Source organism: Scylla paramamosain, chromosome 7, assembly GCF_035594125.1.
Source record: "Scylla paramamosain isolate STU-SP2022 chromosome 7, ASM3559412v1, whole genome shotgun sequence".
Lineage (NCBI taxonomy): Eukaryota > Metazoa > Arthropoda > Malacostraca > Decapoda > Portunidae > Scylla > Scylla paramamosain.
In genome coordinates, this window is record NC_087157.1 from 33,069,537 (window position 1) to 33,139,436 (window position 69,900).

General features: G+C 42.0%; 8 protein-coding genes across 17 annotated transcripts in view; 3 read left to right on the plus strand and 5 right to left on the minus strand.

Moving 5' to 3' along the window:
• The window catches only part of LOC135102387 (RNA-binding protein fusilli-like), a 132,969-nt gene extending 131,538 nt beyond the window's left edge, over positions 1-1,431 (minus strand). The window contains 1 exon segment of the mRNA XM_064007572.1: positions 1,112-1,431. Coding sequence (XP_063863642.1) covers positions 1,112-1,234 — 123 coding nt within the window. The 5' untranslated portion in view covers positions 1,235-1,431.
• Positions 1,432-6,186: 4,755 nt separating this feature from the next.
• Positions 6,187-11,504, minus strand: LOC135102388 (TM2 domain-containing protein CG10795-like). Its single transcript, XM_064007573.1, is given in 4 exon segments — positions 6,187-7,539; positions 7,541-7,718; positions 8,648-9,025; positions 11,262-11,504. Coding segments are annotated over 3 exon segments (600 nt in total). The 5' UTR covers positions 8,938-9,025; positions 11,262-11,504; the 3' UTR covers positions 6,187-7,407.
• Positions 11,505-14,845: 3,341 nt separating this feature from the next.
• On the minus strand, positions 14,846-21,068 carry LOC135102390 (protein RFT1 homolog). Of its 3 annotated transcripts, none has more exons than XM_064007575.1 (12): positions 20,736-21,068; positions 20,432-20,515; positions 19,379-19,581; positions 19,068-19,257; positions 18,275-18,514; positions 17,958-18,098; positions 17,543-17,662; positions 17,067-17,177; positions 16,699-16,835; positions 16,302-16,430; positions 15,843-15,963; positions 14,846-15,095 (listed from the first exon to the last, which is right to left on the minus strand). In XM_064007575.1, exons 2-12 carry the CDS (start codon positions 20,495-20,497, stop codon positions 14,877-14,879), a joined length of 1,677 nt encoding a protein of 558 aa, XP_063863645.1. In that variant the 5' UTR covers positions 20,498-20,515; positions 20,736-21,068; the 3' UTR covers positions 14,846-14,876. The 3 variants fall into 3 exon arrangements, with proteins under 3 accessions (XP_063863645.1, XP_063863644.1, XP_063863646.1); XM_064007574.1 differs by having other exon boundaries at positions 20,852-21,067; XM_064007576.1 differs by having other exon boundaries at positions 20,967-20,989.
• A 1,651-nt stretch (positions 21,069-22,719) lies between these two features.
• Positions 22,720-25,998, minus strand: LOC135102391 (DNA polymerase epsilon subunit 3-like). Of its 4 annotated transcripts, none has more exons than XM_064007580.1 (3): positions 25,877-25,998; positions 24,316-24,603; positions 22,720-23,854 (listed from the first exon to the last, which is right to left on the minus strand). In XM_064007580.1, the coding sequence occupies exons 2-3, from the start codon at positions 24,584-24,586 to the stop codon at positions 23,667-23,669; spliced, it is 459 nt and encodes a 152-aa protein (XP_063863650.1). In that variant the 5' UTR covers positions 24,587-24,603; positions 25,877-25,998; the 3' UTR covers positions 22,720-23,666. The 4 variants fall into 4 exon arrangements, with proteins under 4 accessions (XP_063863650.1, XP_063863649.1, XP_063863648.1 ...); XM_064007579.1 differs by having other exon boundaries at positions 24,316-24,607; positions 25,877-25,993; XM_064007578.1 differs by having other exon boundaries at positions 25,771-25,923.
• Positions 25,999-26,588: 590 nt separating this feature from the next.
• LOC135102392 (major facilitator superfamily domain-containing protein 9-like) lies at positions 26,589-34,183 on the minus strand. Its single transcript, XM_064007581.1, has 8 exons — positions 33,793-34,183; positions 33,036-33,167; positions 31,615-31,744; positions 30,584-30,718; positions 29,974-30,048; positions 27,509-27,777; positions 26,941-27,174; positions 26,589-26,845 (listed from the first exon to the last, which is right to left on the minus strand). Exons 1-8 carry the CDS (start codon positions 33,868-33,870, stop codon positions 26,651-26,653), a joined length of 1,248 nt encoding a protein of 415 aa, XP_063863651.1. The 5' UTR covers positions 33,871-34,183; the 3' UTR covers positions 26,589-26,650.
• A 3,107-nt stretch (positions 34,184-37,290) lies between these two features.
• LOC135102395 (organic anion transporter 3-like) lies at positions 37,291-48,020 on the plus strand. Of its 3 annotated transcripts, XM_064007585.1 has the most exons (13): positions 37,291-37,429; positions 42,390-42,485; positions 42,989-43,127; positions 43,703-43,814; positions 44,029-44,132; positions 44,337-44,491; positions 44,911-45,079; positions 45,511-45,658; positions 45,977-46,086; positions 46,466-46,725; positions 46,825-47,009; positions 47,559-47,707; positions 47,818-48,020. In XM_064007585.1, exons 2-13 carry the CDS (start codon positions 42,398-42,400, stop codon positions 47,876-47,878), a joined length of 1,680 nt encoding a protein of 559 aa, XP_063863655.1. In that variant the 5' UTR covers positions 37,291-37,429; positions 42,390-42,397; the 3' UTR covers positions 47,879-48,020. The 3 variants fall into 3 exon arrangements, with proteins under 3 accessions (XP_063863655.1, XP_063863657.1, XP_063863658.1); XM_064007587.1 differs by lacking the exon at positions 37,291-37,429 and having other exon boundaries at positions 42,373-42,485; XM_064007588.1 differs by lacking the exons at positions 37,291-37,429; positions 42,390-42,485; positions 42,989-43,127 and having other exon boundaries at positions 43,742-43,875.
• Positions 48,021-50,956: 2,936 nt separating this feature from the next.
• LOC135102397 (isocitrate dehydrogenase [NADP] cytoplasmic-like) lies at positions 50,957-63,218 on the plus strand. Its single transcript, XM_064007589.1, has 9 exons — positions 50,957-51,123; positions 56,241-56,474; positions 56,930-57,090; positions 57,488-57,642; positions 60,598-60,726; positions 60,878-61,035; positions 61,361-61,495; positions 61,937-62,099; positions 62,587-63,218. Exons 1-9 carry the CDS (start codon positions 51,108-51,110, stop codon positions 62,669-62,671), a joined length of 1,236 nt encoding a protein of 411 aa, XP_063863659.1. The 5' UTR covers positions 50,957-51,107; the 3' UTR covers positions 62,672-63,218.
• A 3,975-nt stretch (positions 63,219-67,193) lies between these two features.
• The window catches only part of LOC135102394 (uncharacterized), a 15,205-nt gene continuing 12,498 nt past the window's right edge, over positions 67,194-69,900 (plus strand). Inside the window, exons 1-2 of one of the 3 annotated variants that reach the window (XM_064007582.1) lie at positions 67,194-67,345; positions 68,984-69,060. The gene's annotated coding sequence lies outside the window, so the exon portion shown is untranslated. Of the gene's footprint in view, positions 67,346-67,374; positions 67,437-68,623; positions 68,658-68,983; positions 69,061-69,900 lie in introns of those variants that run through there. The other 2 variants (XM_064007584.1, XM_064007583.1) reach the window with 2 other exon arrangements.

Here is a 69,900-nt window from a genome sequence, read left to right on the forward strand (position 1 = left end):
GGAGGTGGCGAGAGGGAGAGAGGGGGGAATGAAGAATGGAGAATTAACATCGGCAGGTGATGCTGGCGGGACGGGGCGGGGAAAGGGGGCGATAGGGAAGGAGGGGAGTGGCAAGTGGGGAGGGAGGGAGGGTGTTGCCGCACAGGTCAACAGACACGCGTGTTACTCTCAGCTCATCCTTCTGTCTCTCACAACACGCACGTAACTTAACCTGCCGCTCTCAGTTCACTCAGTTTACCGCCAAGTCGAGGCTGCATTTCTAGCTCAGCTCCAATGATCCCTAGAAACCCGTGTGTACGTTTGACCGATACGACAACCTGGGCCCGCTCGCCGCCTGCCCACCTCTGCCATGAGCGGACGGGTTCCCCCCCTGCCAGACGCCCACCTGTTGATGTCGCCAATCGCCGCCATGTTGGCAACCCTGGCAAACTTTAGGAACAATTGCAGATTTCAGGCAAACATTCCCTTCACGTGGAGCGCTCTTCGTAATGCTCACTCCGCCACACGCGCCTGACATTCCCACGCTGGCGACGTGTTCACGGCGACAATACATGACACCAGAAAGGTCCCGCAGTTTTATTTGCTTCGGATCGAGGAATTACCGCTCCGGAGCCAAGATTTAATTGACATTCACGGGTGTGGTCGTGGAGGGAGGAGGAGAGAGGGAGTGCAGACGATGAGAAGAGGGAGGTAGAAGGTATAACTAAGACAGGAACATTCACCCACCGCTCTTCATAGAAACACTGCAAAGGAAACTTGGTGAAGAGGAAGCTTGGGAGCCAGGAAACACTTTAATTGCTGGACTGAACACAAGATAGGCGTGATCTGGGCTTAAGCTTCAGGCCAAGTAAATGAGAGAAGGCGGCGGCGGCTTTCTTAAAGGCGCACACAGGTGATAAGGCAGGTGAGATTAGATAAAAGAAGCAAAGGAGGCGGGAGGCGTAGCACGTGCTGGAGAGGAGTGTGAGGGACCGAAGCGATGAGGGAGCAGCTGCTACGTCAGGTTCCCAACACCTGTGCCGCGTTCGCCAGGCCGCGGCACACTGTTCACTGAGTAGAGGCTACATGCAGGTTAGTCATGCACACAAAACATCGTCAGGGGAACCAGTACCTTTCTGCACACGGCGTCCCACACCAAGAACTGCAATAACACGATATCCTCTTCATCTGTGCCCAGCAAAGGCCCGTTGGCCCCCGCCGTGGCTGTGTACATGATAACATAGTGGCTCGCCATATTGAGGCCAGAAAATCCAAAATCACAGGGAACTGCGATCCACAAGCCGGTTTTTAGTACTGCCTGTGTACCGAGTCCGGTCTCGCCCCTGTACTGCCCTCACCCGAAAGCGAACACCGAAGAAAAAATTAATAGATAAAAAGAGAGAGCTGAGTCCAACCCTCCCAACACCGCAATGCCTCGACCACTGAGAGTCCAGGTGAGCACCGAGACCAACACCTGTGTGGAGTTGCCGCGCGTCGCCACTATAGCTCCTCGTTGTTTTTGCACCTGTAGCTGTAACACACCTCTGCCTCAACGTTTGCACGTCAGGACTCGTGCCATTTGATGAGATGACTTCGTTTCCTATGCAGCGTGATCCCTGTGGACTCGAGTGAGAGAGAAAAGTAGTGTATTAGGCATACTTAAAAATTTCTTGTGATGCTACAAGTTGTCGTGGGCGTGGTTAGAGAAAGCCACGATCTTATTGGCCCAAGAAAACAGTCTTGACCGCTGATTGGCCGCGCTGGAGCAGAACCCTCGCACACAGCCGGCCGGCCAGACACAACATATGGTGCTGAGGACGGAAGGAATTTTTGACAGTAGAACGGAACGTTCACCTCCAACACAGCAACGTGACGCCAAAACTCTAAACAGACGACTGGCAACTGGTGATCCGTGAGTCACTGCAACAAACCACTCCTGTGATGGCAGTGAAGGATACAAGCAAGCCCGGTGTCTTTTCCCAGGGCCAGTACGGGCAGCGATAAGCGTGGGAGGAGCGGCGTGTTGGGAAGGCGTGTGCCTCGAGGGGGTGGCGGCGGCCGGCGACGACCTGCTCTTACTCGGCACCCTGGTGTGAAGCGGCTCACTAACCAACACAGCCCATTAACCCCGCTCCCCTTCTCATCTCCCAGTAGCACTTGGGCGAGTGCGCCAAGCAAACAATGGGCTAAATAAACAGTACAGCTCAAGGAATCACAATGAAAAGTCACATGAACGCTCGCCCACCATTCTGTTGCAGCAAGTTATATTCATTACGTATGCTACAACACTGAATTAGTTTTAACTGTGTAACTTAACCTCACTTCATCTTAACACGAATGCGAGGAACAAACATGAAGGCAAAAGAATCCCATGAAGAACAGTCGCCCACCAAGTTGTTGAAGCCGGTTACATCTAATAATGCCAAGAGATTGAATTATATTAAATTGGGTAACTTAACCTAACCTAATCTTACCACGAATGCGAGGAAAAAATAGAAAAGAGGGTACCCGTAATCAGAGCTTCATCATGATTTTGAAGCTGGTCACATTAATTAGTGCTAAGAGGAATAAAAGGATTATATAAATCTAACCTAACCTGACCTTACCACGAGTGCGAGGAACAAGCAAGGAAGCAAACAGTCCAGCTGAAGGAACCACAATGAAATGGATTACATGAACATTCGCCCTGCCATTAATTTATGCTAAAAAAAAAAAAATGGCATTGGATTATACTGTAAAACTTAACCTGATCTGATCTTATTACGAATGTGAGGAACACAGAAGGAGACAAAAGATTCACCTAAAGAACTGTTGCTCCACTACACTGTTGAAGCAGGTCACATGGACTACGAGACTGAATTAAATCAAACTACAACATGTAACTTGACCCGACTGACCTCGCAACGAATGCCAAAAACAAATCTGAAGGAACCAGAATGCCTAAAAGAAAAATCTCCCATCATGCTTAGAGAAAGAGAGAGAGAGATGAACCTGCTTTTCATCTCTCCATTCTAATGACGCTCCTCTCCTTTAACATTCCTCGCAACTTTGTGTCAGCAGAGAGGTTTCAGAGCTGGAGATATTGGGTCGATGCTGTTTTTGTTTCTCTCTCTCTCTCTCTCTCTCTCTCTCTCTCTCTCTCTCTCTCTCTCTCTCTCTCTCTCTCTCTCTCTCTCTTATTAAACGACATTAATTCTCTGAAATTTATTCCTTTAATTAATTTGTTCGTTTACTTATCTATTTAATTTACTTCTTGGACGCTCACAATCATTCTACCACTTTTTTTTCAAATCTTATGTTTAACTTTATATTTCTTTAAGTCACTTATTTATTACCCAATTATTTTACTTCCTGGACACTCACAATCATTGCATCACTCTTTATCTTTATTTATTAGCGTGTTCCTTTATTCACCAGTCCACAACTCGTGCAGAGGAAGATGCTTTTGTCCGCGCGCGTGACATCGTAACCACCAAGATATCAAAGGTAATTTAGGCGAAAGTTAGATGGTCTGGATGCAAAGTTACAAGGAAAAATGTTCTTGAAGCTCATCTTACCGCTAACTGAGGCAAGGTCACTAAGGTCAGGGTCGAGGTGCACCTTGAGTGGCTCGCCAGGCCCTCAACCACACCAAGGCGCCCAACACCTACCATGCTGCTGACATCTCTACGTTCTTGACAGCTCTATGCTACCAACATCTAATCTATACTATAAAATTCTATACTACTGACAAAACTCTATACTTCTGGCAGCTCTATACTATTGACAGCTCTATACTCCTGAGGAAACTCTAACTTGGAGTGAACCTGAGTGATGAACAGGCAAATGTATAAAACCGTTCTGCAATTCACACAAGTGTTAAGCCCCAGCAACCATCTCTCTCTCTCTCTCTCTCTCTCTCTCTCTCTCTCTCTCTCTCTCTCTCTCTCTCTCTCTCTCTCTTATACACGTAGATACAGAATTTTCGCCTTTGTAGAGAGACAGGAAGCAGATAACAGCAATGACCCTTCAAGTGACAGATTTGAACGGGAAGACCACCAAAGACATGCTAACCTAACCTAACCAAAGACTAAATGAATAGTTTAGAGTAAAGACATCCCCAAGTTCACAATCACAAACACGGTCGCAGATAGATGCAAAAGGAAGACCAAACACCAATACGCCTTGAGCTGGGGCCTTACTTGACATTTGTATTTCTTTATTTATTTACTTACATTTTTTTATCTAAGAGGGACTGACCAAGGACAACAAAACTGATGAGGATGAAAAAGAAGAAATAAATAAAAAATAAAAAAGACCCACTGAAGATGCCAATCTCTAAGGAAAATGGTTCAAAAGCACCAGCAATATCTATCATAACACCTCAAAAACAGGAAAAAAAAAAAAAAAAACTGCTGAAGTTGTCAATCTCTAAACTCTAAAGCAAACCGTTCAAAAGCAGCAGCAAAGTCTATGTGATAACGCCAAGAGCACTGCAGCAGGGTCGGCGAGGCAGGACCAGGCCAGTCCACCGCACAACCTGTTTCCACATGAGGCTGGTTATACCTCAGACTCAGGTTCGACACGTACTACAGTGAGCGAACTTGTCAGGTCCGCTTGCGTCTGGGTCAAGCTAACGGGCGAGGGAGAAAAATAAGAGAAAATAAAGAACCCAAAACTTCTGCTGGTGCACTGTACAACGCCATTCCAATCTCTCAAGTATCATCTTACGGCGCCAGGTGACGAGAATTCCCCACAAAGCGAAGGAAATTAACAAATAAAGGTTGAAATATGCAACTCATTATCCTCTCACCAACAAATACCTTATTTTTTTTTTTTTCTTCCTTTTTCACGTCAATAGCTCGGCCAGTGAGTACACCACACTGCCCAGTACACTTCACTTCAACACACACCCACGCCTCCACTTCCCACTGCAATCAAATATCTCTAATAAATCAGTAAGAAGTCCGTGTTTATTGGTCCACATATATGGTTTGGTTCGGATCGCCTTTAAGGACTGCAATGTACTCGACTGGTATACACATGTAGGACCACAATAAAAATTACGTACATGTCATTATTCAAAAGTGTAATACAGCCTATACTTACTGAAAGAGAACATTTAAAAGATAACACTAAACTAGCTAAATAAATGAACGAGTGGATGGATAAATAAATACACAAGGAGACAAATGAACAGATAAATAAATAAACATTATGTAATCAGTTGATACGTACAGCTGCCACGTATCTCATATTTAACTATCAAAAAGTTTGAGACTTGACACTTATAGACTGCCGTGAAATATTCAATACTTACAAAGCTGAAAATAAAACAGCAATATACATCCTGCCATCCTTGATAAAGAAAATACCCACAAGACACTTCTGCTGCTGCCGCCGCGAAGCTTTGGCGCCATGTCAACACTGGCGTATGAAAAGCGCTCGGGCAAATTAAGGGAAAAAGAAAAACTGGTCTCATTTATTTACTTTATCTACCTTATTTTTAGTTATTTGATATTATTCATTCTTTTATTTTTATTATTATTACTATTATTATTAATTTCGCGAAATCTTTTCCGGGAAGAGAAAACAATATTATTACTTCACATACAGAACCATGGACTGTCATTGCAACAATATTTAGTCACAACGTAAGCCTGCTGGAAATGGAGGATTCAGTGTCACAGTCGTCATGAAAAAAAAAAGAGAAGAGAAAGCGTGAAATAAAAAAAAATAAATAAATAATAAGAAAGTAAGGAAGAAAGCCTGTCAAATACGGGAAGAAACTCGACAACAGCAAGGCAGCCCCATCTTGTCCTCAGTCCAATCCTTCAGTTATCACGCTCGTATTTCCCTCGTGTTAAAGCTTTGCTGGAGTCCTAAACACGTCGCAGGCAACTACCATCTCTCTATAATAACACTTACATGCAATAGTAGGAGCTAAAACTCGGTGCAGAGATCAGAAAAACAGGGAGGAGGATTCTGTAAGACACCCGCAACTTGTGTCAGGCGTCCTGTCCGCGGCGTGGCGCAGTGCGCAGGCGCACTAGGCTGACAGTAATAAAAAATAAAATTATTTAATTAAAAAAATTAATAATAATAATAATAATGATAATAATAATAATAATAATAATAATAATAAGAAGAAGAAGAAGAAGAAGAAGACGCTATGATCAATATGCTGAAAACTAAAGGTAAAAAATAAAGAAATAAATGAAATAAAAATTTTATTTTATTTTTTTTATTCAGACTGTCAATAATACACAAATTCTTATTTTTTAATGTTAAAGACTTACAACTCAGGCAACATAAGAAATGAATACCTAGGAGCTAGTTAAACCTGGAACACACAAATATGCATATACAGTACATCAATATTTTTCCAGTTACTGAAACAACATGATGAACTAGTCAGTACAGAAGAGGCTTTCATACAACTTTATGATACAATAATGATCTGTCACTTAAATAGCATGTACCACTGAACCAGCAAATGGAAGCACTTAAATTACATGCATGGTCAGAAATGTTTAATACAAAAAATGTCAGATTACTGAATCAAGATAAAAAGTGTTGTGATTACCAACTCTTCTTGGCATTAGAGTGATCTCACTTGAAGATACCATACTCAACATGATACCCAGCTTGCCTCTTGCTTAGATGTACACATGACCATGATGACTGGAATGACTGTAATGGGAAATGTTAATGTATGCTGATGGCAAAGACCGCTGAGAGCCTGGCACTGTTGAGTGTTGAGGGAGTCGTTTGAATGGTGCACACACACACACACACACACAAAGATATCATTAATGTGAGGAAAGAAAAAGGGAGGGAATATAATGTACCTATGGAGAGATGCCATAATGCAGTGTTGGTCAGAGTATCCAGGAAGTATTTTTGATAAAGCCATCACTTGCTGGAGACCAAGAGGTAAGTAAGAAATCTATGATGATGATGATCATGACAATGATGATGATGATGATGATGATGATGATAGTAATGAAGATAATTGTAAAAAAGTGCAAGATGTTGCTAAAACTTCCACGAATATTCAGTTACAACAGCGGATAACAAATTTGAGTATATTTCAGCATTATGTCAACAGTTTTCACTGAGTTACACTTTCAAACATCAGAAAACTTGCTTTTGGTTTGTCTTTTCATAAGTAAACAACCTAAAATAATCACTAACATAATTCCTTCCTTATAATCTTCAATTCCTATGCAAATTTACAAGCTCTCAAAAACTAATAAAATTAAACTTTCATCAAGAAAACCTCACAAGAAACAGCATCTCAGTCCAGAACCGAGATCATCCTTAAAATCCTGAGTGATTATGAAGGGAACATGAAAAATAAACAAAACAAACATAAAAAGTGTCCCCTAAACTTTAATGCATCATCACACACACTTTCATAATCCTCACATAACCTCACAACAAGTACTAAAGTTCCTTAGGAGGCAGATCAATGACCCAATCGTCCTGGGGCATCCTGTAGGTGGTGTTGTCCATCCGTAGCACGGAGATGCCGGCCCCAAAGTAGCTGATGACATAGTGTGAGCCGTCAGCCGGCCCCAATGGTCTGGGTGGCTATGAGGATGATGTCGATCAGCTGGCCAAGGAAGAGGAATCCCAGGGTACAGAACTTGGCCAGGCCAACAGCATAGTACCCCAGATAGATCCGGTCAATGCCAAACATGCCCAGGAACACGGAGAGGAGCAGAGCCGTCTCGTAAGAGTAGCCGTTGGTGAATCTATATTTGAGATATGAGCATAAGACAATAAGCTGCATGAAGCATGGCAGCAGGAAACATTACATGACACACTAGTAATTGCTGATAGTCTTACAGATGTTTCTTATTCATAATTAGTTTATTTTCTATCTTTAGCTACATGCTTCTATGGTTTTTTAGTCACCTATCTCTTCAGATGTCTATTTATATTTGTGTAAGTGTGTGTAAGTGTGTGTAAGTGTGTGTGTGTGTGTGGAGAGAGAGAGAGAGAGAGAGAGAGAGAGAGAGAGAGAGAGAGAGAGAGAGAGAGAGAGAGAGAGAGAGAGAGAGAGAGAGAGAGAGAGAGAGAGAGAGAGAGAGAGAGAGAGAGAGAGAGAGAGAGAGAGAGAGAGAGAGAGAGAGAGAGAGAGAGAGAGAGAGAGAGAGAGAGAGAGAGGGGGGGGGGGGGTGCATGCATAATCTTCATGCATAACCTCCTCAGTATTACAATGAGCAAGAGATCTAATAAATTAAGTCAATTATGGTTATTACAAAGCAGAAAGATGTACAGAGTGGTGACAGACTGGAATAGACTCAGAAATAAGGTTGTTGGTGTTGAGTCAACGAGGAGCTTTAAAAGAAAAAGAGAATCAGACAAATTTATGGAGAGGGATGATAAGTGTTTTATAGGTAGGCATGCTTTATAAAGGGACTACCATGTGTAAACCTATTGGCTTCCTCAGTTTCCTTCATATTCTTGTGTTCTTGACTAATTTAATAATAATGTAAGAAAATTATTCACAAACATTTCAAGGGATAGTTCTCCAAACACACAACACCCCATGTAGATGCAACACATATGTCCAATGAGCTAACTGCTCTAGCCACCCTTCTGAAAGAGCTCCCTTAAGTATTAACAGATAAGTAGACAGACAGACAATAACAAGCCCTCACTGGACAGGTAAACTTACTTGCAAGGCACTTCACGCTCGAATGTTCCATTGTTAGTTTCTATACAAATGATCCCACTGGCCGAGGTGCAGGGGATGCGAGCACGGCCCTCCTTGGTGCAGCCCTTCAGCTGCTGAGTCTGGGGATCAATGTTCAGCTCGTTGCACTGGTACTGGCCAGGCAGCAAGGAAGAGCAGTTGGTAACATAAGTATATTCTCCACATGTCCCAGCTGCTATTAGCAACACTATAACTGAACAAATAATGTAGGTGTTGTTCAATGCTCCATTGAAGCTCCACCACCCTCTCATTGCAGTGGAGAGATTATCAAAGCCTCATCAAAAGGAGTCACAGCACCAATGGCTCATCACTCCACATCTTCACCAACATGCGTCCGGCCTGGAAGACAAAGGCTGTATTCAAAATAGAAAAGCATACACAACCAATAACAAAATCCTCAAGGCATGAAAGCCATCCTATGGAAACAAAAACATTACATGATCCCACCACATACTTAAATATACCCTGCATCCAGCCCCCCCTGTATGACAGCTGCTTCTCCACTGTCAGCTTCCTTATTAATTCAATATTAGGTTTATCCTCATCCCTGAATTTGATGAGTTTTGCAACTGTCTAAAGAGACATTTAATGTTGGAAGGGTGAATCCAGCAAAATGAGGTTTTGAGTTAATGGCATGTGAAATATTATCTTGGAGTGAATTCCCTTACTGCTGTGAGGGGATATCCAATAAAATGCTATATGTTTATATGTTTATAAAAAAGAAAATTATTACTATTTTAATGTTATGTAACTATACTGAAACATAGAACTTAAACTCAGTAAATCATAACATGCATTGAAGTTTCTGTGATGTGAGGCATGTGGGTGGAGGAAATGATTAATAGTCAAGCATACCATCACTTGGTTCAAAATTATATTTCTTCAGTGACAACAGTTCTCTTTTGTGCCAGTGTCAGCTGTTCTTAAAATGTTTTGTAAACTGCTGCTCATATTTTTTATTCAGGTGGTATGCACTGGTAATTTTCCGTAGATATAATGATCTATGTGCAAATATGAAGGCACCGTCTGGCAGACTAGCAGGACGTGCTGTAATCTGATTGGCTGTGTGAAAAGTGTGGCGTGATGTCACAGTGCACCCTGCCACTGTTTGGAAGCCAGACACATCGGGTTCACCTCTCCTACAATATACTTTCTCTCAGTATCTTCCATGTATGTAACAAAGTTTTGAGCACCAAGCTAGGTGCACCTCTATACTTAGAGGGATTTTCAACCATACTGTAAGGGCAAGATCAGTTTGAAACATGGTGACATGAAGATAATAGCCAGTATAATACTCTGGCAGGTTCAACTCTGAACCATTAAAAATGTAGATTCGCACATTCTACACTAAATACAGTGCCTCATTATCCATAAGTTTGATTAGGCTCAAGCAGGGGCCATGCAACTTTTTTTGTGTGTGTATTAAACGTTAACACTGGATATGGCAAATGCACCTTGCATGTCACTGAAATTAATTTATAGGAATACTCTTTGATTTTTTTTTTTTTTATGTAGGAAGGACACTGGCCAAGGGCAACAAAAATCCAATAAAAAAATATGCCCACTGAAATGCCAGTCCCATAAAAGGGTCAAAGCAGTGCTCAAAAATTGATGAATAAGTGTCTTGAAACCTCCCTCTTGAAGGAATTCAAGTCATAGGAAGGTGGAAATACAGAAGCAGGCAGGAAGTTCCAGAGTTTACCAGAGAAAGGGATGAATGATTGAGAATACTGGTTAACTCTTGCGTTAGAGAGGTGGACAGAATAGGGGTGAGAGAAAGAAGAAAGTCTTGTGCAGCAAGGCCGTGGAAGGAGGGGAGGCATGCAGTTAGCAAGATCAGAAGAGCAGTTAGCATGAAAATAGCAGTAGAAGACAGCTAGATATGCAACATTGCGGCGGTGAGAGAGAGGCTGAAGACAGTCAGTTAGAGGAGAGAAGTTGATGAGACGAAAAGCTCTTGATTCACCCTGTCTAGAAGAGCAGTATGAGTGGAACCCCCCCAGACATGTGAAGCATACTCCATACATGGACGGAAAAGGCCCTTGTACAGAGTTAGCAACTGGGGGGGTGAGAAAAACTGGCGGAGACGTCTCAGAACGCCTAACTTCATAGAAGCTGTTTTAGCTAGAGATGAGATGTGAAGTTTCCAGTTCAGATTATAAGTAAAGGACAGACCAAAGATGTTTAGTGTAGAAGAGGGGGACAGTTGAGTGTATATATATATATATATATATATATATATATATATATATATATATATATATATATATATATATATATATATATATATATATATATATATATATATATATATATATATATATATATGGTTCAATTTATGTGAATTTTTTTATGCGCAGTCAGGTTTGGCTTGAGGAGAACGTGATTTGCGCGGGAGGAAGGGGCGGGGATGTCGAGGGGCCCAAAGGAGCTCGAAACCTTGGGGCTCTGCCATGGGTACCTAAATACCTAAACACCTCGAATAATGCTACTGTTACAATGGAATTTATAACTGAAGTGACAGCAGCTCACGGCAAAGCCGCGGTAATGTCAATAATAATATTAGGTGACCTACCAAGCCAGCAGCACGTTCTTCTTGTTGTTCTGGGATTTGATGGTGCCAGAACCTATAGTGTCCTGAAGGCGCTGAAGGCGGATGGGTTGGCTTGTTAGATTCTGGTTAATTGTTTTGCTCTATAGAGGAAAATGCTGGAGTGGCGGAGTGTCTTGAGGCCCTGACCAGAGTCTTGGGAGTCAGCCAGGAGCCTGCCTCCACTTTGAGTGGCAGCGTTGTGCTGTCACCGTGGTGTTGTGTTGTGATAGTGGCGGCGATCTTGATCCTAAACGTGTTATCACCCTTGATGTTATTACAGTATTGTCCCAATTCTTGACATTGTTTGTTCATTTAATAAATAATTAAACAATAATAGAAGAGATGAATAAACAACAACAACAACTACTACTACTACTACTACTACTACTTTTTTTTTTTTAATGTAGGAAGGACACTGGCCAAGGGCAACAAAAATCCAATAAAAAAAATATGCCCACTGAAATGCCAGTCCCATAAAAGGGTCAAAGCAGTGCTCAAAAATTGATGAATAAGTGTCTTGAAACCTCCCTCTTGAAGGGATTCAAGTCACAGGAAGGTGGAAATACAGAAGCAGGCAGGGAGTTCCAGAGTTTACCAGAGAAAGGGATGAATGATTGAGAATACTGGTTAACTCTTGCGTTAGAGATGTGGACAGAATAGGGGTGAGAGAAAGAAGAAAGTCTTGTGCAGCGAGGCCGCGGAAGGAGGGGAGGCATGCAGTTAGCAAGATCAGAAGAGCAGTTAGCATGAAAATAGTGGTAGAAGACAGCTAGATATGCAACATTGCGGCGGTGAGAGAGAGACTGAAGACAGTCAGTTAGAGGAGAGGAGTTGATGAGACGAAAAGCTTTTGATTCCACCTTGTCTACAAGAGCAGTATGAGTGGAACTCCCCCAGACATGTGAAGCATACTCCATACATGGACGGATAAGGCCCTTGTACAGAGTTAGCAGCTGGGGGGTGAGAGAAACTGGCGGAGACGTCTCAGAACACCTAACTTCATAGAAGCTGTTTTAGCTAGAGATGAGATGTGAAGTTTCCAGTTCAGATTATAAGTAAAGGACAGACCGAGGATGTTCAGTGTAGAAGAGGGGGACAGTTGAGTGTCATTGAAGAAGAGGGGATAGTTGTCTGGAAGGTTGTGTCGAGTTGATAGATGGAGGAATTGAGTTTTTGAGGCATTGAACAATACCAAGTTTGCTCTGCCCCAATCAGAAATTTAAGAAAGATCAGAGTCAAGCGTTCTGTGGCTTCCCTGCGTGATATGTTTACCTCTTGAAGGGTTGGACGTCTATGAAAAGACGTGGAAAAGTGCAGGGTGGTATCATCAGCGTAGGAGTGGATAGGGCAAGAAGTTTGGTTTAGAAGATCATTAATGAATAATAAGAAGAGAGTGGGTGACAGGACAGAACCCTGAGGAACACCACTGTTAATAGATTTAGGAGAAGAACAGTGACCGTCTACCACAGCAGCAATAGAACGGTCAGAATGGAAACTTCAGATGAAGTTACAGAGAGAAGGATAGAAACCGCAGGAGGGTAGTTTGGAAATCAAAGCTTTGTGCCAGACTCTATCAAAAGCTTTTGATATGTCCAAGGCAACAGCAAAAGTTTCACCAAAATCTCTAAAAGAGGATGACCAAGACTCAGTAAGGAAAGCCAGATCACCAGTAGAGCGGCCTTGACGGAACCCATACTGGCGATCAGATAGAAGGTTGTGAAGTGATAGATGTTTAAGAATCTTCCTGTTGAGGATGGATTCAAAAACTTTAGATAGGCAAGAAATTAAAGCAATAGGACGGTAGTTTGAGGGATTAGAACGGTCACCCTTTTTAGGAACAGGTTGAATGTAGGCAAATTTCCAGCAAGAAGGAAAGGTAGATGTTGACAGACAGAGCTGAAAGAGTTTGACTAGGCAAGGTGCATGCACGGAGGCACAGTTTCGGAGAACAATAGGAGGGACCCCATTAGGTCCATAAGCCTTCCGAGTGTTTAGGCCAGCGAGGGCATGGAAAACATCATTGCGAAGAATTTTAATACGTGGCATGAAGTAGTCAGAGGGTGGAGGAGAGGGCGGAACAAGCCCAGAATCGTCCAAGGTAGAATTTTTAGCAAAGGTTTGAGCGAAGAGTTCAGCTTTAGAAATAGCTGTGATAGCAGTGGTGCCATCTGGTTGAAATAGAGGAGGGAAAGAAGAAGAAGCAAAGTTATTGGAGATATTTTTGGCTAGATGCCAGAAATCACGAGGGGAGTTAGATCTTGAAAGGTTTTGACATTTTCTGTTAATGAAGGAGTTTTTGGCTAGTTGGAGAATAGACTTGGCATGGTTCCGGGCAGAAATATAAAGTGCATGAGATTCTGGTGATGGAAGGCATAAGTACCTTTTGTGGGCCACCTCTCTATCATGTATCGCACGAGAACAAGCTGTGTTAAACCAAGGTTTAGAAGGTTTAGGACGAGAAAAAGAGTGCGGAATGTACGCCTCCATGCCAGACACCATCACCTCTGTTATGCGCTCAGCACACAAAGACGGGTCTCTGACACGGAAGCAGTAGTCATTCCAAGGAAAATCAGCAAAATACCTCCTCAGGTCCCCCCAACTAGCAGAGGCAAAACGCCAGAGGCACCTTTGCTTAGGGGGATCCTGAGGAGGGATTGGAGCGATAGGACAAGATAAAGATATGAGATTGTGATCGGAGGAGCCCAACGGAGAAGAAAGGGTGACAGCATAAGCAGAAGGATTAGAGGTCAGGAAAAAGTCAAGAATGTTGGGCGTATCTCCAAGACGGTCAGGAATACGAGTAGGGTGTTGCACCAATTGCTCTAGGTCATGGAGGATAGCAAAGTTGTAGGCTAGTTCACCAGGATGGTCAGTGAATGGAGAGGAAAGCCAAAGCTGGTGGTGAACATTGAAGTCTCCAAGAATGGAGATCTCTGCAAAAGGGAAGAGGGTCAGAATGTGCTCCACTTTGGAAGTTAAGTAGTCAAAGAATTTCTTATAGTCAAAGGAGTTAGGTGAGAGATATACAGTACAGATGAATTTAGTACTACTACTACATAGTAAATATAATAAAGAATATGTACTACATAAGATGTATGGATAGAATAGGAGAGAGAGAGAGAGAGAGAGAGAGAGAGAGAGAGAGACTTGGCATCATGTAGTGACTGGGTGTTGAGAAAGATATACTGGTGTGATAAGTGATATTATATATTTTGTTTGCAGATTGTAAAAGACTGAGTACATTGTTAGTGATAGTACAATGCAGACATGGTGTGAAGGAATGCCCAACATGTGGGTGTTCTGACATGATGCAGAGATGATGCAGGCTGAGGCAGGTAGCACACACTACAAGACTCTCAATCCATCGATCCTCTGGCCAGGTGGAAGTAAGAAGATAGAAAGGAAACTCAAGTGGAATCAGAGGCTGCTGATAATAATAATAATAATAATGGTGATGATGAAGCATGTTTTCATTCTATGGAATTTTCTGTACCTCATCATAAATACAATATCTGTTTCATCTGAAATTTATTTAAACATGGCCATCAGGTGAATAAGTTCAGAGAAATTTTCTATAAATTTATTGCTCTACAAAGGTCATGTGTTATACAGAATTTTGCGTACAGAACCCACCAATGTCACCTGGAGGAAGTGGTGCCACCTTAATGGGAGGAACTTTGTCATGACAGAGGCAGCTGAGTCCAAGATCTTCTCCAGCAGTGGCCTCAACTCCCAGCGCAGGCCAAACACCACACCCAGCAGAGTGAAGGCCCCAATGCTTATGTGACCCACTGTACTTTGGGGATGTACAATACTCTGAAACCAAAAGGCATCATCACAATAATACAGGATTCATATAAAAAAGCTAGTTTTAGGAATATAGGTCTTTCAAGTACAGTAGATAAGATGTATGGTAAAGCAAAGATCATGACGGATAGAAAGGGTATAAAGAGAGTGATTTATGATGATCAGAGTGGCATCACAAGAAGGTGGGAAAGAGAAGACCAGGTGTTTGTTGTAAGACAGGTGTGTGAAAATTACTTGGCAAAAAGTAAGGATGTGTTTCAGGAATTTAATGATTCAGAGAAAACATATAACAAAACAAATTGGGAAGAGCTGTGAACTGGCTTGAAAATGTATGAGCAACATGATATGCAAAGACACAAACACTTGAAAGAAGGAGTGCATTATACTACCTCTGGCTACTTGAGGAGACAAAATGATGGAAGAAGAAGAAATGAAAACTAAGACAGACAATAAAACAAAGGAAAAACAAGCAAACACAATGGCAACATATGACAAATGCCTGAATCTCTCAGAAGACAGAAACTCAGGCTTGTTCCTACACTTGTTTATTTCAAGTAGATAAACTGGCACTATCAAGTCAGCCTTTTCTAAAAGAATAAATTGTTCTTGCTATATCTTGTAATTTCAAAGTTTCTGCTGTTGAAAACTGAACAATTCTCCTTAACCTTTCATTGTCTTCTGTCCTTATGCACAAATCTACCTCAAATACAAAAATTTTTAAATTATACTTATGAACTAAACTATAAAATAACAAACCTCAGAACTTGATGTGATGATCCAGGCAGCTAAAAACACTAGAAGGAGTCTTGGCTGGACAAGCAGTGAGGCTAGAGGGTTGTGGCAACTGTTCTGGTACTGTGTGTGGATGAATCTCAAGCTGAAAAACATAAAATCAAGCTGTATATTTTTAGAGGCATTTCTAACCCTATTATAAGTTGCAGTGTTGATAGTAAACAGCAAATTGGTCACCCTGAACTGCATGAAGAACTGCAGGACTTTACTACAGCCTTGAGTGAGTTGTTAGGAGCAGGCATTAGCTAAGGATGGATAAATGAAAGATAAAGCATACCTTCTGTGGACCTGACATTACTAAGGGAATATGAAGTCAATGAGCTATCAATTACATACTAGTAATTAAAAATCATTGCATGGGTCCAATTACTTTTACTTCCTTCCCTGCAATTACCACATTACCCACACAACAACTTGGCTCACCTGTATGCTATCCTGAGGCTCATGTTGAGGCAATTAGCAAAGATGAAGCCAAGTGCACCAAATACTTGTGTCAGAATCATAGCACTACCCACATACATGATGGAAAAGAACACCAAGAATCGGTTGAACCTGAAACAGACTGTGATTAGCTTTTAGAAATCATTGAGTGTCTTACATGCTCATAAGTAGCAAAAGATTTTACTTTTCTCTCCCTTATGTATACTGTCGTTAGTCTTATCTTATATTGCAGCTTGTGTAGATTAGTATAGTTATGTGTAAATCAAGCAGCCTAGTTATGACTTAAAGGTGTGTTGCTGTTTGAAATGAAATTGTATTTACTAATATTAAAACTTTCTTTAGTCAAGTAAAACCACAGGAATAAAAACTGAAGCAGTACCGATGGAGCTGTGAGTCATCCATGGAGGCAAAAGTGTAGGCCTCTGTGATGCCGTTGATGGCTAGGAAGATCACATAGAAGCTCTGAGCCTGCATGAGGTGCGTCCCACTCTCACTCAACTGAGCACCTCCATACAGCTGTCAAAGAGAGATGAGCCATGTATTACCTAACTCCTGCTACCAACCAATATTATAATGGGTAGTATTTCATTAATGAAAATTTTTCATCATGCTATGTATCATGTTATATTAACTATTTCTAATGTTATTTCTTACAATTAGATGTGCTCCACGACAGGAAAGACATCCAACAAAACATTTCAAAATTAATTTGTCATTCATATCTGCTTATTTCCTGGTGAGACATACTTGCAGGGCCAGACTGGAGTAAGACCAGCCAAAAGTGACGATGATGAGGCTGACCAGGACCAGGCTGTGCAGGAGGGTGCAAAGGAACTTTACAACCTCCGCTGTGCGTTTCTGAGAAGAGACGCAGGTTTATCATAAATATTGTAATGCATCATGGAATGTGGATGACCACAGCCCAGTGAAAGGGAATTCCAAGATTTCTATATGGTACTAAAACTGTAACTCATAAATTGAAAATAGAACAGTGGGCACCTAGAACAGAAAATAGAAGATGACTGATCTGAACAGACAAGTTGATGCATGGTGCACCACCACAGCTCCTGTGTCCACAAACTCGGCACTTGTGAACTTCAACTATACATGAACTGGCTAAAAACAAAAAATCTAGTCCATCAGAACCTAATGCAGCTGTTTTGAGGGAGATCAAGAACAGACTGGACTTGCACTGTAAAATCTTCACACAATGCTTTCCTCACCAGGTCTTGTTCAGCCACAGGCTTGCCACGCTCCACCATCTGAGCAAAATATTTGTACGCTGCTGCTTCAATACTGCGAAACACAAGACGTGCTGCCAGGGATCCCAAGTTGTTCACTACCTGTTGGGCACAGAATAAAAACATAAAGTGGTTCAATAGAATATCATCCTCACTGTCTTCTTACAATTCAAGACTTTCTGTATATTTGGCCCAAGGCCTCGCTACCAGCTAGACATAAGGCAGTCATATTCATCATGTTGTACATCAACAGAGTTTCATGAAATGGTGCACAAGTGCTCATGGATTTTCTTATCTACTTTGTTCAGTTCAGGAAACATATTCAACATAAATAAAGAATGAAAATAATTACAGCCCTCAATACCCCACACAAGCTTCTTACAAAAACTTGCCTCACCTGGTAGACACCTTGCTGTGCCAAAGAAATGAGAGGGAAGAAGTTCATGAGGTAGAATTCTCCTTCAGTGAGTGCTTCTTTCAACCAACCCTGCTGAAAGAAGCTCCAGGCCAACCCTCCAAGCTCCTTATCAACACTTGGCTGTCAAGATAATAACATTTATTGGAACATACAAAGCTGCTGTTCAATGAAAGTATCACATCACAAAGATAGTGCAGAAATAGCAAAACAAAACTTAATACTAACAATAAAACTGCAGATTTGAGAAATATAACAATGCAAACTTGTCATCAAGACCAACCGTTTCTAAGACTCACAACCCACTTTCCTCGTTCCCAGGTTGGGAAGAGCTGCCAAAAACTGTGCACAGGTAATTTCTTTGCTCCACTTTTTCTGTGTAGAACATAGGCAAAGAGGATGTAGTAGGCGGCAGCATAAACAAATGAGCCAAACAAGTGGCTGATCCCATAGAGGAGCACTGACTGACTTGGTCGCAAGAAGACGAAAGCTACCAGCAGTACAGAGCGCAGTGTTTGCATCAGGCCTTCAATTGCTACCTGTGTCAAAAGAAAAGTTCAAATCTTTGGTACCATATTAATACAAAAAATTATGTAAATCAGGATCATGAGACACATGTCACTAATCTCTATGATGACTGTATGCTAGAAGGAAATATTAAATCATTCCACCAAAAGCAGCATATAATATGAATACATATACAGTCAATGGAAAAAGTGATTCAGCTTGAATATCTCATTTTCATTCTGTGCAAGCACATATGCATGAAAAGAGAGATGTAAGCAAGCTCTTGAAAAGCAATGTGATAGCAGCAAGCAATGTGATAGCAGCATTAGGATGCTCATGATATTTTTACAATACCATAGAGGAATCTTGCGCCTCCATCTAATTTTCTTGATTGTAATACTTTTATCTATATATTCTCTTAACTTCTTAAAAAAGAAAAAAAAGCAAACTACAGTAAATGGTCAGTGTGTAATGCTAATACTATTATCTTAAAACAAACAGTGTTTCTTGAAATCATAAAATAAAACAGTCTACATTAATACAGAAACCATTTTACAGAATATTCCAGGGAAGTGATTGTCTTACTCTTGTCTTGGTCCACAGTTGCAGCTCTGCCAGGACAAAGGGCACTTCAGCCGCTACTTCCACCACAATGCTGGCTGCCACACAGACAACTGCAACCTCATAATGTGGTGCTATTGCTAGTGGAGGATGTGCCATCACCCATGTCCACACACCAAACCCAAGGCACCCCACCGGCACTGACACCATCCATCTGCATCCCAGACAGAACATGACGATTATTATAATGTTTTATCCAAATCTAATCCAGCATCTAGACAGCCATTCTATACACCTCAATCTTGCACACTCCAGTCTTTCTCTATCCCACTCACCCAATCCATATCAGATTAATAAGCCTGAACACCTGACCGGAGCCTTTGGAGCTTAGGGCAGCACGCCTGAAAGCCTCCCGAGACAGCAGCAGCCCTGTGGCATACAGCAGGTGAAGCCGAACTGTCATCACAGCAAACACCTCATGGCTTACATGGCGCACAATAAATGCATTCAGCACAAACGACATGATGCGCAAGCCAACCTAAGGAGAGAACCATAAAGTTATGGCTGGTGGTACTGGTGACTGGTGGTACAAAGTTCCTCACCAGTACATATCATTACAGGGGGAAAGGTTAACAGAGTACAGTGACCCCAGTAATACTCCTAGATGGTTATGGATAATGAACTACTGCATTTATTCATGTGTAACTTGGGAAATAAATATGGAGCCACAACTTCTGAGCAAGCATGTAATATCTACATATTATTAAAGGATATGAGAGTTGGACTTCCACAAACTGCTGATTTTACAATTACAGCAGTGTCATTTTGTTTCCAGATTTTCATTGGCAAATTTGTAGCTGTGCCTCTGCAGAAGTATTTCTGATAATACAAACCTATCTCCAAACTCACACTTATTTTTGTATTACAAATAGTCTAATACACTATCAGAATAATGGTAATGATAGGAATGTGGAGGAGTGACCATAAAAGTGCCAGGTGGTGGTACCATACTGAGACTGAACACAGTTTCAGGAGAACCACTGAGATGTATAGCTTTTTACTCAAATCTATTCAGATGAGTTACATGAGTAGGGACTGCCTACACATATTCGTGTGTAAATAAAGTCTTTTTAATCAGAATTTAAAAGAATAATAAATATCCACAAAATTATGGATATTATATGGATCATTAATGTTTATGAAAGATAATTTAGCAGCAGCTAAGAAATTAATTTTGCAATCATGATTATCAATGAGAGAAAGCACAAGTGTTCATTGTGAATCAACAGTTTCTTCTTAATCCATTTAGAAGAATCCCTCTATTCCTGCTGAGCATTGCCTTGTGTATACACTCGTGGACTAAGACAGCAGGAGACAAGAGCACCTACCTGTAGCAAAGTATCATAGGTGGCTGCCACAAGAGCCCCCTTCTTTAGTGTCTGGGGGTCTGCCATTCTGCATGGGTGTTGACTCTGTCAATAAAGAATAAAATAATTGACACATCATGATTGTATTAGCAAGCACTTTCACAAGAAATGACATTTGTTCATCAAAGAACACATGCAAGTGTGCATCAACCTAATATTGTTACGCTATTCACGACTCTGCACCATGTGAACCCCAGTTGGATGAAGTCCTAGGAGGCTGCCACAGGCGTGACTGCTGTGCGCGTTCTAACACACACACACACACCTTCCTGCTGGTTGTGGCGGTGGCGTGGAGATGAACAATAATGCGTGTAGTGCCTGTGTGGTTACTACAGTCTTGACAGTTGCTTGGTGTTCGTCAAACAGCAGTGCGGCACTTACCGGGTGGGCGTCGTGACGGACGGGCGGCAGCGGCAGCCAGCGGGATGGAAAGAGAAAGCACACACCACCTTGATGCTGCTGCTGTTTTGACCTGTGATGGTTCAATGATCCTTACGTGCACTGGCGGTGTCTTGCCAACTACTGTTGAACGTCACAGTGACATTTCCCTCAACAAAAATAATCTTGATCTCAATCTCTAAAATCGTCGTGCTCGTGATTCCTCACGCACAAACTATTCGTAACAGTATGTATAATAGAGATATACCTGAGGTCCGCATCCTCATGCTTGGAACATTCGCATAGGTTTTAACATCCGCATCTGCAATCCTAATAAATGAAACACCAGCATCCGCATTTGTGATAAAATAAATATCTGCATCCGCACCACACAGAGGATTTGTTATCATGATGAGGGTCTTGGTCCCTCATCGGTCACTGCAGCATCTTCCAAATACTTCGAAAACAGCAGGAGTACTTCAGGGTGGTTGCATGGCTAATTACAGATGAAGCACACAACAGCTCAAACAGAACGACTAACAAAACTCATAATGAAAGAAACTCATAAAGTGAATATTTAAAAGATTGAACAGATTGATCCGACACAACTGCTTCAGGGAGAGTTCCAAGTGCTGATGACACGTAGAGAAGCGACCTCTGACATCAGTGAAGTGACGAGGAACAAAGATCTGGCAGTGACCTTTCGTTCTACCCAGATTAGCATTTAGAAACAAGTCACTTAGATGAGGGCTCGAACCACTCATAATCTTCCACACTTGAATCAAATCACCTCTTAATAATCTACTCATAATAAAGAACAATGTCAGTCTTGAGTTTTTTTTTTTTTCTGAGGATGTGGCGGATATATTTTATACATTACAGACTAGACAGCTTGCAAAATTGAAGAAAATAAATCAATGTATGTTTTACTGAATTATCTTTCAAAATTACGCCTTTTATTAATTTATTTTTCAATTTGCTCAACTTAATGTGTCAAGTGTTTTGCAAAAAGGCAGAAGAGAATTTTACACAGACATGTATGTATCGTGTAAATATGTAAAAGTATGTATGTATGTACTGTGTAATAGTACTGTATGTACTATATACTATTTGCAATATTGCATAAGCAATTAAGTACGAAGGGAAGCAGCCTGGGTGGCAAGGAGAGAGAGAGAGAGAGAGAGAGAGAGAGAGAGAGAGAGAGAGAGAGAGAGAGAGAGAGAGAGAGAGAGAGAATCCTGGTAACATACATGTGGCTGAAACTTGTCATGAAACTTTAAAATGACAAAATGCAGCACTGTGTGACAAAAGCAGCTGCAATCTGGCAATAATTGGTGGTATATGGTGATTTTATACCAAAATCCTGAACACAGGAATATATATACATATGACTTCTACATCCAAGCATCTCTGAATCCTGACATCCAAGATATATCTCTAGTATGTATATAGAAATAAAATATGCACACACACTGCTAATTCTTACTCCATTTCTTTTTAATTTATTGTTACCTTTCACATCCAGCTGGGATATCTGGTAAGTTTTGTATATCGTGATTCACTTAACTACATCTTTACATAACACCATGTGCAGTGTCTTGTTACTTCCAAGTCTTACTCTTCCTCTCACTGTAATAGCAGGTTTTGTTAACTGGAATTAAAATTTATTCCTTATATTCATACAGATATTCATCCCTGTTCTTCAGATAAGCTTGTAAGACAGTCAGGCAACTGGCCAGTCAGTCAGTCTATTATCAATCCAACATTTACCCAGTCAGTCAGTCAGTCAGTCAGTCCAGACCTCAACCAAGGTTCACACAAACCACCAAGTTCTGCCCTGTTATGAGTTGTGTTTGAAGAATACATGCAAACATTCTTTTGTTTTTATTTATATGGATAGGATGGTTAGGCATTTTTGTTTAAGGAGTCTTCCTTGCCCCACACTACCCTAGGTACAGGAGTGGCTCAGTGGCTTCACTGACAATTACTTTCTGACTCCTTTCCTTCCATGTACCAGGCTGACATCCTCATAATAGGAGGTAGCCAAGATAATTAAGGTGCACGCACACACGCACGCACGCACGCACGCACGCACGCACGCACGCACGCACGCACGCACGCACGCACACACACACACACACACACACACACACACACACACTTAAAAATATTTTAGCCCCAGGGTCCCCATGGGGAGAGGTATATTGTGGATACCAGCTTACATACAGTAGCTCGTGAGACTGTCTACCTGATACTACCAATCTCTCTCTTTGATGCCTTGCTCTCTCCAGGGCACCTCCCAGGAGGGGTGGCCAGAGCAGTAAAGCCTCCACCTCCTCCTATCCAACCATTCTTTTCTTGCTTGTTTAAGTTTTTGGCCTCTATTAACTACTCTTTCAAATCTCTTCCATCCTTCAAGTGGCCTTCCTATCAGCAGCTTCAGTTTCACCCACAAACACTTTCTTTACAATCTTCTCAATATTGCCAAATGATCTCAGTGTTCCTCTTCACCCATTCCAATGCTCCACAAATCACACTGCTTGAACAAGCACTCACAGGCCATCAATGAGCACTGAACATTACCAGTAAGCTCATCCTGTCTACTGGAGACTGGAAACTTTAAGAGGATGATGATGACATAACTACTATAAAAAATCCAAACAAAACATTATTCCTCATTCAAGACACTGTACTTATCATTACTTAATTCGACCAAAATATACTATAACAGTTAAAGTTAAAAAATATTTTAAAACACATACATATAAAAAGCTCATTTACAAATGGTCTTACAACTATTGGCAATATATTTCAGATATTATTCTGCTATTTCCATCACATCATCATTTTCTTTCTTCGACAATGAAGTCTCCATCGTGTTGGACATGTCGGCATCCTCACTGTTCTCTTCCACAGTGCTTGAGTTTTTCTCTGCTTCTTCAGCTTTTTTTGCTTTGGCCTTTGCTTCCTTCTGTTCTTTTTTATTTTGCTGAGATTTTTTATAAACTGAAATGAAAAAATACAAAACTATATGGAATTCAAAACAATATAAATGATAATTATAAATTACAATACACTTACAAACTGTATACTGCATAAAATGGTTATTCAATAAACTTTCAAAATAAACCTGCTGGCATGTACCACTGATAATTTAAACTCCAAATAAAGTTAACAACATTATTATAATACAGGAGAATAAATCCTATTATTTACTACTTAAATAAATCAAAATCTCATATTCCAAGACTTATAGGTACAGTGACATTACAGTGAGACACAAAACTGTAGGGTGCAGGGTATGAGGAGAAGGAGAAGGGAAAGAATAAAAAAGTAAGAGGCCTCTAATAAAAGATAAGTTTTAATTTAGTCCAAAGTAATTATGTGGGCAGATTTGAAAGGTTATCATTTCATATCCAATGACTATCTTTCATGCTGTTTCTCACTGTATGGAAAAAACCTGTTACCTTCTAAACTCTCTTGCAATGGCTCAATAAATTTATCAAACTCCATCTCCTTCAAGGCCGAGAACACATCCTGAGCACTGACTGTCTTCTTCTTGTGTTTCTGAGCCAAGTTGTTTGCTGATGAGGTAGCAAACAGCACAAACACTGAGGCAGCACGGGCAATTGCACAACGCGCCTCCTTGGCCACAGCCACACCCTCAGGTAACATGTCCTTGATGATGCGTGTGATGACAGCATTGGGCAGGTTGAGGTCCTCAGGCCGCTCTGCCATCTTGGTGCTTCAGTTGTCTGTCTTGAATAACAAATGCCAAATCAAGGCAAAGAAAAACCAATGAAATAAGCTAATGAGCATAGTACCTATATATGTAATATTTTGGTACAATTGCAGCTTCCCCCAATAAACCGCACGTAAGTATGAAGTGTCTCACGGTCTAGATCACACTGCTAGGAGCATTTCTAGCCCCATATTACCTTGTCACAAACGAATAATAGGTAAGATTAGGTAAGGTTAGGATAGGTTAAGTTAGGTAAGGTTAGGTTAGGTTAGGTTACCTTAGCTTTCTGGTTGAGTTCGAATATACTAATGGTGGGGGTTCAAGGGGGCCACAGCCCCTTGGTTATAATAGGTTTTTGGTTTGCTACATTTAAGAAATTTCCTTGACTTCTAGGGAAATTTCCCTACATTTTCAAAGTCTTTATATCACTCATATGTGCCCCCCCAAAAAAAAAATTCCCCACAGGTCCCCAAGCTTGCTGGAGGGGTTGGGGGGGTGTGTGGGTAGAGATTGGAGATATTGGTTGAAACTGCAAATTTACCAATATTTTAGTTTCAAGTCACTTTAAAATTCCATATCTAAGCATATAATTTTTCTGTTGAAATAGTTTCAGTCAGCAGCCACATGTCAAAAAACACAAAAACACCTAGATTACATTGCATTACATATAGTGATTACAGAATAACATGATACATATTACATATCACCAATCCTAAAGATTATATATATACATATATATATATATATATATATATATATATATATATATATATATATATATATATATATATATATATATATATATATATATATATATATATATATATATATATATATATATATATACCTATAAGGAGGGCATATTTAACACAAGTGAGGCAAGGCCCCACTGGACGGCTGCTAAGCGAGGGCAATTGCAAAGAAACTTGCCGGGAAGGTTATGCCTCGCCACATCACACCGCATTGCTTAGACTATCTTTATTGAAAAAAAAGAAAAATGGTAGTAGGTCACTGGTTGATCTAAGCAGTCCTAGAACCGAATTATGTAGTGTTGGATAATGCATGAAACTACAAGATAAGTTACTCCAAGCAGTTTGCCAGGCAGTCCTCACCTAGCGTGTTCGTTCCCCGACTAGCACCTATTATTACCAGCCCTGCTTCCTGTACCGCACATACTCACCCTTAGTCAGGTCACCTCGCGGGAAATATGACGGCGTGTGTGTGAGGCAGAGTAACCAGAACAGTACAGTATTTAAGATTGAAAAGTGCACCACCATACAACTCACGTTTGCGCGCGAGAAGCTGAAGGTAGGAGCAACACCCGTTGATCTTTGTCTTGATGGGAAGTTTGCTTCTTTTCTACGGTACGTAAATATAAATTAAACATTTTATTGCCTTTTCTTACGTTCTTTTCTTATTTTATGTTATAGGAATTGAATTTAATTACTTTATTTTCCTTTAAATTATTATTTTTTTAGGGAAACGCATCTTTTTTTCAGTTATGTAATCTTGCAAGTGTGTCTCTCTCTCTCTCTCTCTCTCTCTCTCTCTCTCTCTCTCTCTCTCTCTCTCTCTCTCTCTCTCTCTCTCTCTCTCTCTCTCTCTCTCTCTCTTCGTTACAAGGATTTAATACACTTTGAGTCTTGTACCTCTTCTTCTCGCCTTATAGCAGAAAATTTCTCTCTCTCTCTCTCTCTCTCTCTCTCTCTCTCTCTCTCTCTCTCTCTCTCTCTCTCTCTCTCTCTCTCTCTCTCTCTCTCTCTCTCTCAGATAAATAAATAAAAGGCTGTCTATGAATTAAAAGTTTTCGTAGAATTCCTTACACTATTGTTCTAAACAGAAGGAATTAGAAATTTTAAATACTTGGACTTCAGTATGATAGAACAAATAAAATCCTGCAGAGCTTACAAAGAAGATGACAGGTTGGTCGAAATGCGCTGGCAGGCAATAAAAATGTCTATCATGGTTATAGGTTATACAAGGCAAATGAATAACACCTCAATATCTACAGTTTAATCTTTACATTTACCAGATAACCGAGACCCGCCACCTTACGTAACTTATGTCCCTGTCTGCCTGGTGGTGTGCCTGTAGTGAGCTGCCCATCCTGCTGCTGCGGCACCGACGAAGGCAGCCATCGAGGCCAGGACACCGGGCCCGCGCACTCCAGCCTCCTGCGCCAGGCCTGCCAGCACAGGAGTGGTCATGCCGGCAATGGCGGGGATGCCCTGGGCCACGCCAGTCACTGAGCCAATCTATGATAATTATTCAAATGGATTAGAACTGTGATCAGCCACAATACGTAGAGCTATAAGTGAATGAAATACTCGTGTGAGACTTGTAGCAATACCTTGGATGGGGCGCAGCGGTCAATGATGAGGGTGGAGGTGGCGGTGTGGATAAGGGTCGCACTCACGCTCAGGGGCACCAGCAGCATGACAATGAGCAGGATCGAGGGCGCGAAGGTAAGGCCGAGGAGAGAAGCAGCCTGCACTAACGCACTGTTGAACAGCACCATTTGAGAGCTGCCTTGGAACCGCGACAGCCGGCCAGCAAAGAATCCTGCCGCTGCTCCGATAGCGCCCTATTTGGAATACCGCGGGATTAGGGTAATGCCACTGTAGCTTATAAGAAAATACCGTTCATTGACTGTTATAAGTAAAAAAGGGAAAGTTGTGTGAGAGGTTGTGTTTGGTTGATGAGAAGATACTGGAGTGCCCGACCCATTTGGAAATTACAAAGTGAACAGAAGAATAATGTCTAATCTACGTCATTCTTATCTCCAACAGTGGTGCGATATAGAAGCATCAACATTGTCATCGTATATAAAACACTCCTTCAAATCAATTCATCGCTGGCTCTCATATATCTTATTCAATCTCAACTAATCTAATACAAAGGAAAGGGATGATGCTTACCTGAAAAGAGATAATGTAGCCAATCGTGGTGGGACTCACGGCGAACATTTGGTCAATTATCAGAACAAAACTTGCCCTGTAGGCGTAAGCGGCGAATGTCAGAAAGAAGTCCACTACAAAGATGTCACCGAACACCTTCCACTCAACTTCGTACAGCAGCGAGAGCCATTCATTCCGAGGCTTGGCTGCGATATCTTTTTTCGACTGGTCGTCTTCAGTCTGCCGAGCGTGGAGCGGCAACTCGTGCGGCAGGAGGCCAAGGCATACCACTGCAGGACACCATCGGACATGACAGGGATTGCATTATCAAACATTTCGGCGTGGGGATTATGGAAATAACCTTAACTTACTGATTTCGGGGTAAAATACGACACCTTTTAAAATCGTGATCTACACAATAAAGAAATCAGCCCTGAAATTAAAGAGAGGAATTAATCTAAAGCTAACCCAGTCTAATCAAACCTAGCTCGCGGATGAAAACGGTAATGTTATTCCAATATTTTCCTTTCAGTACATTGGCCTGACCACTTTTAACAGCATCCAGTGGAACCCTAACACCTTCCCATCTATCCCGTGTGCCCTAACCTTTCTCAGGAGCCTTTGATGGGGTACCTTGTCAAATGCTTTACTAAAGTCCAGATATAAGGTATCGTAACTATCACCGTTATCTACTGCTTCGTACACTTTACCGTAAAAACTTAACAAGTTTGTCAGGCAAGACTTCCCCTTCGTGAAGCCATGCTGTGACTGATTTATCAAGTTATTAGGGAACATTTAGACAAACATAACTTGATAAATCAGTCACAGCATGGCTTCACGAAGGGGAAGTCTTCCCTGACAAACTTGTTAAGTTTTTACAATAAAGTGTACGAGGCGGTAGATAATGGTGATAGTTTTGATAACTTATGTCTGGACTTTAGTAAAGCATTTGACAAGATACCCCATCAAAGGCTCCTGAGAAAGGTTAGGACACGCGGGATAGATGGGAAGGTGTTAGGCTGGATAAGGTCATGGCTTAGCGACAGGCGACAAAGAGTTGTAATAAACGGCTCTAAATCCGAGTGGGGTCATGTAATTAGTGGGGCGCCACAAGGATCAGTATTAGGGCCATTGTTATTTCTAATATATATCAATGACTTGGATAGTGGAATTAGTAGTGATGTTATTAAATTTGCGGATGACACAAAGATAGGTAGATTAATTACGTCAGAATCGGATGCCATCGCCTTGCAGGCAGATTTAGATAGGATGAATGAATGGACGGACAGATGGCAAATGCAATTTAATATCAACAAATGCAAAGTACTTAGCGTAGGTAGAGGTAACCCACTCAGTAGGTACACATTAAACAACGAAACTCTGGTAGGTACAGGGTACGAGAAAAATTTAGGAGTTATAGTTAGCTCTGAACTCCGTCTAGGAAAACAATGCATAGAGGCCAGAAACAGGGCAAATAGGGTATTAGGATTCATTTTTAGGAGTGTTAAAAGTAGAAGACCGGAAGTAATATTAAAGTTATACTTGGCGCTGGTCAGACCTCATCTAGACTACGCTGTGCAGTTCTGGTCCTCACATTACAGGAAAGATATAAGTCTATTAGAATCAGTACGGAGGAGAATGACTAAAAGGATACAGGGGATGAGGAGTATTCCTTACGAGGCGAGATGGAGGCTGTTAAATTTACATTCTTTAGAGAGACGTAGGTTAAGAGGGGACCTGATAGAAGTCTTTAAATGGTATAAGGGTTATAACAAGAGGGGTGTAAACAAAATTCTTAGGATCAGCAACCAGGGTAGAACAAGAAATAACGGGTTCAAGCTTAAAAAAATTTAGGTTTAGGAAGGAGATAGAAAGAAACTGGTTCTCAAATAGAGTGGTAGATGAGTGGAACGGACTCAGTAATCATGTTGTTAGTGCTAAGACATTAGGGAGCTTTAAGAGAAGATTAGACGGGTTTATGGATGGGGATAATAGATGGAAATAGGTAGGTATATTTCATACAGGGACTGCCACGTGTAAGCTTGGTCGCTTCTTGCAGCTTCCCTTATTTCTTATGTTCTTATGTTCTTAAGTTACTGAGCGTTTTGAAGAGTGTTTCATTAATTCTGTTGTGATTTTAAGACAAGGACTTTCCACCACCAAAAAGAAAAACGCAACCTGGCTCATTACCATTTGCGACTTTTTTTCCTCTCTCCCTTTTATGGGACAGTGTGAAATAAGTAGGTAGTTTTCATTTTTTTTATGTGACATAGAAATAAGAAACCATTTTTTATGCGACACAGTAAAATAAGAAACCAGAGATATGAAGAGCCAGTTTCTTTTCTTTTCTTTTTTTTTTTTTTTTAGCGAGACATTGAAATAAGTAGCCGATGAAATAAGCAGGTGTTGAAACAAGTAGCCAGTGACATAAGTAGCAAGTTTATCTTATGCGAGACAGAGCAGTAAGTACAGCATGTTTAACTCACCGCAGTTGCCGAGGAAGATGACGCCACTCACACTGCACACAATCGCGAACCCGTTGTCCAGGTGAGCCAGATGACCTGAAAGCAACGAGTGTCCTGTCAGCACTGCGCCCCTCCCACACTCCACCATCAGGAGTTGAAAGAAGAAATGAGAAGGATTGTAAACTATGTGAAGATTAAACTACGTGGGATGGCTCAAGGCTGCACGGCTGGTGTGTATGTTTGTATGTACGTATATATTATTCACATTACATACTATATTATAAAGATGATGAGCGCACGCGCGCACACACACACACACACACACACACACACACACACAAAAAAAAACTATCAGTAGGCTAAAAAATAATAAATCTTCAGATATTGTTAATATTACCAATGAATACATTCAATTTACTCAAATTTACAGTGTCCTTTAAACGTTAAGCTATTCATATTTTATAAGATTCTAACTACCTAACTAACTAATTAAACGAAAAAAAAACACAGAAGTGATGAGTTTGGTTGTTACAACGACGTTCTACATGTAGCAATGACGGTTCATGGAAAGTCTGTTATCATGAAGTACTCTTTGAAGCACTGATAAAACTGCAGCGCCGGTGACACTCACCCCCGATGGCCGGGCTAAGGATGATGGCGATGCCCATGGCCCCATTGAACTTGCCCATCACCTTTGGCCTGTCCTCGGGAGGCGTGACGTCCGCTAACACAGACTTGCACAACGTTGTACTGTGCTTGAAGATTCCTGCATCAAAAAAGCAAATTTTACGTCAGAAATCAATTCATCGATACCGAGATCCCATAAACCCAAAGAGGGAGGCCGTGATGGGGCTCAACTGTGATGGCAGCCAACTGCCAAGAAGATAAGAGCTGGGAGACAAAATTACTGACACGGTCATGAAAATTAGACACATTTATGGATGGGAATGATGGATGAAAATAGGTAGGCATGTTCTATATAGGGACTGCGCTACGTGTAGGCCTGATGGCTTCTTGCATTTCCTTATCTTGTAAATGTTAACAGTTGGATATCGTGAATAAATTTGTAGTTTTGTTCTTCATAGAGATGATGCATGCAGCTTGTGATGACTAACCACAGATTACCGTCAGTGATGGCAGTGTTCAGGGCTTTTGATTGATGACTAAAGAATAATTTCAAATCGTTACTTTTCTTCTTTGCTTTAGTGGGATCGGCCGCTCTTGTGTGCTGTCTCCAATACCTTCTGTCTTGAGAATCCTCTTCCTCCAGGCCCAGTTGTTTCATATCTCTCTGAATTCCATCTCTCCATCTCTCCATCTCTCCACCTTCCACTAGTTCTTCTTCCTTCCTCTTGGTTCCTTCATGCCACCTTCACAGGATCATTTCAAATTGTTACTCTCGTGTAAGTTATTTGCAGACCTGAACTCGGCTCTCCTCTACACTGTACGATGTTCTTCTTGCATTCGTTACCTATGATGGGAAACTTGCTGCTGACTTCGGCCATCCAGTACATTGCGCCAAAAGCCACGAGGTTTACTCCCTACCACTCCATACGCACACCTCATTCCCACATCACTTATTGATCAACGCCAGCTTAAAAGAGTGGCGGCAAAGCGCTAACGATGACTAACGAAGTGATGATGAATACTTTGGAAACGTACCAGTGACAATTCTGGATCCAATAACGACCCAGATGGAGGCGGAGGAACCAAGAACCAGGTAGCTGAGGGCGGACACCCCCAGGCACATCACCAGCAGAGGCCGCCTCCCGTACCGGTCACTCCACCGACCCTGCAGCACATACGGACGCGGTGAGGACGAGAAGTTTCACTGTATTCAGGCCTGTTTACTGTTTAGAAATGGCACTTGAACAATCTGCTAATCTAATGTATCCATGCATGTCTTTGGTTCAGAAATGACACTCTAACCATATATTTTTATTGCATTCAGGTTTGTGGTTCAGAAATTACACGAATTATCTACTAAGCTACTGTATTCATGCATGTTTATGGCTCAGAGATACATTTAAGAATTCTTCAGTATTCATTCATGCTTATGGGGTTAGGAAATAGTATATGCTACGAATGAGATGCTGAAATAAAGTGTTAAAATAAAAATAATAAGGATGCCCAAAGATGATCTGCTGACAAACAAAAATGAGTGTGTATAGTAATATATTAATCCACAATCTATTAATGCAGGTTTACGTAGCTCAGAAATTACTTTTGAATGATCCATATGCCTCGAATGAGATGTTTAAATAAGACTGTCCAGAGAAAAAAAAATACTGATAGATAAATATATATCATATCTCTGTCAAAATGCTGGTCCTCTGGTAGCTGCATTTCTTCCTGCAATATGGCGGCCCTACACATTGTTTTATCCTGTGCTGATAAAAAAAAAAAAAAAACTTGCCACGTTGTAAGTAAAATAAACAAATAAGTAAAATCAGTCCACATTTTTAACGTTCTTGTTTCTATTGCTACAAAAGAAAAGTTATAAGAAACTGTGGAGAGAAGGAATGAGATAAAACTGTAGGAAGTTTCAGGAATCAAGTGAGAGTGTAACTATGCACACTGGAGAGAATTAAAATAAAATACTGCCAGATTTCATGAACAAGTGTGAATGGAACAAAGGACAATGGTGTACTAAATGACAGATACGCTGGTCGTGGGATGGTGAGCTTTTAAAGTGCTGGGTGTGCGTTGGGATAGAGGGGCGTGGATGTGGATGTGCGATGGAATGGAGGGGTGTGCGTGTGGGTGTGGGTGTGGGTTAGGATAGAGGGGTGTGGGTGTGCTATGGTTTCAGTATTTTGTTGATTACTTTATGGTTGCGATACTGAACTGATTACATTCTCTTGAGCGGTGGACTCACTGGTGGACACACAACCTTGAAGGCCTGTCTTATGCTCCCAGTCCCCAAACTTTCCTTCACCATGGTACTCACGAAGCACTAAATCCAAAACTAAGAACATATGAGCGTAAGAAAATAAAGGAAACTACACATGCCAGTTCTTGTATAATAAAACTTACCGTTTTGTAAGTCTACTAAACGAAACCAATACGCCCCTACCACGCACCACGAGCGGCGAGAACACCAGCTGCAGCACGCCGTAGAAGGATCGGATAGCGCCATTCATGAGCGGCGACAAGCCCAGGTGCCGCAGGTGTGTCACGAACATCGGGATGACCATCATCACGCCAGCCAGGTCCTGCAACACAAAACACCACTTACAGCAAAGGAGGGATTCAAAGCACAGCCTCGCATGACTAAGCAACGCGTAAACATGAACAGTGATAGTGTTCTTTTAAAAATGCATCTTGTCCCCTCCTCTTGGTTTGGGGACGTGGAGAGGAGGGACGAGGAGTGTGCGGGGAGGAGGATGCTGGAAATGGATCTCTCCCACAAGAGAGAAAGGAAGACCTAAAAGATAATTTATGGATGCAATGAAAGACATGCATGCTTGTAAAGGGTGTGACTGAGGAAGGTGCTGAAGGCGGAGCGCGTTGGGAAAGATTGATCTGTTGTGGTGATCCCCAGCGGGAGCAGCCCAGAAAAGAAATTAACATGTTTCAGAAAGGATCATTATTATAGTCATACAATGCAGCACAGCACGTGAATGTACTTAGGGAAAAAATCAGTCGCTGAAACCACTGTACTATTACGGTCACAGACTGGGCAGCACTGGTTTTAATAGGCAGTGTTAATTTGGTAACATGTATTTAATAGGCAGTGACTGTATGTGTGTGCGTGCCAGACTGCTTAACAGTACCCGCGAGACACCTAAGCCCTACTATATACTAGGTGTTGACACAAGGTTAGGCACACTCACTCACCAGGAAGCCCACCACATACATGATGAGCTGGACACTCCTGGCGGACGCGGCGCGGTCACCAGCCCCGCCGCCCAACATCTCTCCACCTCCTGCTTCACAAAACCGTACTGATGAGTCCGAAGCGTTTCAGAATACGGTTTCAGTCCACTCAACTCGAGGAGGAGCCATAACAGGGAGAGTTAATCTTGCAGCTGAGTCTCCACCACCAGACTAACAGATCTTGCCAAGAGAAGGTTAGAATGCAATGTACTCTTGTAGGGAAAAATTTTCTCTACAACATATATATATATATATATTTTTTTTTTCTGTTCTCTTTTCACACTCGTTTAGAAATCCCTCCGCTGGCACACTCGCGCTCACTCACACATTCACTGACGCAAACACTGACACTGAGGGTTATCTTGAACACTCTCGCTATGTAAACTGACTCTTATCATAATGACAGCAAGATAACGCTCCGGCCTCGCAGACGTTTTTTTTTTTTTTTTTTTACCTTTTTTCATGTGCAGGTTCACTTACATAACAGATAATAGATGCACTGAGATCAAGGATGTATGTGTGTGTGTGTGTACGTGTATATTCATATGCATGTGCGAGTGTGTATAGTCATGGTCACGACACTCAGCGATGCACCACAATATCGATACACTATTGTTGACTTGAAAGTGAAAGCAAAAGGTTTCAAACACTGTTACCTTCTCAAGCAAGTCACGATGTCCCGCCCACCTCAGTCTTCGGCCAGCTCCCCCCCACACCTCACCTCCCATCCCCCCTTTATCCCCCTGCCTTGCGCTTTGGCCACCCGTACGCCCACTCCCTTGCTAAATATACATTGTCCCTACTGATCTCATTATAGAGTAGCTTTCTGCACAGTAGCTGAGTACCAACCTCGTAGTCTTTCACGCCGAGATATTTTCATCAAAAACTCATACACCATTGCTCTCTGAGGTTAGGTGGGACGTAATACAACACCTTTACATTTTATCTTTGGGTGTAAGCTTAAAGTAACGGGTGGGAAAGAGTGAAATTGGATGTGTGAGTATTCTAAGAGCTAAATACTATTTTCATGCACTCATATCATGTGTACACTTCTCTCGTGTCACCTATCCTTTCTTTTCTCTACAACTTCCTCCCTCCCTTCACTCCATATCTGCTCATCTCTTCTTGACGTGTCTCATTGAGGACTCAAAACCAGACCTGATCTTGGGTAAGTTGATAGCGTTGACAGCCTGAGTACCACGGAGTAGATTATAATAGGCGTGGATGTGGCGTGGTGAGATATGCTGGAAGGCGTGACGTATGCTGCCTTGCTTATTTTGTTCACAAATGCTAAGGACGCAGGTAGCATAAAAAATATTAGCGCATCGTCTACAAGAACACAAAGGAAGCTCCAAGAAGCCATCAGTCCTACACGGGGCAGTCCCTGCATAAAACATGCCTACGTATTTTCACCAGTCATCCACATCATAAATTTGTGTAATCTTCTCTTAAAGCACCCTATGGACTCGGCACTAACATCCTGCTGACTACTGAGTCTATTCCATTCATCAACCACTCTATTTGAGATTTTTTTTCTTAAATCTAATATACCTCATTTTAAAATTCAATATATCTTTTTTAATATATCAAGAATGACATGCTATAACGGATGCAATCGTAGAGAAACTAACACACACACACACACACACACACACACACACACACACACACACACGCACACACACAGGACGCACCTGCTTACCTACACCGCGCGGTCGGTGATGAGTGACCATCAGTCTTAACAGGACTGGGCTTGGGTCATCCGCTCCCGAGTGGCACTACCCTGGCCTTGAGGGGACGACCGGCCGGCTGGGAAACGCTCGGTGCCGCCTCGTTGACTGCTATGTATCTTTTGTTGATCCCATTTGTAACTGTCAATGTGAGCCTTTCTATCCTAAGCTTGTACTTTTTATGTAACAGGATTTCTGGCCGCCTCGTTGATTGCACTGTGTTTTTTATTGATTCTATTTATAACCCTTAATGTGTACACGTGCTTACCTACAGTATAGCCTTTTTACGCGTTTTATATATATATATATATATATATATATATATATATATATATATATATATATATATATATATATATATATATATATATATATATATATATATATATATATATATATATATATATATATATATATATATATATATATATATATATGTTTTTTTGTCATGATAGGTATTTTTTTATGTACGAGGAACACTGAATGGTTAAAAAAAAAAAAAAAATGCCCACTGAGGTGCCAGCCCAAAAGAGAGGTGAAAAAGATCATCCAAAATTGAAGGATAAGTGTTTTAATGTTTCAAACTACTTACGGTCAATAAACGATCCGTCTGTCTATCTATTTCCGCCTTATTATCTTACGTTTGTACTTTTATATATAAGAAGTTCCGGCCGCCTCACTGGTTGCAATGTTTTCCTTATTGATACCATTTATAATTGTCAATGTGCATACACGTGATTACCTGCTCCCATGATTAGCGCAGGTGTTTCTCCTTTTACACGACATGCAGGGACTCCGAGGCACCGTATTAACAGAAATCGTGTAAAGAAACACAAAAAAATAATGATAAAAGGTGGACACAGTATTACTATTATCATTATTATTTTTTTTTTTACGCTTGAATTAAGGACTGTACTATTAACATAAGACAACAGGTCACATACATCAACAGTTACACCATTTCTCACGCGCGGGAGTTGACTGGTATGGGTGTTTCTGTCCCGTGACCTATCTGCCTTGCCTGTCTGATGTACTGGTGCAAGGGGAAAGAGAGGGAGTGAGGGGGAAAGAAAGGGAGATAGGAGTGAGGGAAGGTAAAGAGGGCAAGAAGAAGTAATTATGCGAGAAGGGAATGCGGAAATATGAGAGTGAGTGAGATAGAGAGAGAGGTGAGGGGAAGGAAGTGTGTGTCTAGAGGGTCAAATACAGGCACCATACACCCTCACAACCACCACCACCACCACCACCACTGAAACCATCACGTCTCGCACACATGTGACATCACCACCATCAACATCATTGTGCACCACAGCCATGCATGCACCAACACGTTTCCCCACAAAAAAAAACAAAAAACAACATAGATACGGGGACACTTGTTCCTCGACGTGACTCTGGTGGTGGAGGAGAAGGAAGAGGAGGAGGAGGAGGGGGAGGGGGAGGAGGAGGTGGTGCTGGTGGTGGTAGTGGCAGTGGTCATGCATAATGGGCAAGGAGGAGGAGGAGGTGAAGGAGGATGGTGGGGAGGAAGAGGAGAAAGAGGGAGTGGTGGTGGTAGTGGTTTTCTATAGAGAATGGAGGAGGAGGAGGAGGAGGTGGTGGTGGTGGTGGTGGTAGTGGTTACGAATCTCGGGTCTCATTTTACCTCGGCTCGTTTTCTTACGCACTCGTATCTATACCTCAGCCTCTCTCTCTCTCTCTCTCTCTCTCTCTCTCTTGTTGGTGGCAACGATGAGTCAGCGGTGCGGGCTGCCCGCTACCCTCGAAGCCTCAGTCAGTGTCAGGCGACAGACAGTCTGCTCGTGACCGCCGCGGGCAAGGTGTCGCTGCGTGAGTGAGGAGGAGCGGTGCAGCGAGGCGCGGCCAGGGTGAGTAGTGCCTGCAGGCCGGTGTTTCTTTGTGCTGCTGAACAGGAGGAGGCTAAGGGACAGTCGAGGCCAGGTCGAGAGCCTCCTCATTGCCTAGAGACACATGAAAGGCAGTGACAGTGGGACAGTGTCAGTGCCAGGCCGTGGCTGATAATAGGAGACATGAGGGCGACGGTGGTGGTGATGGTGGTGGTGGCGCGGCGGTGGTCTGCAATGCTCCACGCACCACCACCTGGTGGAAGAGGAAATGCTTCATGGCTAATTCCCTTCTACATTACAGCCCGGAGCGCGTTCCTGGGAGTGCACGTTTAGTTCATGTACTCAGCGTGACTTACGCACAGTTAAAGGGCCCCATCACTGCCTTTGAGAGACCATAATGATAGCCGGCCCGGCGACCAGCTGTGGGTGCCAGCTGAGGACCCGCGCCGAGTGTGTAGCACAAAGGCGGGACGAGGCGGGCACGGGAACAGGGCGAGATGAAATGCTGGAGAGAGGAAACTGTGGGTGATGATGAACAGTCACGCAAGACGGGCCGACACTGTTTTGTTGTGAAGGGAAGGCAGCGCGTGGAGGAGGGCTGAGTCACACTGCACCTCCACACACACACAAAAGTGTATTTCTTACCGCCACCTAACTGTAATTTACTTAGTTACTTAGTCGTAACCTTGAGTAGCGTGTGACTGTTCGAAGTGTCTGCCAAAGATTATTTTCCAGAAAGACTAAGGTAACAGTGTTCTGATTCTTTCATTGTGATAAGGTTCCCTTCATTCAGCGAGAGGACACGTCTTGATAATAACAACACAACCTAAGAGATTAAGTACTGGGCTAAAAACATCCCAGAAAATAACAAGTAAGAATATGAAAAAACAAGAAAAGTAGGGAAATAAGCTGCAAGAACCCAGCAGGCCTACACGTGGTTGTCCCTGTATAAAATGAATGCACTACCTACTCCCTCATATCATCTCCATCCAAATACTGACACGAACAGTACTTTTTTTTTTTTTCTGCAAGGGAAGCGGTTTGTGTTTTACTTTGCTCAACACTTGTGTCGAAACATCAGGTGGTGCTAAAGGATGAGGCAAAATTCCGCTCCTTGACCCAACGTGTGCCCATCACAAGGCTGTAGAAAGAACCGTTCTGAAACTTTTCTGGCTGCACCTCCATGACTTTCAATAGGCTCTGGTCAAAGTTATACGGGTTTTTAAGTATGTTTATTACGGTTCTAGTGACGGATCAACAAGATTTCTATACCATTAACAAGAGAAACACTCTTGAGAATCAGGCTAATCATCTCTATGGCCCTAGAAAATAGTCGTGGTGAGAGAGCAAAGCGTTTTAGAATATAAATGTATAGGGAGCCGCTAGGGATTTTTAACCCTTCCACAGCTTTAGTCAATCTTTCCATAATCATCTACAACTTTTAAGACTTATTTCTCGTACTACGGTCTCTTGAATGCGTACTTCTGTGTCTTAGATAAGATTAAATCAATCTCAAATTAATTTTCCCTTCATGTCCATCAACATAATTTATTATAGCGATCTCAGCGTTAAGAAAAGACGGCTGTTAGCAGTAAAAGGGTTATCGGATTCCTGCTGAGACATTCTGAGTCGGTGTGGTGAGAAACATGAAGCGAGTATGTGTTTATATTTATTTGCTCTCCCGCGAGTTGCTCAGCACACGAAGACAGCATGTGCACCACCTCAGAGAAACAGAAATAAGCTCTTCACTTTTCAAATGAATCCTTAAAACAGACTCTAACCTTTTTTCTTTTAATTTCGCATGAACTTTAAAACTGTGAAATAATAATGTATTGATTGGCTTTTGTTTTATAATTTTCAGGGTAAATTATTAGCATTTCATTATTGTTATGCGAATGGTGCGTGCACACACACACACACACACACACACACACACACACACACACACACACACACACACACACACACACACACACACACACACACGTAGTAACAGGTTGCATGATAAAGAAATATATGAAGCATCCTGGAGAGAGAGAGAGAGAGAGAGAGAGAGAGAGAGAGAGAGAGAGAGAGAGAGAGTCATTTCCTTATTAGCAGTCATTTAAGCACACCTTTACCTCTTTGCCGAGCCACCCGCCGTCCCCGACCACCCCCCCCCCTCCACTTCTCTTGGTCACCTGTGTCTCAACCACCGCCTCTCTCTCTCTCTCTCTCTCTCTCTCTCTCTCTCTCTCTCTCTCTCTCTCTCTCTCTCTTCAGTCTCCCGTTCGTTTAGTCCAATCATTCACACCTATGCTTATCTCTATCCTCCGTTCCCTTCTCCTCCTCCTTCCTGCCATCCAAGAGTAGTTTTTTTTTTTCCTATTAAACACTTTTCCCTTCTGGACTTCTCCCTCGTTGCCTTATTCCTGTAGTGAACATCTTCTCATGAACATTTCTCCCACCAGGCATTTTTCCCGTCACTCTTCTTGCACATTTAACTACCGACCTAACTTAAAACAATAACAGCAATGATTTCGAACATAAGAACATGAGAAGAAAAGTATGGTAAGCTGCAAGAAGCCACCAAGTCTACACGTGGCAGTCCCTGTATAAAGCACGCCTGTCTACGTGTATCCAGTATCCATCTATTATCCCCATTCAGAAATTTGTGTAATCTTCATTTAAAACTTTATATTGATTCGGGACTAATAAGCTGATCACTGAGTCCATTTTATTCATATTCCACTGCATCTGAGAACCAGTTTCATCTTAGCTCTTTGGATCGGTCTTTCAGCATCACATAACAACATGGCAGTGACATAGCAAGGCAGGGAGCATCTATCAATGGCCCACCTGGAGAATTACAACAGACAATTGCAAGATGAAGCACTAGACAGGAGAAACTCAGTGTCATTCTTGATAAAGTTAGAAATAGAGTGGTAGATAATTGGAGAAGACTCAGTAATCAGGTTATTAGTGTAGAGTCAATAGGGAGCTTTAAAGAAAAATGGACAAATTTCTGGATGAGGAAGGATGATTTGGTGGAAGTAGGTAGGCATGTTGTGTACAGGGACTGCCACGTGTGGGCCTGACTGCTTCTTGTAGCTTTCCTTATCTCATTATGTTCTTATTCTGATGTCACGTCAAAGAATACGGTAGCAGTACACGGCAGCAGCAGCAGCGGCCCGTATAGGGGACACCTGTAAAGAATGCATTTTCTTAGGGCCGGGAGAGGAGCCACTCACTGCATTTGTGTAACCATAAATCATATCACTGAAGACAACCATAACTACAGACACTGAGGGATATGAAATGCTCGATCAGTCCTCTTGTTGTCAGTGATGCCTCAGAATTACACCCTGAATTTGCAGCAGATAAATTTATTAAGATTAAGGAGAAGCCACAGCAGTCGTAGGGTTAAGCACCATGCAAGAAACGCACACACTTAGGGTAGCGAGGTGCTCCATCAAGTGAACGAGATAGACTGGAGTTGCCGCCACAGTTGGTAGCGCCGTGCAGACCAAAATCTTGCCAGTATTACATCCCTGATAGAGGAAAATGCGAATCTCGAAAACTCTGTGAAAAACCAAAGCAAATATGCATCCACAGGCACTACAGAGATCAAAGTACTCTGCTATTCACGTCTTTAGAAATTATAGTCTAAGCTTCCAGCACAGCACTGTATTCACGCTTGAGGGGAAGCCATAGCAGTGAAAGTCTCAACAAGTTTGCCTTTTTAATGGCCTGAATGTGGTGACTCAGGCGGCGGCGCGTCTGGCTGAATAATACAGGAAGTCTCGGGTTCAAATTATGTCTTACAAGTAGTATTTCTCTCTGGTGACTGGCCGCCCCTTGGTCCAGTGAGCCTTCAATGAACGTCAGTCAGCAATGAAAGGGAAGGTTACAAACTGCAGAGAAAGGAATTGGCCACCCTGCCCCACACGCAACCACCCGGGGGGGGGGAAGTGGGGGAGGCGGCTGGCATTATATACTACCCCAGTTCCTGCATGCACCCGTGTCTATGGCAACATAAAACCCTTAACATATAATGCATATGGAGCCAGGAGGAAAAAAAAAAACATGAGAACTCGTATATTGATTGTTATAGACACTTGCATAGGAGAGTGAAAAATGATCCATCTCCAACGCGCACCCTGTGACTATGGCAACATTTAACCTTGAGTATCTAACGCATCAGGAACCAGGAGGAAAAATACCCATGGGGACCCTATACATCGCCGGAGTCTTTGGAAATAGTGATTGATCTTGGCATATAATGTAATGGCTAAAGTGTTTGTCTCATGGAGAACTTTGCCGTGAAAACTGTAGCGCGCATCAACGAATTCTTGGAGGTGGTTATTCAGAGAGAGAGAGAGAGAGAGAGAGAGAGAGAGAGAGAGAGAGGCGGGGGCGGCAGTCAATTACTGTGACGCCCGACCTTGTGATCACCAGTATTAACACCAGTAACCCACATCCTCCCTCCTACGCTGCTTACCTCTCCCCTCCTCCCTTTATCCGCTTATCCTTCTCTTCCCTGTTATGTAATGCCTCCCTTCCCTCCACCCATCCCGTTACCCCTTCCTTTCATGCCTCCCTCCCTCTGTCCAGCTGTCCCTGCTTGCTCTAACTTCATCTTTACATCGCAGGTTATCTTTTCATGTCTTCCTCTCCCACCACTTCTCGCCTTCCTCCCTTTCTTATATATCCCTTACCCAGAGAGAGAGAGAAAGAGAAAGAGAAAGAGAGGAAACATCACACACAAAATAACATACATATTTAGCTTTTAGGCGCTGCACACACACACACACACATACCTGTTCTCACCTGTCCTTCCTTCATCCAACGGCACTTCAAATCCCTAATTATTCTCTTCCTTACTGTTTTCCTCTTCTCTTTTTGCCTTCTCTTTTCTTCCAAAATCGGCAAATTATGTGTTTCGTTTTTTTCTATCTTCCCCCCCGACGCAAAATCCTCCCCAGTATCTGCTTTCCTCCAGGCGGCAGGATGAGCGGCACCACCAAGTTCGACGGTCTCCTGACGAGGCTCGGCACGGGACGATGGAACATGCTGTGCTTCGCCGCCGTCGGTTACTGTAAGTCAATTAGTCAGGGTATCAACACTCTACAACGTACTCGGTCTTCTGCGCCTTCCTCAGTCACACCCATCACAAGCATGTCTTCTCTCAGTACATCCCTTTATCAATGATACAAAGAAAACGATCAGCTTTTTGTGATAAACTTAACTATAAGAGGTTATGATATCCCGTTTCATTGTATTATTATTGAGAGAGAGAGAGAGAGAGAGAGAGAGAGAGAGAGAGAGAGAGAGAGAGAGAGAGAGAGACCCTTAACACTACCACTGCTATGAGTCGATCTTTTTCATAATCATCTGCAACTTCTAAAAGACATTTTTCGTATTAGTCTCTTAAATTAATAGTTATGTGGCTTACCAAAGATTAAATAAACCTCTTTTTTTTTTCTTTCTGTTTCTTCTTCATGTCCATCCAAACAAAGCAAAGCGTTTCTTAATACGAGTCTCTCTCTCTCTCTCTCTCTCTCTCTCTCTCTCTCTCTCTCTCTCTCTCTCTCTCTCCAGGGAACATGCACCTCGCCTCCAACACTCTCTCGGGGGCGTACGTGGCGCCAGTCATGAAGCACACCTGCCGCCCGCCCTCCTCAGGCTACACCCTCATGACCACCACCGTCACTCCCGAAGGCGCCAACCAAACCACAGAGCAAGTATTTGCCTCCGTCAATAACGTCACCACCACTACTACCATCGTGTCCCTCAGTCACCACTACTGCATTTCCTATCACCACCATTGTCATCCTGTTTGTTATCACGCCTGAATTTTAATGTTATCACTACTGTCACCATTCCGGCCATCTGTCATCACCACTGCACCCTCACTCATCATCCCTGCCGTCTCTGTGACCACTCCTGCCACCTCTGTCATCACCACTGCCTTCTCTGTCACTACCCCTGCCTTCTCTATCATCACCTTTCCTTCTCTGTCACCACCACTACACCCTCAGTCATCACCCGTGCCTTTTTCTGTTATCCCGACTTCCTTCTGTGCCATTACCACTGCCTCATATGTCGTCATCACCACAACCACCACCTCCCACCAGTCACCCATCCAGTCATCACCATCATTGTTACCTACACTAGTTCCCCCATCACCATCACAACCTTCACTTTTCACCATTACCACCAACACAATGACCCTCCCACCATCACCAGCACCGTCACAACCTTTGCCACCCTCGCAGTGAGTCTTACACTCCCACCTCTCCGCCGCCCCACCAGAGACCACTGCCACTACCTGGTGAACAGCACTGAGGGAGGTGGGTTCGACGAGGTACCCTGCGACGCCTGGGATTACGACAACGCGACCTACATCTTCACCCTCACCTCCCAGGCAAGGCCACATGCTGACGGGGGGACGAGGGAAGGGAGGAGTCAGTCAGTCAGCCAGTCAGGTCAGTCAGAGCACCGGGTACAGAGCACATTGCATATACAGGTACACGCTAGAAGTCGTCGTTGCGTTCCTCCTCCAGCAGTAAGAGGCTTAAGGGCAGGGTCGAGTCACCTGAGGGGCGGGAATGAGTCAGTCACGTTCATCTGTCCCGCAGTTCGACCTGGTGTGTTCCTCGGAGTACCTGCGCGCCACCTACCAGAGCCTGTACATGTTTGGCACGCTGTTTGGGGCACCCATCAACGGCCTCATCTCTGACAGGTAGTGTGTGTGTGTGTGTGTGTGTGTGTGTGTGTGTGTGTGTGTGTGTGTGAGTGTGTGTGTGGATGTGAGGTGTGGGCGAGTGATGTTCTCGTGAAGTCATAACATTCTCTCTCTCTCTCTCTCTCTCTCTCTCTCTCTCTCTCTCTCTCTCTCTCTCTCTCTCTCTCTCTCTCTCTCTCTCTCTCTCTCTCTCTCTCTCAGGTTTGGGCGAAAGTCAACCCTCACCCTGGGAGTCCTCACGTACTTCTCCCTGGCGATGGCGAGCTGTTGGCTGCCCACGTTGACCGCTGTGCTTGGGTTCCGCTTCCTGCTGGGATTCCTCCATCCCACCATAATGCAGACCGGCTACATCCTGGGTGAGTCTTGCCCCGCGCCGCCTCTCCTTCTTATGGCCAGGATCTAAAGAATTTTGTTCAGATTTTGATCACGGAGACTCCAGTTGTCCAATCATACTTTGACTGCTTTTGATCATAGAAATTATTGTTATTTTCATGTGAGAGGGGCTGTGGCCAAGGGGAAATTAAAATAACACTGAAGGTCCCAGTTCCTCATGAAAACAGTTCAAAAGCAAGTTCAAAATTACACTGTGAAGTGTCTTGAAAACTCCCACTTGAAAGAGTTTGTCATCGGCAGAAGGAAATACAGAAGCGGGCAGGGAGTTCCAGTTTATCAGTGAAAGGGATGAGACAGAATACTAGTCAGGTCTTGCATAACCGGGGACAATTATTCCTCTGACGACATTTCCATAGTTTGCTTTACGTTTGTGTCCCCACAGCGCTAGAGATGTGCGAGCCTCGGTACCGCTCAATGCTGGGAATCATGCTGTCGCTGCCATGGGCTCTGGGCACCATGGCGTGGGGCGGCGCCGCTTACCTCATCAGGGACTGGCGGTGGCTGCAGCTGGTCGTTAACATCCCCAGCCTATTCTTGTTCCCCGCATTGTGGTGAGCTCATTCACCGTCTTGCCTCTTACACTAGCTCCTCCTCCTTCTCTTCTTCCGTCTTCTCTTCTTGTTCCTTGCTTTGTGGTGAGTTCAATACACCATCTTGATTCTTACATTAGTTTCTTCTCCTCCTCCTCCTCCTCCTCCTCCTCCTCCTCCTCCTCCTCCTCCTTCCTCTCCTCCTCTTCTTCCTTCTCCTCTCTGTGTTCCTTGCTTTATTGTGAGCTCAACACATCATCATGCCTCTAACACTAGTTTCTCCTCTTCATTAAAATATCTCGGGTCCAACACACTCGTCAACCGCTGTAAAGAATGACTTTCTTAACACGCACCGTTCTACCCCCTCTTACTCGCATCTCCACCCCACCTATGATCCATCTCTTTCCTCTCCATCCTTTCTGAAATTGAGGTTGTCCTTCCGACGGCCGCAGGTTTCTGGACGAGTCTCCCCGCTGGCTCATCGTGCACGGGGAGTTCGACAAGGCGAAGGAGGTGCTGGCGCGGGCCAGCAAGTGGAACCGGGTCACGCTGCCGCCGCAAGACGAGCTGGACCACCTAATGTGTGTCATTCAACGGGAGGTGAGAGAGAGAGAGAGAGAGAGAGAGAGAGAGAGAGAGAGAGAGAGAGAGAGAGAGAGAGAGAGAGAGAGAGAGATCAGACGCATACACACGCACATCACACAATCGCTGTGTTACAAGCTACTCCATCTCATGTGTATCATTCAGAGAGAGAGAGAGAGAGAGAGAGAGAGAGAGAGAGAGAGAGAGAGAGAGAGAGAGAGAGAGAGAGAGAGAGAGAGAGAGAGAGAGAGAGAGAGAGAGAGAGAGAGAGAGAGAGAGAGAGAGAGAGAGAGAGAGAGAGAGAGAGAGAGAGAGAAACTCTACTCCCTCCTACAGGCAAGGGTCGGGCAGAAGGCGCAGCGTACCGAGGACCAAGCACAGGACGGTGACGGAGGCTACAAGAAGAAGGCTTGGAAAATTGTACTACGTCTCTTGATATTGTTCAGGTGTGTTATAGTGAGGAGAGGAGGGGAGTGTAGACTGGAACAAGAAGTGTGTAGCGGAGGAGGAACGATTGTGAAAGGATAGGAGGAAGAAGGGGAAGGGATGTGTTTGTTGAGTGAAGGGGACAAGACCAGGAATAAGCAAAGGAATATATTTGAAAGTACATGGAGGAGGAAAAAAAAAAGAGTATGTGTGAGAGATAGCCAAGGAGTGAATGAAAAAAAGAGTAGTGAATATGAAAATAGTACAAGCACATATACGAAAGAAAAACTATTACATCATTATGGGCAAAAATATAAAATAAAAAGACAATAGCTAACACAAATTCAAAAGGTACCACTTGATCTATATTTGTTTTCACCTCTCCTTCCAATGCTTCAGGACGCCTCGCCTTCGCCTCATCACCATGGTACTGAGTGTCAAGTTCTTCCTGGTGTCCCTCATCTTCTATGGGATATCCCTCAATGCCGTCAACTACAGCGCCGACCCATTCCTCTACATGGTGCTGTCCGGGCTGGTGGAAGTGCCTGCCTACACTCTCACAGCGCCCATCGTGGCCAAGCTAGGCAGGAAGCTTCCCAGCATCGTCTACTACTTCGTGAGCGGGGCTGTCATTCTGGCGGTGGCTTTCATTCCTTCAGGTGGGTGCTGAAGAGAGAGAGAGAGAGAGAGAGAGAGAGAGAGAGAGAGAGAGAGTGTGTGTGTGTGTGTTTGATCTGCGTGTACTCCTCGCTGCGCAGATAACCAGTGGGTGGTGATGGTGCTGGCGCTGACGGGTCGTATGTGCATCAGTGCGGCCTACCAGGTGTTGTACCTCTATAGCGTGGAGCTTCTCCCTACCGAGGTGCGTCTCCAGGGCCTGGGATCAGCCACCATCGTGTCCCGCGTGGGCTCCATGATCTCCCCCTTCGTCACGGAGCTGCTGGTGGGTCCTGCTTGGGGGCGGGGCGGCACTGGGGCTTAGTAGGTTGATTTACTCACTCGTTTTGTACGTATTCCACTTATATTTAATGTTACCTAGATTTGTATAGTTCTCCACGACATTGTGGATCTGCAAATGAGCCTAAAGGATGTTTGTTGGAGGGATGAGCAGGAGACGAGCTGAGGACGGGTATTAGGTATAGGAGATGGCAGCTCAGCAAGGCCAGCGGTATTGTTCTACGTAAGTTACGTTCACACTCCAACGAGCCGACTCCCGTCATACGAGTATGTCATCGCAAGCATCAGTACTGGGAATGATTGGATGATTTTCAGGTCATTAAGTGAGCGTATAAAGTTAGACAGGTCGTTTTCACGGAACCATCATTGCTGTATTACATTTCTGATAGTACAGTTATGTTATACCCTCGGAACTCACATATTTGCTGCTACTTAGTGATATATATGATTGTTTCCGTATGATTCTCGATATGTCTACCATTCATTTATACTCAAAGAACTCTTAAACAACCCTTGACTGCTTACATCCCTGCAGGGTCCTGTGTATCCCTCAGCACCGTCCATTCTTTTCGGAGTCGGGGCCTTCATTGCGTGTCTGGCAACTCTGCCCCTCTGGGAAACCCTTGGCCACACGCTGCCCGACACCATCACTGATCTGGAAGAGAGAGGCGGCCGTCGACAAAGGTAGGTTTATAAAGAGAGAGAGAGAGAGAGAGAGAGAGAGAGAGAGAGAGATTTTATAACTCAGGAATGTACTGTTACCATTGGTTTCATGTTTTACTCTTGCCCCGCAGCCCGGCGGTGAAGGATGCACAGGAAGACGAGGAAACGGAGATGGCCAAGCTGCGTGCGTGAGATGTGTGTGTGTGTGTGTGTGTGTGTTTTATTACCTATATCAATTTTGTAAAATGCCATTATCTAGTAGAACACAATACATATGTATATAATAAGGCAGATAGACAAATAAATACATGAACAAATAAATGATTACATCTTATTTGCATCTGTTTACCATGGTTTCCAATGGTTTTCCAATATATTTCGAGGTGTTTCCACATATGTAGTGTGTGTGTGTGTGTGTGTGTGTGTGTGTGTTGCCCTGTCTTTCGTTGTAGAGATGGTGATACAGTGTGTGTGTGTGTGTGTGTGTGTGTGTGTGTGTGTGTGTTCCCCTGTCTTTCCTTGTAGAGATGGTGATACAGTGTGTGTGTGTGTGTGTGTGTGTGTGTGTGTGTGTTACGCTATCATTTACTGTACAGATGATGATGCAGTGTGTGTGTGGATGCCTCATTTCTCCAAGATCATCCTCCCTCCTCTTCCCTCCCCAACCTGCTCTTCTCTCCCCCTCTCCAAGCCTGGGAACCCACTCCTACTTACCTCTCCTTCCTTCCTCTCCCATACGTGTGTGTGTGTGTGTGTGTGTGTGTGTGTGTGTTGAGATATTGCAATATATAACCGTACTCATAATCGAACCCAATCCTGCTGCTACTACAACAACTACTACTACTACTACTACTACTACTACTACTACTACTACTACTACTACTACTACTACTACTACTACTACTGCTGCTGCTGCTGCTGCTGCTGCTACTGCTGCTAATGATGAAGATGATGATGCTACTACTACTACTAATACTAATACTAATACTACTACTACTAATACTGATGCTGCAGCTACTGCTGCTACTACTACTACTGTTACAATTCACACCTTTCGGATGTGCGCCTTACCCCCCCCCCCTCTCTCTCTCTCTCTCTCTCTCTCTCTCTCTCTCTCTCTCTCTCTCTCTCTCTCTCTCTCTCTCTCTCTCTCTCTCAGCATATATATATATATATATATATATATATATATATATATATATATATATATATATATATATATATATATATATATATATATATATATATATATATATACATGAACAAATAAATGATTACATCTTATTTGCATCTGTTTACCATGGTTTCCAATGTTTTTTCCAATATATTTCGAGGTATATATATATATATATATATATATATATATATATATATATATATATATATATATATATATATATATATATATATATATATATACATATACATATATCGTATATATATATATATACAAAAAAAATCCAATAAAAAAAGGCCACTGAGATGCCAGTCCCAGAAAAGGGTCCAAAGCGGTAGGCAAAAATTGAAGGATAAGTGTCCTGAATCCTCCCTCTTGAAGGAATTCAAGTCATAGGAAGGTGGAAATACAGAAGCAGGCAGGGAGTTCTAGGGTTTATCAGAGAAAGGGATGAGTGATTGAGAACATTGGTTAACTCTTGCATTAGAGAGGTGGACAGAATAGGGATGAGAGAAAGAAGAAAGTCTTGCGCAGCGAGGCCGCGGGAGGAGGGGAGGCATGCTGTTAGCAAGATCAGAAGAGCAGTTAGCATGAAAATAGCGGGAGAAGACAGCTAGAGATGCAACATTGCGGCGATGAGAGAGAGGCTGAAGACAGTCAGTTAGAGGAGAGGAGTTGATGAGACGAAAAGCTTTTGATTCCACCCTGTCTACAAAAGCGGTATGAGTGGAACCCTCCCAGATATGTGAAGCATACTCCATACATGGACGGATAAGGCCCTTGTACAGAGTTAGCAGGGGGAGGGGGGAGAAAAACTGCCGGAGATGTCTCAGAACACCTAACTTTATAGAAGCTGTTTTAGCTAGAGATAAGATGTGAAGTTTCCAGTTCAGATTATAAGTGAAGGACAGACCGAGGATGTTCAGTGTAGAAGAGGGGGACAGTTGAGTGCCACTGAAGAAGAGTGGATAGTTGTCTGGAAGGTTGTGTCGAGTTGATAAATGGAGGAATTGAGTTTTTGAGGCATTGAACAATATCAAGTTTACTCTGCCCCAATCAGAAATGTCAGGAAGATCAGAAGTCAGGCGTTCTGTGGCTTCCCTGCGTGAAATGTTTACTTTCTAAAGTGTTGGACGTCTATGAAAAGACGTGGAAAAGTGCAGGATGGTATCATCAGCGTAGGGAGCTGAAAAGGGGCTACTGTCAGTTGCCTCAGACACCTGTGTTTCAGTGAGGAAAAGAAAATGAGGTTTAGAAAAGGAGATGTGGTGTTCTACAGATTGAAAATTAGATCTAAGACTGCGAATGTTACAGAGGTTAATGAAGAAAAAGTTGAAGGGGGGATGGGTGTCAAGAGACTTAGGGTCGTTATCAGAGCAGTCTGACCTGGAGACATTTGTGGTCCCCTCCCCAGATGAGGACTCCGAGGCTGGTGTAGGAGTCGCCATGATAATTTTGATTTTTTGAGTGAAGGCTGTGTTATTAGGTGCTTGTTGTCATTATTAGGTAGAGTTGTCTTTAGAGGGTAGGCTGTGACTGGCCCCTTGTGTTGTGAGACACAAAGGGAAACGTTCAGTGAGATCACAGCTGGGTTTAATGATAAGTTCACAGCATCACCTGATCCAGTGCTTTAGACCTCACTGGGAGTAATTATCGTTTCGACAGGTAATATATATATATATATATATATATATATATATATATATATATATATATATATATATATATATATATATATATATATATATATATATATATATATATATATATATATATATATATATATATATATATATATATATATATATATATATATATATATATATATATATATATATATATATATATATATATATATATATATATATATATATATATATATATATATATATATATATATATATATATATATATATATATATATATATATATATATATGAGTAGACTGCTTCTGCAGCCTCCCACCCAGTGATGTCATCTGCTGCCACTTTCTTTGTCTGCAGCATAGTACCCCCTGTAGAAATCACAGGTGTAGCTAGAAATGTGTTTGAATGAACTGGCCGCTGGCTGGCGTCTGGCCGCTTGACCTCGCTGCCAGACGTAAGGCCAGCATCCCGCAGACGACACTTCCATCGCCGCCGGCGCCCAGCAGGTAGTCGCTGGCAGCTGGCTGTGGTGCGGCCGGTCATTCAGTCCAAGCCAAGCAGCAGCGGGTGTTGGTAGCGCGACGTGAACACTGTCAGGATGTCTAAGATTTCTTGTAAGTAATCTTCTAATCCTACAAATATCAATGAAACATTTTGTTTATTGATGTGAGGTGTCGGGAGGAGGGTGGGTGTGCAGACGTGGCAGTGCAGGAGAGGGAACGAGCACAGGAAGGGCTGAGAGCCAACACAAGGAAAGGAAGCAGAGGGAAGGGGATGGGTGCGTGATACTGAAATGCAAGGAAAGGTGAGTCAGCATGTAATAATGCTGAGTCAATTTGATGAATTCCTTTCCCGTTGAGTAACTAAGCTGTATGAAAGGCCGGGACGTGAGGAAGGAGTATGTGTGTGTCTGTGCGTGACATCCTGCTGGTATTGACGAGGGATGTGGCAAGGAAGAGAAACTTGCAAACGCCGGGAAGTGAAAAACGAAGACAGCTGACGCTTACTACATATTATAAGAGACGTTTTTTTAAATGAAGGAAGAAATTTGAGCAGCCAAGACAACACACCCTGCTGATGGAAAGTGTTATTTATACTTCTGGCAGTTGTTTACGGTGTATAGATTCCACGCCTCAAGATTTATGACACCGCGCCTGTAACACTTAGTTTGGGGAAAATAAACTGCTCTCCCATGAATTAATGATAATTGTTGTGTCGGACCGTCGGTACTACCAGGACCTCCTGTCAGGAATACCCTGTGAAGATTATGGTTCTAAGTTAATGTTTGTATAACGACATTAATAACACTATTCATTTGTCATTTGTGATGAGTTACTGCTATAAAGGGTAGTCTAGGAAGTCGTAGGACACGGGCAACCAGTGAGCACAGCTGGTGGGGGGAGGAGTAACAGGAGAATCAGCTGAGCGCTGCCACTAAATAGTTTAAAGTTCACAAGTGTGTGTGTGTGTGTGTGTGTGTGTGTGTGTGTGTGTGACGCGTAATTTATTGAAGCATTCCATCACCATAATGCGCAAATCAAACCTGTAATTGTTTACAACAAACTCAGCTGAATATTGAAAGGATTGCATTGCATACAGAGTTGCCATGTGTGTGTGTGTGTGTGTGTGTGTGTGTGTGTGTAAGACCTTGAATTAATGAACAAGTTCCATCTCCAAAGTATATAAAATTAAGTCTCATAATGGACGTGATTATGCTGAACATAATAACACCAGTGTTACTGATTCTCTCTCTCTCTCTCTCTCTCTCTCTCTCTCTCTCTCTCTCTCTCTCTCAGCAAGTATGTAAGCTGTCTAGGAGGCAATATAGGAATATACAGATATGGATGTACCATATATGATTACGTAAAATAGAAAGTATGTGCATATATATACATAGGTAGTAAGCATCCCACTTAAGTGCAAGGTTGACTTGGTAATGAGGAATGGTGTCGTGTTGGCAACATTGGACATCATGGGAGGAGAGGGAAAGATCCACTGCCTGCGTGGTGATGGTAATGTGTGTCCTTGAGCACCTTGTCAAGATACTTGTTTACAGGGGATGGAGGGACACTGGGCAGGCTTTCATTGAAAAAGCAAACCAGTTTCCTGGTGCCAGCAGTGTGCAGTGCTTGTTTGAAATCATCACTCCCTATGTGTGTGTGTGTGTGTGTGTGTGTGTGTATATATATATAATATATATATATATATATATATATATATATATATATATATATATATATATATATAATATATATATATATATATATATATATATATATATATGTATGTATGTATGTATATATATATATGTGTGTGTGTGTGTGTGTGTGTGGTGTGTATGTAGGAAGAGAGAGAGAGAGTGAGAGAGAGGGAAGGGGGGGGACTACGTGTATGTGCATTGTGTGTGTTTGTACCCATGAGCAGCAATAAATCATGTGACGTTGACAGGCCAGAAGTTAGACATTGCTGAAAATATGAAAATGATGATAATAATAATAATAATAACAATAATAATAATAATAATAATAATAATAATAATATTAATAATAATAATTAATAAGTATAATAATAGAAAAGTTTACACACCTAATTCTCTCCCCTACAACTCTCTTCACATACTTTCTCCCTTCCTCTGTTCTCCCCTATTTCTCTTCTACTTTCCTTTTACTTTTCCCTTCTCTTCACCCTGCTTGTCCCATTCTGCTTCTTCTATTGTCTTCTTCTGTCCTCTACTTCTCCAAGAAAAGAAGAGAGGAGGGTTCACCATCCTCCTAAACTTTCCACTTTCTCCTTCACTACCTCCCTCCTTTTCCTTTCCCTTCCCTTCTTCTCCTCCTCACCAAATCCACCAGTCAGCCTCCAGTTCTTTCCCCTAACAGTTCCCTTTCACTCCCCCCCCCAACAGGATGCCATCACATGTACACTACATAGTGCCGGCCAGATTTTCTCTTGCTCATTTCTTTCACCTCATTCCATATCCTTCTTTCCTGAAGCTCTGCCTTTCATTGACACTCTTTCTTTACTCTTCTCTTATGTGGCACTAACATTGCTTTGCCTTACATCACAGTGATGTTTGAAAATTGTCACTCATTTTGCTCAAGAGCAGATTTCACTCTCATCCAGATGCTTATGGGATTTCTCTTCATTAAATGCAGTAGTGTATATGAATAACCATACAGAGTAATGTACTCTACCTACTATATGCTGTCTTTGCTGAACCAGGAAATGCTATTGGTAACATTATTCTTATTTTTTTTCTTTCTAACTTGTTATTTGGATTTGTATCTAATTCTTTGCCTTCAGAATTCCTTCTACATAGTCTCTCTCTCCTCTCCTCTCTCCTCTCTCTCTCTCTCTCATCTCTCTCTCTCTCTCTCTCTCTCTCTCTCTCTCTCTCTCTCTCATCTCTCTCTCTCTCTCTCTCTCTCTCTCTCTCTCTCTCTCTCTCTCTCTCTCTCTCTCTCTCTCTCTCTCTCTCTCTCCACACTAAAAATCCTGCTTTCCTTGACATGGTGTGCTCAGCAAGATGACACAGTAATGTTTTCTCCTTGTGTGATGAAATGGTAAGAGTTTCAGCTCCATCATTGGCTGCCTCACACTTATTTCTAACCTTGATTACATAATGTCACATACAGTTAACTTACCTAACTCTGTTTAGATAAGATATAGTACCCGAATAAGTTTTGTCTCATGTGTTTATCATTAGGTACCTGTAAAACTTTTTTCAGAGTTTGCAGTATTCATATAAATACACTTAAGACAAGAGAAAGATATGTACATACCTATGTCAGTTGCATATCCACATAATGAAGCTGTAATAAAGAAAACTCCTGAATACAATAAACCTTTATTTTTTAACTCTTGTGTGCTATCAGAGGTAGGAGCCAGAGACAGAGCTGTTCTGAATTCATCATGCATGTGAAGACTGAGAGAGTGTGGGAATAAGACTATTTCAGTTATGTAAACAGTTGCAGCAGTTCAGTTCACATAAAGGCATGGATAAGATAATGGGAAAAATGGTGTCAGGTTGGGAGATAAGATTTCACAAAAATTATTTTGTCACACATCTAGGGAGTATTTTCAGAAAAAGATAAATTGGAGAACTGCAGAAAGCCAAGTAAATGAGGCTCAGTAGTACAGAGCTCACTGCTTTGGCACAAAGTTTGTGACTCACTGTTGCCAGTTTTGCAGGGAGAGAGCCAGTGATGTTTTACCATTAATAGAAAGTGTATGATCTTTGCTTTCATGTCTTCAAGCATCTGACTAGTACCAGAGGGAGAGATTCTGTCACCTAGAAAACCAAAATTAAGCTGACTACATATTGAGTAACTGGCTGAAAAAATATGCTAAAGAATGACTACATTAGGCCTGTTATTGGTGATTAAAGAGAACAGAAGAGAGATAAAAACTGAGGAGGGAATAAAAAATCAAATTGTGTTTTATTTTATTATTGTTGTTGTTATTATTATTATTATTATTATTATTATTATTATTATGATTATTATTATTATTATTATTATTATTATTATTAATAGTTAGAACTAGAGTTGGAGGGCTGCCACGCATTATTGTTGTCTCTCATCTTTGTAAGCCTTCTCATGTCAAGAAAAGCGTATAATGTAGCCTTGTACTTCTCCACACCTCACACATGCACTCTTGTTGCCCTGACACAAGGGCAACAAGATCATGTCCATGATCACCCCTGGTGAGGTGTGTTCCAAAGTCCACAGAACAACACAAAAGATAAGATTAAACAGTGGTCCTCTCCCATTGGGCAGATTGATCACTTGATTGGAGTAGGTGGGATAATGAAGCTAGTATGACACCATCATTGGCTGTTGCATAAAGAGAAATGTGTTTAAGAATTAAGAATGTTTTGTGTGTTTTCGACTATATCTTATTAAATAGATCAGTGGTACTCATTTTACATTCTCTGCTTCCAGTCACAAAAAAATATTACTTCTCTTCTTATGCATTGATATGTTTGGATAAGGATAACTATTGCTTATCAATTTACCTCTACCTGACAGCAATTATTAACTCTCATTAAGGGGATGGCTGGAATAGGTTATGTTACCTAAAGTTATTGCTCAACTCAGTGTTGTGACCAAAAGACAACCCTTTTCCTTTAAAAACTGGAACATACTTTCTTACTCATCTGTTTTTCTTTATCACCTTCAGAATTTGAAAGAGATCAGGGTGCTTCAAATCTGTCACTCCTCTGCTGTCAGGATTGGCACTTTATATATTGGCATTATTTTCACTTCTACCCCTTTGGTGTCATTCTCTCTCTCTCTCTCTCTCTCTCTCTCTCTCTCTCTCTCTCTCTCTCTCTCTCTCTCTCTCTCTCTCTCTCTCTCTCTCTCTCTCTCTCTCTCTCTCTCTCTCTCTCTCTCTCTCTCTCTCTCTCTCTCTCTCTCAGGTGCTTCAAATCTGTCACTCCTCTGCTGTCAGGATTGGCACTGTTTATATTGGCATTATTTTCACTTCTACCCTTTGGTGTCATTCTCTCTCTCTCTCTCTCTCTCTCTCTCTCTCTCTCTCTCTCTCTCTCTCTCTCTCTCTCTCTCTCTCTCTCTCTCTCTCTCTCTCAAGAAGTCATGGAATTCTAAGGGCTAAAAAAATTCAGTAAAAAAATGTGGATAATTTCTTTTCCCTGCCAGCAAAAAGCAAGAGTTGTCATGGAGTATTCAGCTAGTCATTGGTTTGTGTGTGTGTGGGGTCATTGCAGGTGGACCAGTGGTGGAGGTGCTGGGTGATGAAATGACCCGCATCATCTGGGACCTCATCAAGCAGAAGCTGATCCTGCCCTTCCTGGATGTAGAGCTGCACACCTTCGACCTGGGCATAGAGAACCGGGATGCCACCAATGACCAGGTGACCGTGGACTGTGCCAATGCCATCAAGAAGCACAGTGTAGGCATCAAGTGTGCCACCATCACTCCTGATGAGAAGAGGGTCGAAGGTCAGTTGCTGGCACTTAACTACTCTGTCTCCTCCAGCACTGCTTATCTTAAGAATATGAGTCAGGCTAACAAAACAGCCACATGGGAGGACTGAGCACAATGTATGAGGGATGATGTTTAAAGAGTAATGACTCAATAAAAGTAAATATGGACCACTTTTTATTCTTTTTTTTTTTTTTTTTTTTTTTTTTTTTTTTTTTTTTTTTTTGAGAGAGAGAGAGAGAGAAGGGTTCTAGAAGAGGGTGGAAGCCTCAGATACATGAGTAGGTAGTTTTACTTCCATCTGAATGACACTGACACTAGATGTTAATATTAAAATTAATTTTTAACCCAACCCTTTATGCAAAAATTAAGAAATCCAATTTCTTTAGTGTACTACAGAAGTAAATTCATGTAAACCTGTTTTAATCCCTAGATTAAAGATACACCTCTCACTGACTTGTCCTTGGCTCAGAATTCAACCTTAAGAAGATGTGGAAGTCGCCCAATGGCACCATCCGCAACATCCTGGGTGGCACAGTGTTCCGAGAAGCCATCATCTGCAACAACATTCCCCGCCTTGTGCCAGGATGGAAGAAACCCATCATCATTGGGCGCCATGCCCACGCTGATCAGGTGAGGCTTCCTCGAGGTTTTCCCTTTGGTAGATGTACTTTTTTCATCTCTGCGACCTCTTACTCTTGTCCATTCCAGGTACCTCTACTGCTATAGGGGAAGTGTATTTTTTTTATGTTACTTAAACATCTTCCCTTCCTCAGCTTTTTTCTCATGTCTTTCCAGATGATGTCTTTTTTTTTTTTTTCAGCATAATAAAGTTCCTTCAGTTTTTTTTGGCTTGTAGTTAATTCCTAGATGTTTAAAGGTTTGTGAATGGATGCGTTGTATATGCCACTAAGTAGGGAGTTAGAAATTGGTGTCATGATATGATGTGATAAGATGTTACATATTTTTATATGGTGGAAAGTATTAGGGTGAATGTGATGGTAAGGCAGCATTGTCGGCACCTTTTCAGTACAAGGCAGTGGACTTCGTTGTGCCAGGCCGAGGGAAGCTGGAGATCAGTTGGATTCCTGCTGAGGCGGGAGCACCAGGAGTGAAGGAGGTGATTCATGACTTCCAGGGGGCAGGTGTGGCCCTGGGCATGTTCAACACTGATGACTCCATCAGGTCAGGGCACACACAACTTGCTGGGTTTGATTTGTTATGATTCATTTACATTTACACTTTACTCATTTACATTACAGTTGGTTCACACATTTGGCAACTGATTGGTGTTGAAAATTTCTTGTTGGTTGCTGCATTGCTGAGAGTAGAATTTCCATGTTGCATCTTTATTAAACTCTTAATTTTTGCACCTTTTAAAATGTGAGCATTATCTGCCCCTTGATGATTTTTAGGTTTTATATGTAGTTTTCACAAAATAAGACCTTTAGTAAGAGCTGGTTATGATCAGCCTACAAGTCAGGCCCCATTTAGCACAAGAATTAGGTAGATGAAGGCGTTCATGCTAAATGAAATTGCGTTAACTGAACATAACCTACACAAAAAATTTATTTGGTGAACACATGGCTCTGATTTTTAGGTTTGTAATTACTCAAAATAATCATGCACATTATTAAGGCAACTCACTTTTCTTCCATGGTGGTTCATATACCCAGGGGATGAAGTTGTGAGGCAGATGTAAGGTTAATTAATGAGAAGCAGTAGAGCCCATTGCCACCTTATTGCTGCTGTCTCCATTGTCACTGTCACTTTCGTTGCCAACACCTTGATCTCTCATTAAGTTTTCTGCCTCTTGCAAAACATTATTACATCCAAGGAGGTCCACTTCATCATCATCCTGAGCACTAGGAGCAAGTCCTGGCAGTGGTGGTGCAGCTGTAGCAGGAGTGCAAACAAATCCTGTTATGAGAATCTGCTTTCTCTCATTCACTCTCTTCAAATGTAGGTCTGTATAATAATGCATCACCTTATCCAGTTGATTCAGCATTTCAGTTATGCAAACTGCAGTTTTTGTTTTCTGTGATGCAGTCTTTAAAGGTGTCAGCCCCTACCAATGTTCTACTCAGCTGCTGCATGGTGAGTTCACCAGGGGTTGGTGTAGCTTCTACTGTCTCGCCTTGTTTGACATCTTCAACAGCAGCCACATCCGTGATGGCTTCAGGTGTCATTGGGTCCCCCACTGTGTTCACTTCTTGAATCTCATCTGCTGCTACATGTTCTCAAAGCAGCAGGAGCTTCCATAAGTGAGTTCAAGTGTCTGAACTTGGCCACGCTCATCCGCTACCAGGTGTGGTACCAAAGGTCACCAGGCATGACAAACTGTTGCCATGTTAACATCACCCCAGGCCTTGAAGAGGAAGTTGATGGCAGTCCTGACAGTAAATTGCCTCCAATATTAGTGGACAGAAATTGCCCTGGGGTTGATCTGCTTCATTCACATCAAGCAATGGAAGGTCATCCACAATGATGTCAGCATCCTGGTATTCCCCATTTGCTTCACTGTTGATCTGGTGGATCTCTGCTCCACATTTGGTTTTTAGACTAAGGTCCTCATAAACATATTTTTGACAGATAGACATGACATTGCCTGTGAACTCTTGATTAGGTGGTTGAACAATAGATGTGTTTTTTGGTGAAAGAAAAACATTCTTAGCATTAGGGTGAAGATCAGTCAGGTAGCAGGGATGAGCAGGGCAGTTGTCCATTATCAGCATCACACTGCTCACACTTCCACCAAGCATCGGAGACAAAATAGTCAGGCAGCCAAGCCCTGCAGGTTGAGGAACTCATCCTTCTATTTTCAGTTGCCATCCAATATACTGGTGCTTGCCTCATATCTTTGAGATGTCTGTAGCACTTTGGTGCTTCACTGTATGGATGACCAGTGATTAAATTTTGTAGCAGTTAATCTAGCCTTGTCAGCTTTCTTTCCTCTTGCCTTTTTAATTTATTTTGCCACAAATGTTGACTTGGGAGGCATTTTGTACATCAGGCCAGCCTCATCCATGTTGTAGATGCAGTCAGGGTGGAAGTTGCCTTTGTCAATCATTTCCTCAAGGATACTGGGAAACTCATTTCCTGCATCAATCATTGGCACTGGTAGATTTGCCTGAGTAGTCAAGTTTCTTTATTTCCTTGGGCTTAAGTAAATATTGCAGCCATCCATTGGAGGCATGGAAGTTACTCCATCAACATTTGTCTCATGACAAGTCACTTAATAAAAACACATCACTTGTTGTTTGATCTTTTTTTTTTTTTTTTTTTTTTCTCTCTCTCTCTCTCTCTCTCTCTCTCTCTCTCTCTCTCTCTCTCTCTCTCTCTCTCTCTCTCTCTCTCTCTCTCTCTCTCTCTCTCTCTCTCTCTCTCTCTCTCTCTCCACTGAACTGCCTTCTTTTCTTTCCTGTCAGTCCACAAAGCAAGGATTTCTCTATTTTCATCAATTTCTCATCTCGTACACTTTCAATCATCAATCTGAGAAGTTCCATATGGTTTTACTGATGCTTTGATTTCATTTTTTTTTTCCATATTCTCACAGTTGATTCACTGAGACCTAATGCACAGCCTATTGCAGAATTACCCTGGCCATCCTCTTTTTATTTCATAACTTCCTATTTGATAGTGAAGTCAAGCAACGTGTGCTTTCACCCGTGCAGTTCAGCATTTTCACTATTTAATACCAACACTGCAGCACTGTTTCAACCACAAGTGGAATACACAAAAGAGACACTTAAGCACTCACTTTCTACCCATATGGACTTGTGGGATAAGGAACACGATCACAACAATGGTATATGCCTTTATGAGTGAACAGACCCAAGCAAGAGATTGGGCAGGCAGTGGGCCATGGTGTGAGTGGGGGGACAAGGGGTGAGGCAGGCCACCCTGTAGATGTACATCAGGTACTGCACATCATGGTGGCTTGGCATAATTTTTAAAAGTTGCTGCTGCTCAGACAGCTCACACTAACAGACTTTCACATTAATTCATTTTTTCTTTGGTAGATGATGGCTTGCACTAATTGCATTTCACACTAAATGAACTCGTGCAAAGTGGGGCTTGACTGTACTCTTATGCATAGCAAGGTCCACCATTGTGCTGAGTCCATGGTTCACCCAACAGATCCTTTGCTCACGCCTCCATGGTGTATGCCCTGGACCGTCAGTTGCCCCTCTATATGTCTACCAAGAATACCATTCTCAAGAAGTACGATGGTCGCTTCAAGGACATCTTCCAGGAGGTGTATGACAGGTGGGGAGAAGCTTCTTCAGTCATCTCACTATTAATGGTCCTGAATAACTGCATTACTACTAGTTTTTGAGAAGGTTCATATGTTAAAGCTTCACTCAGCATGTAAGGATAGTCAGCTGCAGGACCTGAGACATCCTTATGCATGTTGCAGAGAGTATAAGGCCAAGTATGAGGCTGCTGGCATCTGGTATGAGCATCGGTTGATTGATGACATGGTGGCCCAGGCCATGAAGAGTGAGGGAGGCTTTGTCTGGGCATGCAAGAACTATGATGGAGATGTGCAGTCAGATTCAGTGGCCCAAGGATTTGGTAAGTTCTGCAGTGCCTGGAGTTAGTATGCTACCTTGCCATTTATAGGTTGAGCACTCCAAGGCCAGATGCCTGTGGTGAATCAGGAAGCTCCATCAAGTGTACTATATTGCCAGACATATTACTAAATGAAACCTAGTATGCAATTAGTACCATATAAAAAAATATATAATACTTGAAGACCTCTGAATAATCTTTAAAACTTAGAATCATTATCATGGAATAGTATTTGGAGTTTTTTCATCTGTGTTTTTATTTCTTGCCTTGCTTTCATTAGAGAAGTTAGGAAAATTAGGCCTGTAAGTGAAACATCCAATATTTTCAGGATCACTGGGCATGATGACATCTGTGTTAGTTTGTCCTGATGGCCGCACACTGGAGTCTGAGGCAGCTCATGGCACAGTAACTCGCCACTACCGCCAGCACCAGCAGGGAAAAGAAACCTCCACAAACCCCATAGGTATGCAACTTTTCCCTAGTATTGACTTGAGTCAGTGCTTATCTCATGCAAGGGATGCTGCTTTAGGACTCACTGAAAATTGGTGGAAACAAAATATCATCCAATGAACTTACTGTTGCTTATTTGAACTTTGTGTTCTATTCTCAGCATTTGCACAGCCTAATGGTCAGTCAGTATTGGCTATAGCACTCTCCTATCCATGTGCAAAGGGAGGAGAGTGAACCTTGAAACTTAACTTAATCTTGAGATACATCACTCTAATAATCGATGGTCTGGCTTGACCAAGATAGGCTCAGATCTAGAGCCATGCCTGACTGTGCTATACAAACATAGATACAGACAAAACACTGATCTGCTAGAAGTTTGTAAACCAATGAAATGCTTTAAGTTGATCTGATAAGTCCATTCTATAAATTTGTGTTTCGTTCCCACTTCCCACAGCTTCCATCTTTGCTTGGACACGTGGCCTGGCCCACCGTGCCAAGCTTGACAACAATGATGCCCTCGCCAAGTTTGCCTTGGCCCTGGAGGATGTCTGTGTACAAACTATTGAGTCTGGTGCCATGACCAAGGACTTGGCCATCTGCATCAAGGGCATGTCCAGGTAAGACCAAGAGTTTGTTGGGACTGGCTGTAGCTGTAGGTACATACCCCTGCCCTGTCTTACCTTTAATATACAAATCCACATATAGCATACTGCCATATAAATAAACATTTCAGTTGATGCACAATTAGCAAATAGGTTTTACTTAAAAAAAATTGTTGTTCAAATATATTCCTTGGTCAGCTCAGCCCTACACAGTTCTTTTAGATATATTGGGTTTTTGCAATAACATTACAGTAGTTTATCTCACTAGTTGGACACCAGAAGTAATGACATAATTAATTGCCTGAAGTTTGGTTTTGTTTCCATATAGGTGTGCTTATGATAGACTCAAGTCTGTTTCTGTTGCATGGCTGTGTGTGCATAGACCATATACTTTTTATGCAACCTTTCATACTAGATAGGTACCACTCATGACTGATAAACAGGTAGCATTGACCTTGTGAACATATTTTCCAAGTAAGATTAACAGAATCTTTTTCCTCAGTGTGACGCGGGCAGACTACCTCAACACTTTTGAGTTCCTCGATAAATTGGCAGAGAACCTCAAGAAGAAGATGGGTGCTGCTTGACTAAATCCTCCATCAGCCAGACTCTAGCACAACATTCCCTACATTACAGTAGCCAGTATTGGTCTCTAGAGAGGCAGAACACTTTTATAGCATTCTGTTATTGAAAGAGCATAAACTCCCAGCCTTTGTATTCTTGGAAGTATTTTTCCTAGTCTGGTCACATCAGGGATAGAAAATAATAGTCCAGTGTCTTAAAAAATAAACATAATTTTTATATGTATTCAAATATCTGTGTTTTCATCAGTTGTTACTCCATAATGTGTCAGCATACATTTTTTTTTATTGCCACCATTTGCAGCTTGTAAATGTCTTAACTGTGTGTGTGTGTGTGTGTGTGTGTGTGTGTGTGTGTGTGTGTAATGAGAAAATAATGTGATCTTGGTATAATGTTACAGGGTGAAATGTTTTTACATTGATACATGCACCTTAACAGTCAATGTCAGCAAAAAAAAAGTTGACAAATTCATCAGTTTATTTACATTTTAATTTTACATGCATTATTTTTTGCTTGATTAATCCACATAAACAAAGATTGTGTTTAAAACAAGAGCAAACATTTTCATTTACCTCCTAGCCAAGATGTGAGACCGTCTCTTCATATGTTGCCTCTTCATATGTAGTATATTTGCCACACTATTGGTGTAGGAACCATGAGGCAGAGAGGGATGGCTTGGCCACACACTGATGGAGTGAGTTTAATGAATTCTGCATCATGAAAGACCACTTAAAGCATAGAACATAAATTTTCAACCAGTGATCTGCCAAGCAATCACAGGTGTGCAGTGGGAATTTGGGATTGAAGGAAGATTGATCCTCTTTCAAACAGCGTGCTTATCACAAATGTGACACCAATGAGTATGACACATTCACATGTCATGGCTTGATGACAATGCATTTAATTCAATGTGAATTTATATTATACCATTTTTGTGGTGGGAACACCAAACAATGTATGAACTGGTAACCTGTATACCACTGGACATTTGGAGATCTATTAGCATTCATTATTTCCACTTTTAATACTGATGGTTTACCTCACCCATTTTGGCTCCTAGCTTGGTGTGCTGTGAGAAAAAGGTTGACAACATAGATCACAGGGAGAAATGTGATGTTTCCCTTAGCATCACAACTAATTAACTTCCACAGTAAACCTATTTATGCTTTGACCATGGCATTTTGAGTAAGTCAGGCTGAATATTAGCATCTCTCTCTCTCTCTCTCTCTCTCTCTCTCTCTCTCTCTCTCTCTCTCTCTCTCTCTCTCTCTCTCTCTCTCTCTCTCTCAACCCTACTATTTCACACTGAAGGATATGACAGCATTTGGTAAATCTATTCATTAACAGTTCCCTAGAAATAGTTTTTTCTTTTCTTGACTCTGCATGCAGTGTTTAAATATTTCTCTTGTTATGAATAGATGAGGATAAATGACCCAGGTGGGTCATATACCATTTGTGTGTGTGTGTGTGTGTGTGTGTGTGTCTTGGTCAAATTTTATTCATGGAAGTGCACTCAATATTTTTTCCAGCCAGAGATAAGGGATTTCACGCAGTTTCCGAAAAAAAAAAAAAAACAATAATGATAATGATAACTGAATAATAAATGCTTCATAGCTGTTATATAGAGTTTTACATAACGTTATTATGAAATATAATGAAGCGATGAAGAATAATAAATGTGATAGGAATTTTCTTCATAAAAATTCAACTTTCAGATAAAAAAAATAAAGGTATTGAAAAAAATTGTATATATATATATATATATATATATATATATATATATATATATATATATATATATATATATATATATATATATATATATATATATATATATATATATATATATATATATATATATATATATATTATCGCACTATAACTCATTACCCAAAATTCATCTCTTTTATTCTTGAAAACTAGTACATAAATAAATAATAACAAAAAGAGCGCACCATTTTTTTGCCACTCCATCGATGAGAGGAGGCAGCTTGTAGCGGGTAACGGGAAGCAAATGTTAGTGTTGATTACTTAAAAGGATTGGAAAATCCACTGTGGAGCTTCTCCTTCGAGGTGAGGATGGGGCAGGTAAGCTGATTATCCGAATTAATAACACGTACATAATGCACATCATTCCATTGCAATCCACAAAATACAGAAGCCAAACATTCATGTTTTCTCAAGCGTGAACCTACTGAGCAATCCGTCCCCCTGTGATGCTGTGAGCCTGCGAGGCGCAAAACGCCTTGAGTACCCCTGTGGAAACTCCCGTCTGAAAAATGGGCGACTCAGACACAGAACCACCATTATAATTTAGCAGCAGGCCTTAGAGCGTCTACTTAACTACTTCTGTGAATGTCATTGCATAATTTTACAGCAAACGCTCCCAGATAAGACGAAGAAGCAGGCCAAGTGTTTTATCCTTACCCACACAAGTTTCATTTTTCATTACGGCGATAACCGATATGTCATTCTTCCGACCTATCACAATGACAGACTCAACACCGCGGCTTGAATCAAGGGCGATGCATTGCACATTCCACAGCTTGAACCATCCTCCCACCTACAGTTATCTCAAATAACTTTCTTTACTGCATATAATTATAACACCTTACTGGCACCTCCACCTCTTAATATGTTAATATAGGGTTGCCATACGTCCGGATTTTTCCGGACATATCCGGAAATCAGATAACGAAATCTGGGTCCGGGTTGGATTTTTGAAAATCCCTCAAATGTCCGGAATTTCACCTTCCATCATTACTAACTGTTAAAAAAAATCACTTTTATTAAATTTCCTTGGGTTGAAATGATGAGAGAGAGAGAGAGAGAGAGAGAGAGAGAGAGAGAGAGAGAGAGAGAGAGAGAGAGGGGGGGTTCACCGAGTGGCAGCTGCTTTGGTTTGGTTTCGGTCAAGACTCTGACCTGGGTCCTGTATGAAGTCGGTGCTCGCAGCCTTACCAACGCCGTCTTGACGTCGCGCTCGCGCCCCAGTCTTTCACCAGCTCTGATACTCTGATAGGGGTAGGTTTGGATTACTGTTTGCGGCCTTGTGACCTCATCATTACAACTATTACTTGTTCTTGTCAAGATGCCCAAACGAAAGTGTAAATTTACTGCAGAGATGCAGAACAAACACCCGTGCTTCAAAAAAGGCAGGGATGAGTGGGAAGCCGAGTGTTGGGTGTGTAAACCAGGAACATTTGTGAGTGACGATGATTTGTCTCACTGGCACATAAAGGCATTAATGACTTACAGTCACATGTGAGCTCTGAGAAACATAAGAGAGCAATGCAAGAAGAGGGTTCATCAATGAAGATGACACATTATTTTATTATCAGCCATATGCAGAGGTAAATAAGTTGAGTTTCTTTTAATTAATTTACATGTTTTCTAGTATCATATCAGGACCATAATCACGTGTTAGTGAAGGTGTCCGGAATTTTGAGTTCATATATGGCAACTCTATGTTAATATACTTGCTTTTACGCCGCTATAAGCTATTTTTGTTCGTGTAGTTGATAATCAAGTGCTTGAAAATAACTATGATAAGGTAAACTAATAATTGTTGCAGGTGAGATGGATGCTGCTACTGAGAGAGAGAGAGAGAGAGAGAGAGAGAGAGAGAGAGAGAGAGAGAGAGAGAGAGAGAGAGAGAGAGAGAGAGAGAGAGAGTTGATTTCATGACCTGCCCAGAAGGGTGAACAGTAAGGGAAGGAGAATTGCCCTTCCTTTGGTGCTGGCAGGAACTGTGAATTGACCACATGCATTGTCATGTCACGGACCGCTGCTTGATCAATTATTTTCTTTGCGATTTCTGTTTCCCATTATTTATTTATTTATTTTATTTATTTTTTGTTTATTTATTTATTTTTATTTTTTTTTTGGTGACAATAATTTCATTCACGTTAGATGTTTGCTATTGCCCAGGGAGTATAGTACTGCATGTGAGTGACAAAATAAGAAAATAATGATGTGTTATAAGATTACCACTTTCCACCAAGTTTTGCCTGACGTCTATACATATACTTGTCTGTTGACCACTCGATCATCACCAACGTAGTGGAAATACCTCTCTTGTTTGACATCCAAGGTGGTGCTTACAGCAAGGACTCGCCGACGTTGCACATTTACGTGGATTAGAACATTTCAGCGAAGAGGAAGCACAGAAGCGCGTTGCTACATCTGTCAAGGCCGTGCAAGGTCAGATTTCATGTTTTTATTTATTCGTTAATTTTTGTTTATTTATTTACTTGTATATTTATTTATTTTATAACTTTTCAGAGACTATTTACGAATTCGAAGATACATTTTAGTTTGTGAAAAGCTCTTACTTCACAAAATATTGGAGAGAATGGTGAAATCTTTTTGTTGTTCCTGCAAAGATAAATCTGATATCTGACAACATGGGTGATGCTGTCCTTAAGCGAAAACATTGTCTGATTTGAAGAAAGAAAGAAATAAAAGAGAAAAGGTTGGTGCGGCTTTGGTGAATTTTGTAAGAGGAAACTACGCGCAAAGGCATTCCCTCTCTGATGACATGCGGCATCTCTGTAGAAGAAGCCCATCTACGTCTGACTGACGTCTTCTCAAGTTCTCAGAACTTCAGTCTTGGGGGGAACAAGTAGTAGGGTGTACGCTGTTGCTATAAGACATCGTTGGGAGGAGATAAGACCGTGGTAAACAAAACACTACGTTTGTGGTTTTAAATTGTTGTTTGATATAAGGTGACATTGTTTGGTGTCGTCTAGTGGTCTGGTATAGCAACAGGTAAGTACGGAATGTATTTACGGTTTACAAATGAAGCGAAGGTTTTGTTACTTGTTGCACCACTCTGAAACAGCGACAGTGTCACCCAAGGATGAAGTACGTACGCACACAGATAAACACCGTTCATTGATTCTTCTATCAGTATGGTGGCAGTACGTAGCTGCAGCACCATCATGTTTAGGAGAAAAAAAATTTTCCTGTTTCACCTGTGCTCGCTTAGACGAGGTGACGGCATGATAAATAATTGCCCAAATTTGTTTTCAGTGATTTGATTCCATACTCTAAATAATAAAGATAAGTAATAAATCAAATAATTTATCTTTAAATTGTTGTATTGTGTTCTTGCTAGAGTGAACGTCTCCGTGTACAAGTCTCACTGAACGAGTTGGACGTAGACGTGGTGCAATCACGTCTTGATTCTCTCTCTCTCTCTCTCTCTCTCTCTCTCTCTCTCTCTCTCTCAGTTTATGGTGTGTATGATATTAATCACCTGAAATCTAAACTCGTATATGTTTGTAGTAAGTAGTAAATACAGTACATCACTAAGAGAGTATGGATCTGATAATAACGGGGAACAGTGAAACCGTTACTCATACTGCTGTATTTTTATTTGACTCATTGAGGCAGTATGCCTTTGTGCCTGGTGTACTTAGGTATTAATGTATTGACGTAAAAGTTGGTGGTGATTTCTAGCGGAGGATCCGTATGGTTTCCTTGTATGTTTCCGTATGGTTTCCGTATGGTTTTCTTGGATACACGTGTTACAGGGATTCGGAATACGAAAAACTTGGGACAGCCACACACACGTATTTCTTGAATATTATGAGAAGCCGCGGTAATACCCAATATTTATTATTTATCTATGGCATTACTTATTCATCACGTCACGCCACCTTAGTCCTTACTGAGACTCACTCATATTGCGAATTAATTTGTTAATTACGTGGTTATAGCTATGTATTAAATTGTTTGCTTAGTTATCACATAAGCATTAGTCATACTACGCCTGTACAATACACGTGCTCATCCAGGAGTCACTGACCACTGTGAGTGCACTCCAGCAGTGTCCTAATTACCAACTACCAACTAATCACCAACTCAGTTGTGTGTCAGTCAGAATCTTCAAACTGAACTCCTAACATTCATGTTGTGTTTTCTTGAATCTGAGGTCAGACTTGCCCCTTAGGATTTCATAGCATCTGCCCCTGGAAGGACAATAGGGTATGTATGGAAATCCTTCCACCAAAACAAGATAAGTTTGTGGCAATTATGTCAAGAAAAATAGATAGGTGTGCTAAACAAAACCAACATTGTTATTAAATAGCATTTCTAGTAAGTCAGGACTGGTGCTTAAGAAGACAAGCCAGGTTTTGTTGGGGCAGCATGACTGTGATGACCTGAGGCAGTCAGTACCTAGCAAAGACAGCCCCAGTCTATCATGAGTATGATTGCCAGGGAAGCAAGCACTTCATGATAAATACCATGACAATTAAGCATCATATACAGTTCAGTTGTCAGGAGGAAAATAACTCATGTTGTTTCCCCAGGTACTACATACACGATGACCTCCTGCTGTCCTTCCTGCTTGCCTTGGTTGCTGGTGGCCTCCTATGCCGTGCTGCTGGTGAGTCCCTCAGCCACCTACATGTGTGGGGCACATAAAAGAAATTAATTTAGAATACATCCATTGCTTGAATATTTGTTACATCAAGGAAATTATGCTGACTGATATGGAGTAACTGCAATAATTAAAAGAAAAGGAAAGTCATGCAACAATTTTTTTTTTTTTTAGGAGAGGCCAAGGCTGACAAAAAAAAAAAAAAAAAGGCCCACTGAGGTGCCAGTTTTCAGGCATTGTCAAAAGGAGTTTAAAGTTTTGAGAGAAGGTTGTGTGTGTAATTAGGTGCATGTAGTTTTGTGTGGAGGAAGAGGGTTGTCTTTAGAAGGCAGGCTGTGACTGCTCCCTTGTGTTTTGAGACACAAATGGAGCCAGTGCAGGCCCTTTTTCCTCTTGGTCTTCCTCCTCCTGTGATCCATAGTGGATTAACTGATTTGCATGTAAAAGCTTCCATATGAAGAGTACCAGTTGACTTTAAGGAAAGTGCTCAACTATGCTCTTTTTACTCTCAGAAGAATGTTTAGGTGTTGGCCAAGATCCATCAGCTACCCTTCCACATCACACAATTTCTCCTAAATATATAAGTTTATTTTACTTTTTATTGAAATTCAAGTATTCAGTATGGATTATTTAGCTCATCAAAGCATGCAGTGCTACAAATGGTTTGTGCTTCAAAGTAATAAATAGTCTTGGTTTTACATAAATATCACAATATTTGACAACACAGCTTTGTGGTATTGTCATGTAGGTTGAGCACCTGGGGCTTTTATCAGTAGGGTCAGGTGACTCAGGTCAGAGAGAGGGGTGGCTCAGCCTCTCAGGGGACACTCCCAAGATGGAAGCAAC

Coding starts and splice junctions, on each gene's coding strand:
- LOC135102397 (XM_064007589.1), top strand. Junction 57,091..57,487: donor GCCATGCCCACGCTGATCAG/GTGAGGCTTCCT, acceptor GCACCTTTTCAG/TACAAGGCAGTGGACTTCGT. Junction 57,643..60,597: donor AACACTGATGACTCCATCAG/GTCAGGGCACAC, acceptor TTCACCCAACAG/ATCCTTTGCTCACGCCTCCA.
- LOC135102392 (XM_064007581.1), bottom strand. CDS start 33,870: ATGTTGGGCGGCGGGGCTGGTGACCGCGCCGCGTCCGCCAGGAGTGTC. Junction 33,168..33,792: donor TGTATGTGGTGGGCTTCCTG/GTGAGTGAGTGT, acceptor TTTGTGTTGCAG/GACCTGGCTGGCGTGATGAT. Junction 31,745..33,035: donor TGGTGTTCTCGCCGCTCGTG/GTGCGTGGTAGG, acceptor TATGTGCTGCAG/GGTCGGTGGAGTGACCGGTA.
- LOC135102391 (XM_064007580.1), bottom strand. CDS start 24,586: ATGGCAGAGCGGCCTGAGGACCTCAACCTGCCCAATGCTGTCATCACA. Junction 23,855..24,315: donor ATTGCAAGAGAGTTTAGAAG/GTAACAGGTTTT, acceptor TTTTCATTTCAG/TTTATAAAAAATCTCAGCAA.
- LOC135102395 (XM_064007585.1), top strand. CDS start 42,398: ATGAGCGGCACCACCAAGTTCGACGGTCTCCTGACGAGGCTCGGCACG. Junction 45,659..45,976: donor TGTGTGTCATTCAACGGGAG/GTGAGAGAGAGA, acceptor TCCCTCCTACAG/GCAAGGGTCGGGCAGAAGGC. Junction 46,726..46,824: donor GGTGGCTTTCATTCCTTCAG/GTGGGTGCTGAA, acceptor CTCGCTGCGCAG/ATAACCAGTGGGTGGTGATG.
- LOC135102390 (XM_064007575.1), bottom strand. CDS start 20,497: ATGGCAGACCCCCAGACACTAAAGAAGGGGGCTCTTGTGGCAGCCACC. Junction 18,099..18,274: donor GGGAACGAGGAAAGTGGGTT/GTGAGTCTTAGA, acceptor TTATCTTGACAG/CCAAGTGTTGATAAGGAGCT. Junction 16,431..16,698: donor GATGACTCACAGCTCCATCG/GTACTGCTTCAG, acceptor AGTCTGTTTCAG/GTTCAACCGATTCTTGGTGT.